Source organism: Arachis hypogaea, chromosome 2 (assembly GCF_003086295.3).
Source record: "Arachis hypogaea cultivar Tifrunner chromosome 2, arahy.Tifrunner.gnm2.J5K5, whole genome shotgun sequence".
Taxonomy (NCBI): Eukaryota; Viridiplantae; Streptophyta; class Magnoliopsida; order Fabales; family Fabaceae; genus Arachis; species Arachis hypogaea.
This window is the reverse complement of record NC_092037.1, coordinates 3,348,738-3,420,826: the sequence shown is the minus strand read 5'-3', so window position 1 is coordinate 3,420,826 and position 72,089 is coordinate 3,348,738. Positions and strand designations below refer to the sequence as shown.

At 31.4% G+C, this 72,089-nt stretch overlaps 6 protein-coding genes across 6 annotated transcripts; 4 read left to right on the top strand and 2 right to left on the bottom strand.

Annotated features, from left to right (window-relative positions):
• Positions 1 to 34,102: 34,102 nt before the first annotated feature.
• Positions 34,103 to 39,187, top strand: LOC112733358 (common plant regulatory factor 1). The gene is made up of 13 exons (XM_025782294.3): positions 34,103 to 34,487; positions 35,690 to 35,792; positions 35,880 to 35,942; positions 36,258 to 36,353; positions 36,454 to 36,534; positions 36,742 to 36,783; positions 36,879 to 37,039; positions 37,175 to 37,223; positions 37,329 to 37,374; positions 37,785 to 38,017; positions 38,147 to 38,224; positions 38,358 to 38,483; positions 38,568 to 39,187. Exons 2-13 carry the CDS (start codon positions 35,730 to 35,732, stop codon positions 38,805 to 38,807), a joined length of 1,278 nt encoding a protein of 425 aa, XP_025638079.1. The 5' UTR covers positions 34,103 to 34,487; positions 35,690 to 35,729; the 3' UTR covers positions 38,808 to 39,187.
• Positions 39,188 to 39,498: 311 nt separating this feature from the next.
• On the bottom strand, positions 39,499 to 43,008 carry LOC112733366 (4-hydroxy-tetrahydrodipicolinate reductase 2, chloroplastic). The gene is made up of 8 exons (XM_025782304.2): positions 42,661 to 43,008; positions 41,827 to 42,064; positions 41,270 to 41,403; positions 41,092 to 41,166; positions 40,710 to 40,811; positions 40,320 to 40,429; positions 40,136 to 40,223; positions 39,499 to 39,774 (listed from the first exon to the last, which is right to left on the bottom strand). The coding sequence occupies exons 1-8, from the start codon at positions 42,895 to 42,897 to the stop codon at positions 39,706 to 39,708; spliced, it is 1,053 nt and encodes a 350-aa protein (XP_025638089.1). The 5' UTR covers positions 42,898 to 43,008; the 3' UTR covers positions 39,499 to 39,705.
• Positions 43,009 to 44,203: 1,195 nt separating this feature from the next.
• Positions 44,204 to 46,905, top strand: LOC112733346 (F-box/LRR-repeat protein 12). Its single transcript, XM_025782277.2, has 2 exons — positions 44,204 to 44,477; positions 45,240 to 46,905. Exon 2 carries the CDS (start codon positions 45,593 to 45,595, stop codon positions 46,760 to 46,762), a length of 1,170 nt encoding a protein of 389 aa, XP_025638062.1. The 5' UTR covers positions 44,204 to 44,477; positions 45,240 to 45,592; the 3' UTR covers positions 46,763 to 46,905.
• On the top strand, positions 44,452 to 45,582 carry LOC112762505 (uncharacterized protein At4g08330, chloroplastic). Its single transcript, XM_072222608.1, has 2 exons — positions 44,452 to 44,477; positions 45,240 to 45,582. Exons 1-2 carry the CDS (start codon positions 44,452 to 44,454, stop codon positions 45,580 to 45,582), a joined length of 369 nt encoding a protein of 122 aa, XP_072078709.1.
• Positions 46,906 to 50,248: 3,343 nt separating the features above from the next.
• Positions 50,249 to 52,834, top strand: LOC112733339 (large ribosomal subunit protein uL18). The gene is made up of 8 exons (XM_025782267.2): positions 50,249 to 50,411; positions 50,952 to 51,021; positions 51,128 to 51,219; positions 51,445 to 51,571; positions 51,709 to 51,905; positions 51,987 to 52,121; positions 52,232 to 52,401; positions 52,503 to 52,834. Exons 1-8 carry the CDS (start codon positions 50,409 to 50,411, stop codon positions 52,615 to 52,617), a joined length of 909 nt encoding a protein of 302 aa, XP_025638052.1. The 5' UTR covers positions 50,249 to 50,408; the 3' UTR covers positions 52,618 to 52,834.
• Positions 52,835 to 53,384: 550 nt separating this feature from the next.
• LOC112733328 (glyoxylate/succinic semialdehyde reductase 1) lies at positions 53,385 to 56,353 on the bottom strand. The gene is made up of 8 exons (XM_025782258.3): positions 56,132 to 56,353; positions 55,355 to 55,465; positions 55,144 to 55,245; positions 54,874 to 54,975; positions 54,426 to 54,541; positions 54,194 to 54,272; positions 53,930 to 54,100; positions 53,385 to 53,660 (listed from the first exon to the last, which is right to left on the bottom strand). The coding sequence occupies exons 1-8, from the start codon at positions 56,234 to 56,236 to the stop codon at positions 53,571 to 53,573; spliced, it is 876 nt and encodes a 291-aa protein (XP_025638043.1). The 5' UTR covers positions 56,237 to 56,353; the 3' UTR covers positions 53,385 to 53,570.
• Positions 56,354 to 72,089: the final 15,736 nt, after the last annotated feature.

The window sequence follows — 72,089 nt, the reverse complement described above, 5'->3', positions numbered from 1 at the left end:
AAATAATTCAAGTACACAAAAACATTCACAAATGTGAACACGGAAGGGGTAGGATTAGGGTAGGGGCAATTTAGTCATTTAACAAGTAAAGGGTAAAATGGACCCACAAAATGTGTAGTGTAATAAAGAGCATGTGAATGGGGGGACACGTCATATTGTCGGCAAAGCATGGAAGAGAAAAATAATAATAAAAATTAAAAAAAAAAAAAAAAGAAAGGGAAATGGTAGCACGTCAGAGAGTCAAAGTCACGTGCCAGATGGAGCGTGAAAAACGCAGCGCCGTGGATATTGCCAGCTCATCGACGGCTACGATTTGTCCTCTGACGTGTTCCCCTATAAAAGCTGCCGTCACACCCCACTAGCCTCAGTCACGTGACACCTGCCTTTATTTTTATTTTTTATTTTAATAATATATTTTGATATTGGGTGTAATCCTTAAACGCTAATACACTATTTTAGTAATTCACAATTCAAGTATAAGGTTTACAATGTCAATTTTCCAAATTTAGACTTTAGAATTACACACATTTTTTTTTGAAGTGTTTTAATATTTCCTATGAATCTAACTCCATATAAATAAAATTTATTTTCCAATTTAATTAAAACAAAAAATATTATGTATAAATTAAAAATTAATTATTAAATAAATTATTACACACCACTAAAAAATTAATTATTACAGATAAATTTATAAATAAATTTAATTTTTATTATAGACGAATTTTTAGTTACTAACAGATTTTATATATTGGTAAAAATTTTGTCAAAATTTATTTATCGACAATTTCTTTCTAAAGAATTTTTAGTTTTTTTATTAACAAAAATTTGTTAGTATTTTTTATAGCAAAATTTTATCTTAAAAATTTGTTTATAATCTATTTTTTTAATAGTATATATATTTATATATAAATATATATTATTTAATTTATTTTTAATATATATTTTATATTTTAATATATATTTTATTTAAATGATTACTTTTTGTGTATACCTATAGTTGAATGTAAACCATAAGAATTTAAATTTGTAGAAAGAGCATTTTATATGTAAAAACACAGGAGATCTTTGTAACTTTACTTTATATATATTAGAGCATGCTAATGAGGTAATATAGGTAAGAAATAATTGAAATGTATTATAGAGAGATGTAGATTTTAGTTATTTTTTATCGTTATGGATTTTCGTTTATTAATAACAAACAATTTATATATATACTTAATTTAAAATATGTTTTAGTTTTAATAAGTTGGTTAGGATTAATAGTCACCAAAAAGTTGATTAGGATTAATAAATTCACCGTATCATAAATGAAATTTTCGCTCTTTAATATGTGCGTGGTAAAACTTGCCAAATTTTTCCTATAGTCTATGTACACTTGTACAGTGAATATGGCTAATTTAATTTAATTGACATTAAATATTTGAATTTTAAGACGCGATGAAGAATATTATTTAGTGGTTTATTAGTTTATACCTAAATGTACAAATTAATTTCATGCGTTTTCAATTCAGTTTATTTTAATATTAGTGAAATTAAAATGCCTTTAAACTAATTTATTAGCCGATCAACTCTCTATGAATGAAAATTTCCAATTGATTCCATGAATCCATTATTTTCATGGTGTACTTGAGTGGATCTCTCTTTGTTACACTAATAACTATCATTTTTTTTTAATTAAAAGTGGGATTCAAATCTAAAAATTTTAGATGAAAATGGAGAGATTATGTTATTTTATAAAATATTAAAATATCTATTTTATCATATAAAATTAAACATGTATCAAAGTCAAATTGATTATTTAATTTTTACTCTCTCTTACTTACATACTGAAAATATTTTAATTAATTCTCAAAAATTAATTGGTTCAATTTTATTCAATTTTACATTTAAAATTATTTTACTCTCACCCTCTAGTATTTAATTTACACTTAAATAGAGGCGACTAAAAATGAAATTGGTTCAATTTCTAAAACATTAGCTATAAAATTTAAATATGATTTAAATTTTGAATGTAAAATAATTTTTTGACAAATACATACATACATATATATATATATATATATATATATATAAAGTATATATATAAAAAGGATAACAATATGCACATAATAATCTAAGGAACAAGTTTGGATATTTATAAATAAAAACAAGCTTAGGATAAGCTATTTAACTCTGTATTTTAAATTTTTGGACACATAAAAAATAGTAGGTAGATGATGAAACAATGGAAGAAACAAATTAGAAGCTATTATGGTAGTAAACACACACACGTATATGTATCCTATATTATGATATTAATATTAAAATTAACTATTAAAATTAATTATCAGTATAAAATATATATTAAAATATAAATATATATTAAAAATAAATTAAATTATATATACTTATATTTAAATATATTAATAATTAATTTTAGTATATAAATATTATTTTTAATATGTATATTAGGAGTTTTGGATTTTGTACTTGGTTGAAGTGGGTCCCAGTGGCATGACCATGGGTATTGGGTTTGTGTCCCAACGTGGAACACGTCAGTCCCCAGCATGGACCACATTCACCGACAATCTGCCATGCATCATTTTTGGACCACCCTTCTTTCTTTCTTTCCCTCTCCAATATTCTTCTTCTTATTATTATTAGCTTCTTTCAAAGATAATAAGATTAATTAATTTCTTATTTTGATTGGGGATTAGTTAACTAGTCACTTCTTGTCATTCACTCATTGGCTAGTGATTCTTTTTTTATTCTTTTACTAACATTTATTAGTTAATATTATATTGGTGAAAACTCAGGTGAAGTCGACTTTAGGTGAAGTTGATATCTGAAAATTATTAGATAAAAATTTAGTCAAATTAGTTAAATTATTTAACGGCTCTCAAATATCAACTTTACGTGAAATCGACTGTACGTGAGTTTTCACCTATTATATTTAATAGTTAAAAACTAAAACTAAAATTTCAATCTTTTTAATATTTTTAAAAAGTAAAAGTACAAAAAAAGTTAAAAAATTTTAGAATTAAGACTGAAATTTGTTTTAATAACATTTTTTAAAAATGTTTTTATTTGATTTTTTAAATTTTAAAATTATTTTTTATTTTTATATTTATTTTAAATTAAATATAATATTAAAATATAACTCAATCAATATATTTATATTAATATAATATAAAAAATTAATTTAATTTTTGTCTCACACGGTCAATTTCTCAATCTCAATTTTCTTTTTAAATGCAACTTTAAAATGGTATTTTAGTTAAGAATTAAGAGGTTGTATTAGTTGTTATGAGTTTATTTTACTTATACAAATATATCCACACACATATTAGAACCAAAAATCACTACCAAAGTTCATCAATCAAGCAGCATGTTCTGCATAAACTCAATTATCAGATTTGATCCCATAATCAAATCAGTCAAGATATTAAGTATTGAATTAGTAATTTAATTGGTATATTATTAGTTAAATTGTTTAAAGTAAAGCTAAAAAATGTTAAGCAAACAAAATTATTTTTGTAATTAAGCTTTTTTCTTTTTTTTTACTAAAATATTTTGTTAATCACTTTTAAGTTATTAGGCTAATTTAATTAAATTTAATTATTAAAATAATTATTTGATTATGTAGTATCATTGGAAAACTTGATAACTATGATTACAAAAAAAAGTCTTAATTATTCTCACCATTATTCTTATGTCACTAAACAAATGGAATTAGGTTAGATTTAGCTTTGTGATTTATCATTTAATTCACTCAGAAACTCATTATCTCTTTTCATCACAGTCACAAGTACTTACTAACTTTAGAAATTACTAAAAATAGCAAAAGGATGATAGTGAATTAAATGAAGTATGTGTTAGACTTACTCTTCTTCTCTATCTCTCAATTAGTATTTTCTATATGTTTTATTTTAAAATTATATAATAAAAAATTATATTTAATATTGTCAGATAAAAAAAATTAATAGAATTTATTTTTAGTCTAAATTTTATTAAAGTTGATTTCTATTTTATCGCACTTATAATAAATAATTAATAATTGATTTTCATGCTTCAACTTAAGGGATGTTATCATCATTATTGTTCATGATGGGCTTTGGAGTAACACAATTAGGTTATGCCAAGTACTTACTAACTAAGAGGGTAGAGTTGTGAAAGTAGTTGAATTAGTTAGTTGGTTAGTTAGCTAACTCTAGTTAATTTAACCATAGTTAATTAAAATCAACCATAGCTTTATGTTCATCTTTTATTTCTCTCTGTTTTATATGGTTTAATTTTCTTGTGCTAACTCCAGGTAATTTAGAAATAGCTAGGAGGTATCCTTTTAATTTTATTTTATTTAATATTAAAAAAAAATGTTAGATCAAGATCACAAAATCCTGAAAATGGGGGGAAGTGAGGATAAAATTAATCAGTTTAAATTATTTAAGTAAAGATATGACTTAAGCTATACTGATTTTGCATGACCTACACCATGTTCTATATGACTTTAAAACACAAACACCATAAATATATTATTAGTCATTAAAATCCATTTGATATTACTATCAAAGTTCAACTTTTTTTTATTTAAGAAAAAGGAAAGAAATAGAGATAGGACTTCTGATGATATGGCTTGATTAGAAAAAGAAGAGAACCATCTTATCACCATTTTTTATTTTATTGTTTAATAGATTTCAATGCACCAAATAAAAGTATTTTAATTTTATTAGTTTATAAATTAAATAGCCAAATTTATCTGAAAAAAATTATTCGTTTTTTAAATTAGCCTTTCAAATTATTTTTTAATTATATATGTTTTTTAAAGATTTTTCGTTGATGATGACGTTAAATTTTGTTAATATGACACATTAAATGATACCATAACACATAACTGATAGTTTTAATTAGTTGCTAATATAATAAATTTATGAAATTAAATAAAATTAATTTTAAATTAAAAATTTTAATGTTTCAGATTTCATTAATTTGAGATTAATTTAATCTAATTTTATAAATTAATTCATCATATTAACAACTAATTAGGACGGTTAAATATGTGATGTAGTCAATATAATTTTTTTTAACGTGTCATATTAATAAATTTTGATATCGTAAATAATCAACAGAAGAAAAAATTAATATAATTAACTTTAAAAAAAATAATTAATTTTTTAAAAATTAATTAAAAAAATAAATTATCTTTCAAAGAAGGAATTTGATTATCTGTAGGGTGCTTGTGCTTGGTGCTACGCCATTCCACTTTTTAAGCCTCGCTGGCAGTGGCAGATATATACCAAACGAGTGGCGTGGCTTCTTATTTGATCATCAACATTTTAATATTTTAATATTTTTTCATAAGACGGGCCTTTAATAAATTAATAATTAATTTGATGCATATCCATGGACATGGTGATGTATCATAGTGGGTTCCACCACCTTCCCTTACGTATCAATTTGAAACGGATAGATTTTATAAATATTATTTTTAATTGCTATTGTTGGCTTGTTGCATAATATTTTCTTTTATCTTATTTATAGGATATATACTAAAAAATTATATTTAATAATATTAATTAAAAAGACTAAGATAATTTATTTTTTAAAACATATATTAAGATTACAATTAATAAAATCTTTAATTTTTTTAACTAAATATATAATAAATATATTGTAAACTTAAAATACAAGTTACAGAAACAAAAATTATTTTTAATACAAGTTGTAAAATTTTGTACAGTTAAATTAATTTTAATATTTAAAATTAATTTTAATAGACATAAATATAATAAAATAAAAATAAATTTAGATATTTATTAATACATAAAGTGATTTTTAAACTTTAAAAAATATATTTATATATTTTTAAATATGTAACTTTGAATTTAATATGCTTTGGTATTAGTAAATAAGATGATTATGATTATGATCAAAGTAAGAAGCTGCTATAAACTAACCTGATTATATACTTGTATAAAGGTAGTGGGGAGTTGTGGACACAAGTTCTCATTAGAAGGGTAACACTCAGTATGAATTTGAGAAGGGAAATAATTTGTGAACATGATAAAAAAAAAATTGATGTCCATACAAAAAATCAATCAACGAATTAATTATAATATATTTATCTATAAATATATATGTTATTTAATTTATTTTTAATATATATTTTATATTTTAATATATTTATATAATCAAATAAATAAATGATTTAACGATTGATTTTAGTGTTGATATAGAATAATTGATAAAAAAGTTTTAAAAGAAAATAAAAAGAGTAAAATGATTCTTAGAAAGGCTAAAAGGGATGGTGTGAGAATGTCTTTATCTTTACTTTTCTTATTTTTTTTTTTTTAAATTTACTAGCCAATTTATTTTTTTTCTATTTAATATTTAAACTTTCTTCTTAAAGTTCTAACTCACATATTTGTATATAATAAATAAATCTCTTAATAAAAATGTTTTTACATACATATAGTGAACCGTTTAACCTTGAAGCCAATTACCTTGGTGGAATGAATAATTAATCACCACATAAAATTGAAATTACAACTAATTGGGAAAAGGAAAGTTGAGTTAGGCCTTAGTAAAGTAGAGAGGAATGCATTTTGGTGAATAGATGAGGAAAGATGAGTCAGAAATGCATGGAGCCTTGTGTGTGTCTCAATCAAAAAACATGTATGAGGTGTCTGCCACAACACTTTATTTAATTTCCATGTCCGCATATAGATATAGGGCAAATGCTATAGTAAATGCAAATTTGGCCAACTATTCACCGTTGGGATGGTAAAATTTTTTAGAGGCGCAGTAATTTCTGTGAAAATTATCTGGAATGGAGATTTGATTGTGGAGAAATTTTTTTTATGGAGATGGGGACGGAAGACAATTTTTTCGAGGCAGATGTGGGAATTTAAGCGAAGATCTCTGTCTATTTCTATTAATTTCCGAAATTCATAAATTTATTTAATTGTCCTTAATAGTTGAATTATCATAATTCTCATTCGCATAACTCTTCTTCAATTCAAAGATTCCTAACACTGTCCATACTCCATCCAACCTCTCTGCAGCCACTCCCTCGGCACTCTCTCTTCTCGCCGCATTATCATACCTCACCATATCATCATTCTCACTGCGTCATACTCTCTATTTGCGATATTCTTTTTCGTAACTCTGTCGTCGTGTCCATTCTCCTTTCTATTCCCGCGTCTCCCACCTCGTCCATTGCTTTGTCCTCTAGCTCGCTGTTGCGTCCCCCCACTACGTCATTTCGAAAGAAGTCACCATCTTGTTGTTTAAATTTTTTGTATAAAATCTTGTTGTTTTGTATAGGATGAATACTTGCAACTCTATCCATATGAAAATTAATAGTTAGTTAGAACTATCAGATAGATGGAGAATGGAGTCCCTGTGAAGAATGAGACTCTGTGGACAATAGAAATGAGGAGCAATATTCTCCCACGACAAAGAACATGGCCACCCCCGTCCTGTCCGTTGACATCCTTAATTCACTGTATTAAAAATTAACTACTAAATCAATTATTTATATAAAATATATTAAAATATAAATATATATTACAAATATATAAAATAATATATATTTATATACATAATAATTAATGTATTTTTATAAGGGAAAGAAGTTAAGGATTTAAAAATATGAAAAAAATAAACACGGTTTTGATTTTTAGAATTTAGAGTTAAAATTAAAATCGTTTCTAATTTTATTTTTTATTTAAAATCATCTCCAACATTTTATTTGATAATAAAATTATCTTTTTAAATAAAATATTTTTTAAATGACAAAAATATTTTCAACTTTTTATTCTTTTTTTCTTTTTTTTCCATTAACAAAAATCAAAACTATTAACAAAATTTAGAACTAAGATTCTCTTATTCTTCTTTTAACAAAATTTAAAACTAATTAAAATTCTTCTTCTTTCATTAACAAAACTTAAATCTAATTACAAGAATCAGAAATATCCAAATTTATCTCTACTTACAAAAATAAAAAATTCATAAATCTAATTATTAAGAACAGTCAAATACAAATTAGTCATCTTCTTCTTATTCCATTAACAAAACTCAAAATTAAAAATATTCAAATACAATTAACAAAATTCATATCCAAAGGTTATGACCCTTTAATGGAGCTGAAAGTTCTAATCCTTCTAGAAACTCTTGTTGTAGATTTTGCATACGAATCTGTTCGTTGTCAATAAAATCTTTAGAGACAAAACAATCACCTTTGCATCTGAATCTGTAAAATGAACAGTTATACATATATTTTAAGAAAAAAAATTATAATAAAATAAGAAGAAGAAAAAAGACAATAATGAATTTTTTTTTAATTTTTGTTTGTACCTCATACTTCTAAAAGGTTACATTTTTTTCTGGTGGTTGATTTTAAAGGTATTGCCAGAAAAAGAGATACTAGCTTTTCTGAAGCTGTAAAACTTTGTCCAAATCAACCAATTATTGATCATCTTGTAAAAAGAAAACAAGCCTAGTTTAGAGTGAATAATAAGAACACCCAAGTAGTACGTTCCTAGGTTGTTAGTCCTAGAAAAGTTGAGCGCTTCACATATACCATTTTAAACATGATTACCCACATTATTAGCAAAAAGATACGAATTTTTTTTTACCAACTTTTTGACCTAAGCTTTCACATAAGGTATTGAGGCACTTGATAATAATCTTAGCTTGATTAAGTGTGGCTTTAGAGAAAAGGATAAGATCGTATCTAAGCATAAGTGAGATATATCAGAACCACCTCTATTAAGACGAATAAGCTTTCAAAATCCATGATCCACGGTCTATAAAATAAATTGTGAAAGTTGCTTAATGCACAGAACAAAAATATACGAAAATATATGGTCTCCTTGGCAAATCTCTCTAGAGGAAAATAATTCGTCAAATTTCTCTCTATTCCACAGAACTTTCATCTTAGTGGAGGAGATGCAAACATAGATGAGGTCTATGATATAGGATGGGAGACCAATGTCCGCAAGAGTGTCTTTCAAAAAGTTCCATTTAATTTTATCTATGCTTTTTCTAAGTCAATTTTAATTGTCATCCATTCTTTATTACCTTCGTCATTTATCATAAAGTGAATAACCTCTTATGTAATGATGATGTTATCCGAACTATGTCTTTTAAGAACAAAAATAAACTGAATAGGTCCTACTAGTTTATTTATCAACTTCTGCAAATGGCTAGCTAAAATTTTTATCACCACCTTATAGGAGTCATTGCATAAACTGACAGGTCTTAGTTGTTTGAGATTAGTAATGGTATCTACCTTAGATATTAACACAATGAAAGTTTCATTGATTTTTTCACTTTATTAGGATTCTAAAAGATTTGTGATACTAAGGACCATAGATTAGCTCCCATTTTATCTCATTGAGCTTGATAGAAAATAGCTTGCAACTCGAGCTTGATAGAAAATAGCTTGCAGCTCGTCTCTCTTAGGCGTTCTAAGGCCGCCAATGTTAAAAAGAGCTTCTTTTATTTCCAAGTGAGAGATCTATTAACTAACCAGATTGAAATTCTCATAGCAAAAAGCATGGAATGCATTTTTTAGAATAAAAGGAGAATTTGTATTGGTGTCATGATAAAATATCATAAAATGAAGATTGTCAATGGCCTAGAGAGAGGATTGAATCTAGGGTCACTTTTGAAGCTTATGAACTTAGACATCAAAGATAAAATGAATCCTAAATATTGAAGTGTCTGCTAAATCGATTATGCAGGAGACATTTTATTTTGTCTTATAAAACTGAATAAAAGACAGAGCAAAGAAGAATAGTTTATACCACCATATATCCTGGTTCAGCCACTCAGTACAATATGACTTATATCTAGTCTCCACCACAACAATAGTAGAGTTTTTACTATAACTTTTAGAAATTACATAGACCAATTTCTTAGGATTCTTCTTAATCCTATCAAAGAACACACAAGTTTTTAACCAAGCTTGTTACCTCTAAGTTACCTAGCTTAGATTTTAACACTAAGTGCTCACCTATCTTAGCAAGAGAAAATTCTCAAACTCATGACACAAAACAGAAATACATAAAAATGATTTGACATATTTATTCGTGTTTTTTTCAAGTAAATATCTTTTTGTATTTTCTCTCAATGACTTTTAGTAATGTCTCACATATTAGTCTTTTTTCATAAAACAAAGAAAGATAAACTAAAAGAGCAACATATTCAATGAACAAAATGAAAGAGATAATGAATGTAGTAAGAATGCTAGAGAAATTCAAATTTTGTGCTCTCATTCCTTGTCTTCAACTCTTAGCCGAATACCCCTTTTGTACAGATGCATTGCTTCCAAAACTTAAAATTGTCCTTGGTGATCATTTTTTAGCAAGAAAGACTGAAACATGGTTACATTCTCTTTTAGAAAATGAGTGCAACAACATGGGTAATGGAGGTGCAAAATGACAGAGAAACAAGGTGGCAGTAGAAGAGGATCATAGTTGTGTTGTCCTTGTTGTTCCCCCTTTTTTTTCTTCTTTTTGTTGGTAGCACCTTGTCATTGATTGTACTAACCAAATCAGTACCATTGATCTTTTCTTTGGCTCTAAGAATATGCTATTTTTCTTCCATCTTATTTGATGTTAATGATTTGGGGACAAGGATGAAACAAGCTCTCTTTTTCTTTTTGCTATGTGATATACCTGAATGTGAGATATTGGACTAAGATACAGAATACTTATTACTTTCTTAATCCAAACTGCAGCTGCAATGCTTATTAGTTTTTGTCCAAAGCTGATTAGCGTTTTTTCTTTATGAGTTGTGCAACTTTTGTTATATGAGCCTGCATAAATATCACTTGGGTTTTCAAACCCAATCACTTATTATTTGTCATCATCAAACTAATTATCATTGTTTCTCAAACTCAATATAAAATAATGAATGTGGTAAATTTTTTAGAGTAATTGCATCAAAGAAAGAGGTAATTTTATTCCTGCGTCTTCTAGCCATGGTAACCCGTAGAAATATTTTGTATTGTTATTTCCAAATTTAATCCATTTGCATATGAATTTTTGGTACCATAATACTTTTTTATTAGCCAACACCTCTTCGTACTCTTTTGAAAGTTGAGTTTGTAGATTTTTCAAAAAGGTGTTATTAGCATAGCTCAAATTATTAATAATACATTGAAGCCTTTTGAGAAGTCTTCTCTTCTTTCTGAAGATATTTCCAAAAAGAATTAGAGTTCCAGTCTTTTAAGGAATTTTTAAACCTGTTAGTACCTTCAGAAGAAGAAACTTGCATATTTCCAAGGAGCATTGACGGCATTATTAAAATTTTGTGAGAGAGCCAAGCTGTCAAGAAATGAAAGGCCTCCTTCTATTTTGCATCGCATTAGTAGCATGTCGGAGACAAATGGGAGAGTGATTGGATTTTAGCATAGGAAGATGATTAATTCGGACTTCTGAAAATTGAATTTGCCAATCAATGTTACTAAGACCGCGATCAAGTCTCTCAACTAAATTCCCTCGTTTCCATGTAAATGACCAACTCAAAAATCACAAATCGATAATCCCACAATCTGAGACACAAGCTTGCAATTTTTTATACACTCCTGACTGATATCTGGCAAAGCCACATCTTCCTTCATAGTTTTATAGAATAGCATTGAAGTCATTCATGACACACCACGGTTGATCCATGCTTTTTGCAACAGAACAAAGGCTATCCCAAAGTAGATGGTTAGCCACTTTTTGAGGACTATCATAAACTACTATTAAGTTCCATAAGACAAAATTTAGATCAGTAACATAGAGATGCACAAGTTATTTATTATGGATAATAACATCAATTTGCCAATGAGTTGAATTTCATAGACACCAAATTGTCCTAGAATGTCTGTTAGCTTCGACAATGAAGGATTTATCAAAACCAATATGTTTGCAAATATATTCACCTCGCTATCCACTCACATGCGTTTTCAGCAAGATGATAAAGTTAACATTATATGCTTTCTTCATATCTCTAATAAGAGAAGAAGAAAATTACCTGAATTTAAGTATCATAGATTCTTTAGAGATTTTTTAATTGCTCTAAAAAACTTAACCTACGTCTTTCTCCCCAAAATTAGAATTTGAAGTGTTGGTCTGAATCTGAAAATTGCATGAAATTGCATGCCCTTTACAATCATTACATCCTGTTTCTATTTTCACAGGCAACAAGAACAATTTCATTGGAAGGTTATTTCTGATTCTTTTGTTAGGAAGTAATATACTTGTCTTTGGGTTTATTATACTTCATAATCATCTTGAGGACTTTTCTTGTTTGTTAGGAATTGGTAGATTCTAGTTGACCCTTTCCACTTTTCGACCCAGCTTGCAAGGTGTTGTCAGTTTCGTGAGCTTCATGCACAACTTTTTCATTAATGATATGCATATCATCATCATTCAATACATTAAATCGAAAACCTTCATCCATATTGGGATCATTAGTTGACATACTATTATTTTGAAACATATTCGATTGAGATACGTATTTATTTTCTGTCTCACGAGAATTTTCTCCTTTCTTCCTTCTTTGGTATCTTTTCACCATAATCCATGACACAAAATCGGAGCGCGGGGGGGGGGGTGGGGAGCTTGATCATAGCAAGATTTTTTCGAATTTTTTATTTCAGAAAACGTTTTCGACTGGTTCTCATTGGTAGCAATTTCCTCATTAGTCTTTAGGTTGTTAGTTTGCCGTTCATGGCTTCTCTGTGGTTCATGGTGACATCTACCGTATCTCAAGGCAAGAATCCAATCTATATCCATACCACTTACAAGTAAAACAAGTTTGATGGATCCTTTCATACTCGATATTCAGCTCACAACTAAGAACTGAGATACGAGGAACAAGGTTTTTTGGCAAAAGATCAGTCTTGACACAGATGCAAGCAATTTTTTTCTAGAGTGGATAGAGGTGGTACGGTCAATTTTGAACATATAGACCAAGACAAATCTAACTCTTCATAGAAAATAAGAGAAGGGAATTATCTGGGGAGAAGCCCCATGGAAAGACCAGAAAGATTTCGAGAGAAATTACCTCCTTTATTAGCGGGATCCTCAGTATCAACTATTTGAGTATCAGAGGCTTTCTAGAGATTTTTTAATTACTCCCAAATGATTGACCTATGTCTTTCTCCCCAAAATTTAGAAGGTGAAGTGTTCATGCCTTTCAAGAAAGGCATTTTCTCTTTTTAAAACCTAATAAACTTCTCACTGCTCGCATGGAAGGTGACACATACCCTCCATAATCATCTTTCCTACATCCTCTCTATCTGAGTTTCTATTCTTAAGGGTAGCAAGAACAATTTTTTGGAGGATTATTTTTTATTCTTTTGTTAGGAAGCAATATGCTTGTCTTTGAGTTTGTTGTACTTCTTGTTTATGACTGACCCAATCTTAGAAGGTTGGCTTATTTTGCTGCTTTGTTAATTTTTGGCAGCTCTTTGCTTGAAGATTTTGTTTGTTTGTTGGGGATTGGTAGATTCTGGTTGGGCATTTTCATTCTTCAGCCCATCTTGCATAGTATTGTCAATTTTGAGCTGCACGCACAACTTTTTAATTAATGGTATGCATATCTTCATCATTCAATGCATTAAATCGAGAACCTTCATCCACATTGGGATCATTAGTTGACATACCATTATTTTAGAAAAGATTCGATTGAGATATACATTTATTTTCTGTCCCACGAGAATTTTCTCCTTTCTTCCTTCTTTGGTATCTTTTCACTATTATTCATAACACAAAATCAGAACGGGGAGCTTGATCATAGCGAGATTTTTTTAGATTTTTCGTTTCAGAAAATTTTTTTGACTTGTTCTCATTGGTAGCAGTTTTCTAATTAGTCTCCGAGTTTTTATCTTTGCCGTTCATGGCTTCTTCGTGGTTCATGGTGACATTCACCGTTCCTTAGGGCAAGAATCCAATCTATGCCCATATGGCCATACCTCATGCAAGTAAAACAAGTTTGATAGAGCCTTTCATACTCGATATCAGCTCATAACCAAGAAATAAGATACGAGAAACAAGTTTTTTTTTGCCAAGATCAATCTCAACCTAGATGCAAGTAAATTTTTCTCTAAGAGTAGATAGAGGTGGTACGCATTGTTGTCAAATTCGCAAGTTAACTCGTAAACTCATATAAGTTTACGTTTCTAGGTAGTGGAATTGAGTAGACTCGGTCTTAAACTTGTCTTTGAGTAAACTCGGGTAGATTCGGTTGGACTCAGTCAAACTTGCGAGTCTAGCTCCGAGTTAACTAGTTTGAACGTTGGCCCATTTTTAATAAAATCAGCATCGTTTGACAAAAAAAAACCTCAAAACACACCTTCTCTAGGGTTACGCTAAGCACTCAGCTGGCCTCACCCCTCACTCATTCCTCTTAGTCCTTCGTGTTGTTTCCAATCTCACCTCTACTCACTCTTCTTTGTGACGCCACTGTTACCACTATTCGTCGCGCCTCCTTCTTCTACTAGTGTTCAATGTCCTTCCTTGATCGAGATTCGGCGTTCTCCTTTAATCCACCTTCTCGTACCTCTATTCTATCCGTTTCCTTCGTTGTTCTCTGCCACCTACTACATCTTTTCCATTGTTGTTGCCTAGGAATCCTCGTTGTCACTGCTGCCCGTTACACCCTCGCTCTCGCTACTGCCTACTACACCTTACCATCGAGTATGCCTTTGCTTTGCCTACTTCACTACTCATCCTCTGTTTTACGTATATCTTTGACCTTTCTTTAATCCGCTTATTCTTAATATAGGTATTTTTTGTTTTTTAATTTTTGTTGCTTTAATTTTATCCTATTACTTGTAATTTATATTAGATGGTCATATGGTTCATCTGTTCATGACTGTTAGTAACTAATTAATTTGATTAGAATTAATTGTAAAATTGCAAACAGGTTGTTGAACTTGAATTGAGTGTTTAATTGCCAAATATTTATTATTTTGGTTGTTTAGAGTTTAAGATTTATAAAATTTATTGTTTTTAGTATTGCAAATTTTGTAAACTATAGTGTTAATATAATTTATAATTTATTTTTTTAGTATCTCTAATTTGATTGTTTGATATTGTTTAATTACCGGTTTAGTAAATTACAAATTTAGAACATTTAATTTTATGTGTTTTTATTGTACTAATTGCATAAGAATAATAGTGAAATATTTAAATGTATGTTTTAAATTATTTGTTATAATTTGTCCTACAAATTTAGTTTATTATAAGTTTTAAAGTTGATATTGTTAATTCTGATGGGCTACATTATATATATATTATAAAAAGACTCATGAGAGATAAATTTGTATGTCTACGAGTCAACTTGCAAGTCAAGTATATGTCAACTCCACGAGTTTACTTAAACTCGTGAGTTTGACGACCTTAATAGTATGTTCAATTTTGAGTATATAAACTAAGACAGATCTACTCTCTATAGAAAATGTTAGTTGTAGAGCTCAATGAGAAAGTTCGAAATACAAATCCATGCCACAATCTTTTTGAGCTCATTAACAGAAGAGAGGAAAAAAGATTTCTAACATTGAATTATAACATGGTGTTTAACAATCAATCATCTACAATCCTTCCATAATAACATAGAAGAAATCTTTTTTTATTATTTATAAAGTGAACCAGAAAATAGTTATTATTTATACTGTGACCTAAAACATAAAAGTTAGGCTCAATAAGGATGAAAGGCCCACCTAAGAGAGTGGTCTATACCGCATATCCGACCGATTACGACCTTTTTAAAGAGGTCGGACACTATGAAAGGGGCCAGCTTATATTTATCCAGATAAGTAACTGCTTTCCCAAATCTCTCCATATCTCTATATTTTCTAAAAGATAGACTCCGACAAACTCCCAAGATTAAGGGAACAGTTACCCATCAATAAAGGTGAAACTAAAGCAACTCTACTATAAATATATTGACACCCCTCAAGTATATGGTATATACACGTTCTAATCTATGAATAATATTATTGATATACACTGGTTCATAAAAATCTGGACCTCATGTTCAAACCTAAATCAACGTTTCAAGTAACTCTCAAAGTAATTATTATTCATATCAATAATATTATTGATACTTTTCTAGATTCAATTTCTATTAAAATGTTGTTCTATAAATACTATTTGATGGGTTTGTCTAAGACTTTGATCATGTGAGTAGATTGCCATGGTACACCACTCTTCAATTTTTTTTTAAAAGAAAACCTTTTAACTGTGTTAAAAAAATGTGTAGATGATTTTATTCTCAGTTAAGGCAAATATTCTCTTCCATTAAAGATAATATATTATACTCTCTCATATATATCTATTAAAATATTAACTGAGGGGTCTTTTTTCTTAATGAGTAGCAAAATGTTTTATTCTAATCAGATAAATTTAATAAAAAAAGTACTTTGTTGCTAATATCTATGAATACATACTAACATACACCACAAAGAAAAGAGAAAATGAACCCTAATTTTTATATCCTTCAAAGTTATAGGTCTCAAAAAAACGTTTAAAAAAATGAAATAAAACTAAATAATCAATGACATACTAATACTCAAACATATATATATTAAGATCTGCTTACGAATTCAAGAGACATAAAAGTTGTCGGCCAAATTTTTTTATTATTTAATTAAAAGCAAAGGAAAAAGCTAAAAAAGTAAAAATTATGGTCTCTTATTTGTTATTAATGATGTTGATGGTTTGATGAATCAGAAAAAATTAAGAAAGAAAAAATAAGTTTTTTTTATTATCGAAGAGAATGAAAAATTTTTTAAAAAATATTTATTAAATTATTACATTTTATATACTATGTATTCTTTATGTACTCTTACTAAAAAAATTATAATAATAAATTTATTATTAATAAAAAAATAATCTAAATAATAATTAGAATTAATATATATATATATATATGTATGTATTTATGTATGTATGATGACTTATGACTAGAACATATCCAACAATAGTAATAATGTTTGTTATGTATTGGCATGCGATATGCTTTGATATTTGTATAATAAATAAGAGATGAATATAAAAAAATAAACAAAGATCAGACTTCAATTCATCATCCTGATTTTATTAATTAAAAATAAAACACCTTAGTGTAGAACAATCCCAACACTTTCTAATAAGTTTTCTAGCCCTGAAGAAAGGGCAAGATAGTAGCCAGTAGGAAACAAATAAATAAAACATGATTAAATCTATAAACAGATAACCACCTAATTATAGTTATTTCTTTGAATTGAATTTAAAAATGTGTTGTGTTCCATAATATTTTACTAAGTTTTAGATATAGATAATTAATTTATCAATTTATAACATCTACTTAAATATCAATTAACCTTCACTGTATTTATATAAATAAATAACTATTTAAAAAAAAAATCAAATGACACGAGAAAAAAAATCCAAAAAAATAATCAGGTACTCTTTAACACTTAGTTAGGACATTTATACTATTAAAATTTATAACTATCCTATGAGATATTTATTTATTCATATATTTAATAAGAGAAGGAAATTATCTAAATAAAAATCTCATGAAAGATTTAAAAAGATTTTTAAAAAAATTATCTCTTCTATTGGTAGATCCTCAACATCAATAATTTAAATATTAGAAATTTTTTAAAAAATTTTAAATTGTTCTCAATAAATTAACTTATGTCTTTTTTTTCCTTTAAATTAAAAGGCGAAATGTTAATCTAAATCTAAAAATTGCATAGAACCGCGTGTCTTTTAAAAAAAGACATTTGCTTATTTCGAAACCTCATAAATTTTTTACTGCTCTTATCGAAAATGATGCATACCCTCTACAATAATTTTTTCCATCTCCTTTCTATCTGAGTTTCTATTCTTAAGGACAGCAAGAACAATTTTTTTAAAAGATTATTTTTTACTCTTTTGTTGAGAAGTAATATGCCAGCCTTTGAATTTGTTATACTTCTAATTTTTTATTAACCCAATTTTTGCTTGTGTTTAGATTATAGTTTACAAATGAGAATTTGTATAAAAGTAATTTTATAAACTTAATTTTGATGAAAAGTAAGCTTTTATTAAAGTGATTTATGTTTGGCAATCTTTATATCAAAATGGATTATAGTAAAATAAATGTTGTTTGGATTAAAAATTGCTAAAAGAGATATCAATTTAAATAATTTTTTATATTACCCTATTATTTTACTTTAGATATTTGATAAATCTATTAATTTATTTTATAATAAAATTAATACTTACTTACTAAATTAAAGTAATATAAAAATTGATAAAAATATATTTTAATACATAAAAATACGAAAAGGAGTACTATACATTTTATAATGTCAAACAAAAAGAAAATATTTTATATTATTTTAGTACGGTTAGTCCGTTACTATTCTTTAATTTAATTAGTATCATTTTGGATTATAAATTTTTATAATTAGTATATAATAAGAATGAAAATAAAGTACAATAAGAAGTACAATAAAAAAATTCTGAATAAATATAGAATATAATAATTACAACTAATAATATATATCATATGAACAAAAAAAGTACAATAAGAAGTAAATAAAATTCATATGAATAAAACTAAATAAAAAATAAAAAATTTTATACACAACATAAATATAGTACAATAAAGGATAGAAAAAAAATTTATATAAACAAAAAATAATAAAAATATCATAAAAATTAATAAAAATAAATTTTTTTATCAACAATAGTTGTCATATAAATAAAAAATACAATAAAAATATGACATCAGAATACTAAAAAATTAATATCAAAATACAAAAAATAGTATAAAAAATATTTATATATAAATAAAAAATACAATAAAAAACATAGAAATCAAAATATGAAAGATAGTACTAGAAGTAATAAAAAAATTAAAATATTTATCTTGACAGTGATGATTCTGATGAAAAAAAATTGAAACCAAGAACATACATAAATAACAATTGTGAAAATTATATGGTTACTTCCATTATTTTTATAGAAAAAAATGAAGGATAGAATTGGTAGAAAATGAATAATTTTCTTACTTAATTTCTCAATTGTAATTAGCCTTCTCTAACGTGAACGCAGAAGCTAAAATTTTTAGCTTCCTGTAAACGTACGTTTAGAGACAAAATCACTTCTGAGTTCAAAGTTTTAAAGAGTTAACAAACATAAACATGGTACGTGCACTCAAAGAGCTTCTCTTTTTTCCAATATCAACTCCAAACACACCCTTAGAGGTTAATTTTTTTTGCTGCTTTGTTGATTTTTGGTAACTCTTTGCTTGAGAGCTTTTTTTCTTGTTGTCAATTTTGTGACACAAAATCTAGGGAGGGGGAAGGGGTGTAACAATACAAATCACCCACTAGCACGATATTATCCGCTTTAACATACAAGGTCTCACGATTTTACTTTTGACGATAAGAATGATATCAATTTAAATATCAACTAGCCTTCACTGTATTTATATAAATAAATAACTATTAAAAAAAGGCAAATGACACGAGAAAAAAGCCAAAAAAAACAATCAGGTACTGTTAACACTTAGTTAGGACGTTCATACTATTAAAATTTAGAACTATCCTATGAGATATTTATTTATTTATATATTTAATAAGAGAAGGAAATTATATAAATAAAAGTCTCATGAAAGATTTAACAAGATTTTGAAAAAAATTATTTCCTCTGTTGGTAGATCTCAACATCAACAATTTAAATATTAGAAATTTTTTAAAAAATTTTGAATTGTTCTCGTAAAATTTGACTTATGTCTTTTTTTCTTTAAATTAGAAGGCTAAATGTTAATCTAAATTTAAAAATTACATAGAATCGCGTGTTTTTAAAAAAAGACATTTGCTCATTTCAAAACCTCATAAATTTTTCACTGCTCTTGTCGAAAGTGATGCATATCCTCTACAATAATTTTTTTCCATCTCCTTTCCATGAGTTTCTATTCTTAAGGGCAGTAAGAACAATTTTTTTTAAAAGATTATTTTTTACTCTTTTGTTGGGAAGTAATATGCCAGCCTTTGGATTTGTTATACTTTTAATTTTTGACTAACCCAATTTTTGCTTGTGTTTGGATTATAGTTTGTAAATGAGAATTTGTATAAAAGTAATTTTGCAAACTTAATTTTGATGAAAAATAAGTTTGTATAAAGTGATTTATGTTTGGCAATCTTTATATCAAAATGGATTATAGTAAAATAAATATTGCTTGGATTAAAAATTACTAAAAGAGATATCAATTTAAATAATTTTTTATATTATCCTATCATTTTACTTTAGATATTTGAATAAATTTATTAATTTATTTTATAATAAAATTAATACTTACTTACTAAATTAAAGTAACATATAAAAATTGATAAAAATATATTTTAATACATAAAAATACGAAAAGGAGTACTATACATTTTATAATGTCAAACAAAAAGAAAATATTCTATATTATTTTAGTACCGTTACTTATGATGCACCGACACTGACACGGATACGGGACACGACACGACACGGGACACGCTGACACGCAAATTTTAAAATCTTATCTGACACGGGACACGTATACATATAAAATATAAAATATTTTTTAGATAAATCATAATGATATTTTAAAATTTTAATGATTTTAAAATATAAATTAAAATTTTTAATTATTTTTAATGTCTTATTTTAATTATATCAAATATTTAAAATATTTTTTTGTTTTAATAAATAATAATATATACTATATCTAAATTTATTTTAAGAATATATATCAAAAATAAGACTGGACACGCGGACACTTGATGAAATTTAGGCATGTCTAAGTGTGTCCGGAGAAATTTTTTTTATTTTTTATTAAGATACGGTTGGACACAGCAGACACGCGTGCAACACGCGTGTCTGTGAGTGTCGTAAGTAGACACAGCAATTCAACGAAGTGTCCGTGCTTCATAGACCGTTATTATTCTTTAATTTAATTAGTATCATTTTGGATTATAAATTTTTATAATTAGTATATAATAAAAACAAAAATAAAGTACAATAAGAAGTACAATAAAAACAAAAAAAATTCTATATAAATATAGAATATAATAATTATAACTAATAACATATATCATATGAACAAAAAAATTATAATAATAAGTAAACAAAATTCATATGAATAAAACTAAATAAAAAATAAAAAATTTTATACACAACAAAAATATAGTACAATAAAGGATAGAAAAAAAGAATTTATATAAACAAAAAATAATAAAAATATCATAAAAATTAATAAAAATAAATTTTTTTATCAAGAGTAGTTGTCATATAAATAAAAAATACAATAAAAATATGACATCAGAATACTAAAAAGTTAATATCAGGATACAAAAAATAATATAAAAAATATTTATATATAAATAAAAAAATATAATAAAAAACATAAAAATTAAAATATGAAAGATAGTACTAGAAGTAATAAAAAAAATTAAAATATTTATCTTGGTAGAAGATGAATAATTTTCTTAAACGAGAATTTTCTTGTTCCAAGAGAATTTTCTTTCACCATCATCCATGACACAAAATTCAGGGAGGGGGAAGGGGTGTAACAGCACAAACCACCCATTAGCATGATATTATCCGCTTTGACACACAAGGCTTTACAGTTTTATCTTTGATGATAGGGATGATAGCCAAAGTCCCCCACACTCACTCGTCAAAACACGTCATACTAGGAAAAGGTATCCACACCCTTATAAGGCATGCTTCGTTGCCCTCTCCAACCGATGTGGGACCTTACAAGGGGAGCTTGAAGATTGCGAAATTTTTTCAAATTTTCTGTTTTAAGAAACTTTTTTAATTGGTTCTTATTGGTAGTAGTTTTTCGATTAGTCTCCAGGTTGTTAGCTATGTCATTCATAACTTCTCCATGGTTCATGGCGACATCTATCGCACCCTCAAGGCAAGAATCCAATCTATTCAATACCTTCTACAAGTAAAACAAGTTTAATGGAGCCTTTATACTCGATATTCAGCTCACAACCAAGAACTGAGATACGAGAAAAAATTTTTTATCGAGATCAATCTCGACATAGATGCATAAATTTTTTCTCAAAAGTAGATAGAGGTGGTACGATCAATTTTAAGCATATAAACTAAGGTAGATCTAACTCTCCATAAAAAAAACTTTAGTTGTAAAGCTCAATGAAGAAGTTCGAGATACGAATCCATGTCGCAATCTTCTTGACCTCATTAGCAGAATAGAGGAAGAAAGGTCTTTAACGTTGAACTATAAGATAGTGTTCAACAATCATAAAAAAATTTATTGTTGCTCGCTATAAGCATATGAACAAATTACCTATCATCTCCTAGGACGTCAACCTTTCAAATTCCAAAATCCCATAAGACCCTGATACCATCAAAATGACCAACAACGTCTTCCATAAAATTGTCATTCATATCCAATTTATCTTTGACTTCTTTTTTCCTAGCACCGCTAATATAGGTTTCAACAAGAAGGATAAAATTGTTATCAAACTCTCGCCTCAAATCTTTAATAATAGAAAAAAATTTTACTACTAATTTCTCAACAATTCTAACTAACAATATTCATGAGTAAACTAAAAAGAGAGGTTAAGTTATGAAAAAATTTGAGATTCAAAAAGGTTAGGTTATGAGTAAACTACTAGTTCCTCACATTATATACTTTCTACATATATCTAATAAGAGAAGGAAATTATCTGGGTAGAAGCCCCATGGAAAGAATAACAAAAGTTTTGAGATGAATTATCTCCTTTTATTAACGGAATCCTCAGCATCAACCATTTGAATATTAGAGATTTTCTAGATATTTTTAAATTGCTATTAAAAGCTTGACTTACATCTTTCTCCCCAAAATTAGAAGGTAAAGTGTTAGTCAGAATCTGAAAATTGTATAAAACCGCATGCCTTTCAAGAAAGACGTTTTCTCTTTTTGAAACCTCATAAGCTTTCCACTGCTCGTGTCGAAATTGACGCATATCCTCCATAATCATCTTTTTCACAATTTCTTTATCTGAGTTTCTATTCTTGGGGGCAGCAAGAACAATTTCTTTAAAAGATTCTTTCATATTCTTTTGTTGGAAAGCAACATACTTGACTTTGGGTTCATTATACTTCTTGTTTTGGTTGATCCAATCTTGCAGGGTTGGTTTTTTTTGCTACTTTATTGATTTTTGGCAGCTTATTGTTTGATAATTTTTTCTGGTTTGTTGGGAATTGATAGATTCTGGTTGGGCCTTTCCGTCTTTGGCCCAACTTGCATGGTGTTATCAATTTCGTAAGCTTCATGCACAACTTTTTCATTAATGGTATGTATATCTTCATCATTCAATACATTAAATCGAGAATATCCATCCATATTGAAATTATTAGTTGATATACCATTATTTTGAGAAAGATTTGATTGAGATATGTATTTATTTTCTATTTCATGAGAATTTTCTCCTTTTTTTCTACTATGGTATTTTTTCACCATCATCCATGACACAAAATTAGGGGAGACCATGATCATAGCGAGATTTTTCAGATTTTTCATTTCAAAAAACTTTTTCGATTGGTTCTCATTGGTAGCGATTTCTTGATTAGTCTCCAGGTTGTTAGCTTTATCGTTCATGACTTCTCCATGGTTCATAGCGACATCTACCTCACCCTCGAGACAAAAATTCAATCTATTCTCATACCTCTCGCAAGTAAAACAAGTTTGATGGAGTCTTTCATACTCGATATTCAACTCATAACCAAGAACTGAGATATGAGAAACAAATTTTTTTGGCAAGATCAATCTCGACACAAATTCTAAAAATTTTTTCTCTAGAGTAGATAGCGGTGATACGGTTAATTTTGAGCATATAGACTTAGACAAGTCTAACTCTTCATAAAAAGACGTTGGTTATAGAGCTTAATGTGAAGGTTTGGGATACAAATTCATACCGTAATCTTTTTTAACTTATTGCAGAATAAAGAAAGAAAAGTCTCTAACGTTGAATTATAAGATAGTATTTAACAATTATCTAAGAAAAGTTATTGTTGCTCAACACAAGCATATGATCAAATTACCTATCATCTCTTAGAACGTCAACCTTTCAAATTCCGAAATCTCATAAGACCCTGATACTACCAGAATGACCAATACCTTCTTCTACAAAACTGCCATCTATCCCTAATTTATTTCAGACTTCTTTTTTTCTAGCACTGCTAATATGAATTTCTATAAGAAGGATAAAATTGTTACCAAACTCTTGCCTCAAATCTTTAATAATAGAGAGAAAAAAATTTACTACAAGTTCTTCTACAATTCTAACTAACAATATTTATGAGTAAACTAAAAGGAAAGGTTAAGTTATGAAAAATCTGAGATTCAGAATTGGGCATTCGCTCTCTATTTCGGACCTAACTGGTCACTAGACGGAAACCTGCTATCACTTTCATAAGCTATCGCATTGGTCATAATCATATCTGGGGGCCTCTCCAAATTTGTATTCGACACTGACTTCCTCCCTGTTCTACCATGCGAGTTCGACGATGTGAAAGTTGGATTGAAAAAACTATTTCTTACTATATGATTTTTCAAGAACCAACTTGAGTCTTTTTTTTTTTTTTACGAAGAATGCATCTCCTTGTTTCTTCTATAATTTTCTCATGTTGTTGAGCATAACTATCTCCATGGCTTCACCTCAAGATTTTTACATTTTGCTTTTAAGGGAATAGAGAGGGTACGAGAGTCATAGTAGAATTTGCCACTTGTTTTTCATTACTCTTTACCTTAAGTAAAACAGGTTTCTAAATTTTTGTTGATCCACCTTTGACATTTCAGCTTTTTTAGAAATATGATTATTTTGGAGGCTCTGGACTTCATGATCTTTTTTTGATTGATTGTAATTTTTTTAGATCCAATTTGGACTGAAACTATTATAATCCCATCTTCTTTAGGCCAATTCTTAGCCAACTAATCCCGAATCTTCTCCATGTACATAACTTTTGTATCTTATGAATCTTTTTCACACAAAATATTGTAACGTGAACCTCATCCACATATTGATCACCAAGATTTTTTTCTTTTTTCTTATTTGAAATTAGATCCTTGCCTTAATATGAATTTTTTTTAATAAATAAGTAAATATATTTCATTCTTCTAATAAGTTTTTTAACCAAAATTCAAGGTCCGAAATTTGGTAGAGCATTACCATTGTGCGTATCCATGATAAATTTTTTGTTAATCCACCTTTAGTATTTGAACCTTTCTTAGGAGCCTGGTTATTTTTGGGGCTCTTGACTTCATAATTTTTTTTATTAATTGCAATTTTTTAGTTTCGGTTTGGGTGAGATTATTGTAAGCCTATCTCTTTTAGGCCTATTCCTCACTAACTAATTCAGAATCTCCTCCATGCACATAAATTTTGTATTTTACAAATCTTCTTTATGTAAAATATTGTAACGTGAATTCATCTATATATTGATTACTAAGATTTTTCTCTCTTTCCATTTTTGTATCAGATTCTTGGCTTCGTTAGAGTTCTTTTTAATAAGTAGGTGAATATCTTTCTTTTTTCTAATAGATTTTTTAATCAAAATTTAAGGCTAAAAATTTGGAGGAGCATTATCGTTACGTGTATTCGTGATAGATTTTTTGTTGATATTGTTTTGGCCTTTAGACTTTTCTTACAAATTTGATTATTTTTAGGGCTCTAGGCTTCATGATCTTTTTTTGATTGGTTGCGACTTCTTCCTACTCGGATTGAGTTGGGACTATTATACGTCTATCTTTTTTAGGCATATTCTTTGCCAATTGATATCGAATCTCCTCCATGCATATAACTTCCGTATCTTATGAATCTTTGTTATGTAAACATTGTAACGTGAACTCCATCCACATATTGATCACCAAGATTTCTCTCTCTTTTTTTATTTGTAATCGAATCATTGTCTTAATTGGAGTTCTTTTTAAAATTAAAGGTAGGTGAATATCTTTTTTTCTTCTAATAGGTTTTTTAACCAAAATTCAAAATTCAAAATTTAGAAGAGCATTATTATTGCGCATATCTGTGATAGATTTTTTGTTGATACCCATTTAGCATTTGGAACTTTCTTAGGAGCTTGATTATTTTTGGAACTCTAGACTTCATGATCTTTTTTTGATTGGTTGCAACTTTTTCAGACTCGGTTTGGGTTAGGATTATTGTAAGCCCATCTCCTTCAGACCTATTTTTCGCCAACTGATTCTGAATCTCCTCCATGCATATAATTTTTATATCTTACGAATCTTCCTCTTGCAAAATATTGTAACGTGAACTCCATTCACATATTGATCACTAAGATTTCTCTCCCTTTTTTTAATTTTTAATCGGATCCTTGCCTTAATTGAAGTTCTTTTTAATAGGAAGGTGAATATATTTCTTTCTTCTAATAGGTTTTTTAACCGAAATCCAAGACTCAAAATTTGGAGGAGCATTATCATTGCATGTATCTATGATAGATTTTTTGTTGATACTATTTTTTTGTTTGGACTTTTCTTAGGAGCTTGATTATATTTGGGGCTCTGGACTTCATGATTTTTTTTATTTATTGCAACTTTTTCAGACTTGGTTTGAATTAGGACTACTGTAAGCCCATCTCCTTTAGGCTTACTCTTCGCCAACTAATATTGAATTCCCTCCATGCACGTAACTTCCGTATCTTACGAATCTTCATATGCAAAACATTGTAACATGAACTCCATCCACATATTGATATTCAAAATTCTCTCCCTTTTCTTATTTGTAATTAGATCCTTGCCTTAATTAGAGTTCTTTATCCTTGCCTTAATTAGAGTTCTTTTTGATAGATACGTGAATATCTTTCTTTTTTCTAATAGATTTTAAGGCCCAAAATTTGGAGGAGCATTATTATTGTGCGTATCCATCATAAATTTTTTGTTGATACTCCTTTTGTATTTGAGCCTTTCTTAGGAGTCCGATTATTTTGGGACTCTGGGGTTCATAATCTTTTTTTATTGTTGCAACTTTTTCAGACTCGATTTAGGCTGGGACTATTGTAAGTCCATCTCCTTTAGACCTATTTTTCGCCAACTGATCCCGAATCTCCTCCATGTGTGTAATTTCTGTATCTTACAAATCTTCTTCTTGCAAAATATTGTAATGTAAACTCCATTCACATATTGATCACCAAGACTCCCTTTTCTTATTTGTAGTCAAATTCTTGCCTTAATTTGAGTTCTTTTTAATTGGTAGGTGAATATTTTTTTTTCTAATAGATTTTCTAACTGAAGTCCAAGACCCAAAATTTGGAGGAGCATTATCAGTGCGTGTATCCATAATAGATTTTTTGTTGATACTCCTTTGTCATTTGGCCCTTTTTTAAGAGCCTGATTATTTTTGGGATTCTGGACTTCATAATCTTTTTTTGATTGGTTGCAACTTTTTTAGACTTAATTTGGATTAAGACTATTGTAAACCCATCTCCTTTAGACTTATTTTTCGCCAACTGATCCTAGATCTCCTCCATGCATGTAACTTTTATATCTTACAAATCTTTTTTTTTTTTTGCAAAATATTGTAACGTGAACCCCATCCATATATTGATCACCAAAATTTTTCTCCTTTTTCTTATTTAGAGTCAGATTCTTTCCTTAATTGGATTTATTTTTTATAGGTAGGTTAATATATTTCTTTCTTCTAATAGAGTTTTTAACCAAAATCCGAGGCCTGAAATTTGGAGGAGCATTATCATTGCGGGTATTCGTGATAGATTTGATTCATTATTCTTTCTATTCTGGTCACCTTCCTTCATCGTCCATTGGCCTTCCTGAAATTGCTATCTTTGCCGGCACTCGGACTCTGCGTTCTTTAGGATTAATCCTCTTTATTCTCATAACAAGATTCTGCATTGTGTCCGTATTTTTCACACAAGAAACAGATCTAATTGAGACCCTATACACAATGTTCTACTCACTCCCCATAATCGAGATATGTGGCTCCAGGTTCGTTGCGAAATTGATCTCCACACAAATTCGTGTAAATCTTCCTCTTGAATGAATGGAAATAGTGCAATAAAACTTAAGCATATGGCCAATAGCTGACCCAATCCTTCACAAAAAGCGTTGATGGTATAATTTGATAGAAAGATTAGGTATGTGCACCCATATTGCAATTTTACGCCCCATATTCTTGAAGGTAAGGAAGAACAACCTCCACCTTTGGATGATGATATGATGCACATACACCATCTAAGACCCTTCTATGAGTGCTTATGAGTAATCTTTCATATATGTATAGTGAACAAAAAAATAATCACAATCCATGTCAAAAACATTTATCGACTTTTTTCTTACCCAATTTTTTTAAGACATTGTTTCATATAGGCTAAACTAACACCTTTTCCTAGTAGATTCACAATAAGGATATTTTCTCCTTGGCTTGCACTAATTCTCAAACTCCTCTTTTGAGACTAAAATCACGGGACAGGAGTTGAACTATTTATTGTCAACCTTCTCGACGTCATTTTCCTTGTACCAACGATCCTTTGGATATGAGGTATCTTTCGCCATATCATAATCAACATTTCGCTCACCGTTAAGTTTTGGGCTAGTGATAGTTAAAAGAGAGTCCTTATAGAATAACTTGGTAGCCGTAGTGTGGGAGACATCACCCTGATCTGTGGTGTCCATAACTTGGATAGGTTGATTTAGATCAACCTCGTCACATGTTTTGACTTTCTTGGTACTGCGTTCAATCAAATTTTTTTTCTCGCTTGAAACCCTAGTAGAACTCATGTTTTTTAATTATCAAATGACTTACTAATAAATAACTATTTATTGGTTGTACGTAATTCACCATCAACATTTTTAAACATTTAATCCACCAGGATTTGAGTAAAAAAAAAACTTTTTACATACTAAAAATTAGCTATCAAATATGTCATTATATATTTGAGTATAAATATATGTATAATTTAACTCATTTTTAATGTATATTTTATATTTCATTCTGTACTCTATATTAGTGACTAATTTTAATGTACACCTAACATAATTAAAAAAATAAACACTCATGCAACTTGAAAAATATAATTAAATTGACAAATTCAATATTCACATACTTTAGTTGTATATTTTATATTTATGATTGACTAATTTTTTGTATGCCATAGTATTTTTATTCAATTAAATAAGTAACTAGCTAAATATGCTTTCAACAAATTACAAATAGAATATTTTGGTCTTTAATATTTTTTATTACTTTAAATGACTTGAGAGATCTATTCAGATGAATTGATCCCTCGACTACTTTCAATAAAATTTATAATATGTGTTGGAAAAATAAATTTTTAACAAATTTTATTATATAATGATCATTATATTTTGAAAAGTCACTATAAAACAAATTAGCTCTCTTTGTGAAAGAAATAATTCGTCTAAAAAATATGTAAAATAATAAAAATTTATTGAAAATTAAAGTATTTGGAAGCATGAATGTTAGCTTGAGTTAAGGCAAATGTTGGTAAGAATCTAATGCTTCGAAAAGTTAAGTGTTCATCCAGAAGGTTCGTCCATGAAAGATGAGTTAGGACCAAGATCATGTCGAAAGGTATAGTTAATATATAATATGTAGATTGTGCTATCTGTTATTTGTTGGCCTCAAGGGATGAAGGAGGTTAGGGTAGCTTAAAGATGGTTATCAATTCAAGGATGCAAAATGTCGTATTTTTTTTAAATAAGAAGAGAAAAAGAAAATGCTTTAAGCCAATATTCAAATACTAAGTTTCACAGCGATGAAGTAACCCATAACATACTTTTAGGAGAAGCTCGACGTATGACCCTAAAAAAATACATGTACCTAAAATCGATAATAATGGAGTGATTGATATATGTATAGAAGAAAATGCTTAGGAGTGCAATACAGTTCTTCTTATGAAAGTGATTAAAATAATTATGTTATTTCAAGAGAAAAAATGTTTATTATAAAGGGATAGTAGTGACCAAATTTGAACATCTGTTTATTAAAAATACAGGTCTCTCAAAATTGTAAGACTATGTGTAAGAGCTAATGATTGTTCAACATAAAAGAATTGAAGAAAATTAGTAACTTGAAAATAAGTGACTATTAATACTTCCAAAAAATAGTCCTAAGAGTAATTCTAATGGGATATTTTCTGAGTATTAGTTTTGACTTTTACAATAACTAAATTTTTATAGTATTTATTTACTAATTTAAAATTAAATTTTGTATCGGATACAATCTTTAAAATGATACTAATATTAGTAAGGAGATACTGTATCATTTTAAAAAAAATAGTAAAATGCTGCTATTTATATATTCATTAAATGAACATTAAAACTTTGTTATGTGACCTTATTAAATTAAAATGATACCAAGCATTAGAGTAATGAATTTCATATTAAGTTTCAAATCAATTTTTATGATATATATATATATATATATATATATATATATATATATATATATATATATATATATATATATATATATATATATATATATATATATATATATATATATATATATATATATATATGGTCCTACAAATGTTTATGTGATATTGTATGAGATCCAAAATAAAATGAAATTAAAACTAAGTATTGGAGATGCTCTAAAATAGCAAAATTTCTTGTTGATAAATTTTGACTTGATCGAACAATCTGATCTAAAATTTATCCTATGCATCATTGAAAGAAAAATTCTTCAATCTATTTCATTTAAATATGTTGCATTCTTTATCTTTGGTAGTAACATAATAACAACAACAATAAAGTCTTGTCCCATTAGATGGGATCAGCTACATGGATCAAGCAATGTCATTGAATTCTATCATGTAACATGTTTACAGAGAGATCATTTACAAGCAAATCTCATTTGACCACCTCATAAATGCTCTTCCTAGGTCTTCCTCTATCTTTCACCCCCTGTCCCTCTTCCATCTCATCTACACTCTTGACTGGGTGCTTTGTCGATCTTCTTATCACATGTCTAAATCACATAAGACGCGATTCTACCATCTTTTTCACAATAGGTGCTACTCCAACTCTCTCTTATATCTTCGTTCCTTATTCTATTCAATCGCATATGACCACTCATCCATCTCAACATCTTCATCTCTGCCACACTTAACTTATATTCGTGCTCCCATTTGGCCGCCCAACACTCTGTACCATAAAGCATAGCCGATTTGATAGCAGTGCGATAGAATTTATCTTTAAGTTTTAAAGGCACTTTTTTTGTCACATATAAAATCAGACACACTCCGCCATTTTGACTAACCTGCATGGATCCTATGATTTACATAATGTTCAATCTCACTATTATCCTATATGATACACCCAAGATACTTAAAGTTTTTAATTTTTTGTAGGATATTTTCTCCAATATTCACCTTTGTATTAGGGTTTTTTCTTTGGTGGCTGAACTTATTACTACGACTTATGCGCAGACTATACACTTCTAGAGCTTCTCTCCATAAATCTAACTTCTTATTTAGGTCTTCGCTTGACTCTCTCATAAGGACGATATCATTGACAAAAAGCATGTACCATGACACAAGCTCTTGGATATACTCTGTGAGTACTTTCAACACTAATGTGAAAAAGTATGGATTCAAGGATGATCATTGATATAATCCTATACCAATAGAAAATTTCTCTGTCACACCACCTTAAGTTTTCACACTAGTTGTAGCACTATCATATATGTCTTTAATTGCATGAATATATCCGATTCTTACTCTCTTCCTTTCCAAAACCTTCCATAAGTCCTCTCTTGGCACCCAATCGTACGCTTTTTCCAAATCAATAAACACCATATGTAGATCCCTTTTATTACTATGATGCCTCTCCATCATCCTTCTTGATAGGTATGTAGCTTCAGTGGTATCCGTCTGACATAAAACCAAATTGCTTTTTTGTTACTTGTGTCTCTTGTCGCAATCTCCATTCTATCACCCTTTCCCATAATTTCATGGTATGGCTCATGAGCTTGATCCTTCTATAATTTTCGCAACTCTGTATATCCTCCTTATTCTTGTAGATAGGTACTAAGGTAATCTTTCTCCATTTATCTAACATCTTCTTTGATATTAAAATCTCATTAAAAAGTTTAGTTAACCAACTGATACCTTTCTCTTTAAGGCCCTTCCAAACTTCAATTGGAATATTATTGGGTTCTACTTCCCTGTCATTTTTTATCCGCTTTAGAGCCTCTTTTACCTCGAAGTTTCAAATCCTTCGATAGTAGTTGAAGTTTTGATCTTCCTCCCGCGTGCAGAACCGACCAAGACTCGGAAGAGTCTTCTGTCATTCATTAAATAACTCGTAGAAGTAGCTCTTTCACCTTTCATTGATCTTCTCATCTTGAGCCAAAACCTCTCCATCTTTATCCTTTATGCACTTAACCTGATCCAAGTTTCTTGTTCTTCTTTCACGTCTCTTTGCGATTCTATATACCTTTTTCTCATTCCTTCGTGCCTAAAGACTGGTAGAGACCCTCATACTCTCATATACTCTTATTCTTACTTCACTTACAGCCACTTTATCTTTTTCTTAGCCGCCTTATATTTTTCATAATTATCTGCATTGTAGCACAAAAATCACTCTTTACAGCACTCTCTTTTTTCTTTATATTTTCTTGTACACTCGTATTCTTCCACCAGGACTCCTTGTCTCTTGATCATATTCTTTTAAATTCACCAAAACTTTCTTTTGTTGTTCTTCTAATAACTTCTACCATCTCCCTACACTTCTACTCGTCTTAAGAAACTTCCTTATTCCTCACATTTCATCCGCCACCACCTCGTCTTTGATTTTTCGTATGATGTATTTTCCTCAACTTTTGCTCAATGCGAAAATCTATGACGAACATCTTATGTTGTGTTGTTAAATTATCTCCTAGAATAATTTTACAATTAATGCAAAATTTTTTGTGGACTCTCCTTAACAAGAAGAAGTCAATTTGAGAGCTTATCATGCCACTCCTATAGGTTATAAGATGTTCATATCTCTTTTTAAAATATGTATTTTCGAGGAGAAGGTCAAAAGTTGATGAAAAATTCAAAATAGTTTTACCATCGGTATTGACCACCCCGAAACCATGGCCTCCGTGTATACTTCCATACCCAATCACTTTTCTTCCAACATGGCCATTTAAATCTCCTCATAAGAAAATTTTATCTCCGGAATGTATGTCTTGGACCAAACTCTCTAGATCCTTCCAAAATCTTATTTTGTATTACTCGTCCAAACCCACTTGTGGTGCATAGGTGCTAATCACAAGAAAAGCACTTCCTTCCACCACAAGTTTGATAGAGATGTTCCAATTACCCACCCTCTTGGCATCCACTATGTCCTTCTTCCACTACTTATCCACGATAATACCTACTCTATTCCTATTCTTCACCTTTTTTGTATACAAAAATTTGAACCCGAAGGTATCCAACTTCCTAACTTTCGCGCCGATCCATTTTGTTTCATGTATGCACATGATGTTAATCTTTCTCCTTATCATGGTATCCACCACCTCCATGGATTTTCTTATTAGAGTGCCTATGTTCTATGTCTCAAATCTCAACATTCTGTCACTTCGACCTTTACCTTTTTTTTTGTAAACTAGTTTATTTACCCTTGTCCGTTCATGAAAATGTGAAAATCCTTGTCCATTTAACACTATACCCGGCACCGATGTAGCGACTTTTACTCATTTAACACTGGGCGCAAGTCATACAACGCGTTGCTTCTAGGCAACGACCTAACTTCAACACAATAACGTATTTAATACATGTCATGAAGATTCGACTAAATTTTTAATTGGCTGACGAAGGCCTAACATAACCCTTTTTTTTCTCTAGATTTATAATTTGATTATGTACCGATATAGGCAGAATTCTTTCGTAATAACATAATTAAAAAAAAATCTACCGATTTAAAAATTTCTAGCTTATCAAAAAGAAATTTAAATTTCCTTTTTTAGTTGATTTTTGAAATTCAACGGCCACGTAAGCCCACATGAATGGCAGGCTAGGATGGACCCTGCCACCTTAAGCAATCACCACGTGTACGGCCACGATTAGCTGAGAATAAATAAATGGCCAGCGCTATTTGCGATAAGCCAGCTCAACAACCACCACACTCCCTCCCTCACCACCGTATACGGATTTTCCCACAGTATTTATACATCGTATACATACGGAATACCCTACATACGACACGTGTATAGTGACGTGGAGTTTCTTTCTCTCATTCTCCTTCTCCTTCTCTTTCTCCTCCTTCTTCACCACCCCCACCTTTCTCTCTCTTCAAACCTTTCTTTCCCTCGTTTTTTTATAGAGAGAGAAAGTAGAGAGACACAAAATGCGTGATTTCTCATTTCAAACCTTCATTTGAGCTACGCGGATTGCTTCTTCATTTTTTTTTCTCTTTTGTTTTGTTTGGTTTTAGCTGAGATTTTTTTTTATTTTAATTTTCGGTGACGAGAAGAATTGCGCGTTTTTTTTCAGGTACGTGGAATTTCCAGCACTCTTTTTTTTTGGGTTCTAATTTTGAGTTAAACTGGGAAATTTTACTCCTTTAATTTTCATTCATGGATTTTAGAAGAGAAACTTGAATTCATGAAACTTGAAATTTTTATGATTAAGTGAAAATTTTTGAGAAATCTATGAAGAGGATTAGGAGAGAGAGAGAGATTGAGAGAGATGCAAAAGAGATTATGTGGTTCATTTTGAAACTTTTGTTTTGTTTTGTGGAAATTGAAGTCTAACATCTATAAAAAAAAGTTTCACTGTTTTGTAGTTCTATACTTTTAGCTAATTAAACAAGGCTAGATTTGGGATTTGCATGGATCTCTTATTGTAGGAACTAAAATATATAAATTTCTGTGCTGTCTGTGTTTTGATTCATTCAATTTTTTGTTTTTTGTATGTTTGTTTGGTAACTTTTTTTTGTGAATTTAATTTTCCTTATATAAAATAGGTGAATAGGAGTAAGGGTAGAGAATAGAGAAGGTTGGGGGTTATTGAATCAGGAAAGAACCTATAAATTATAATCTACTAACTAGGTATAAAGAAGCAAATTCAGAAGATTCAATAGTCCCTGTTACCATATTGAAGTGATAGAAAGGTTTGGTTTTGGAGGGACCTTTTGGTCATTAACTTCCTGGATTTGTCCTTTTGGGTTTGATTGTGTCCATGTTATGCCGTGTTAGTTTGAGTTCATCACTCTCTCTCTCTGCCCTTTTGGGGTAGTAAAATGACATAATTGACCCCTTTACTTTCCATCATTTACCAGCTAGTCATGTCTTTGATTTCATTGTTTCTTGTTGTCCTTATCAAGAAAAAAATATGAATCTTTGTTGGTGCCATGTGGTTTGTAGTTAAGAATTTCTTAACAGAACTAAATTTCTCACTGCCTTTACCCCTTTGATTTAAGTGATTGATGTTTTATTTATTGAGCTATGATTTGAATGTTGGAATTGCTCTTCCTTTCTGCAGAATTTGTTAATTTTTTGTTTTTGCCATTATAACCTATTAAATATTTGTTTTTAGATTAGAGATTATGTTTAGCTTCTATCTAGGAGACTAGGATCAAGTGTTGGTTACTTGGTTTTGAAGTGCATAAATCTTGGCTTACGCTTTTAGCTTTTCTTCATTGCAACATTTTTTCTCTTGCTGATAGTTGCTGACATGGTTTCCTGTTAATGCAGCCGAATCACTGTTGTTGGGTTTTCTTTTGGTGCTTACCTAATGGGAAACAGTGAGGAAGGAAAATCCACCAAGATTGAAAAGTCATCTTCACCGGTAGCAACGGTAAGCTAAGAACAGTTTCTTTGTGTGTCTGGAAACAATGAAGGAGAAGGTTGTGGCTAACCACTATCGCTCCAAATTTACTTACAGGATCAGACCAATCAGACCAACCAGCAAAATATTCATGTTTATCCTGATTGGAGTGCCATGCAGGTTACCTAAGTTTTCCTTCACTTCACTTCCACTAAATAAAATTTTAGCTACCTCTTGTTTAAAAGACATGTCCGCATTTTCGCTATGAAGTATTTGAAAACTGTTGTCTGCATATTTCCATTCTTAGTTATTTGAATCAATGAAAGATGTCTATTTGGTAGGAAACGTTTGGATTATCAATCATTGTTGCAGGATAGGATCATGGTGCACTATAATTATGCGTTCTCCAATCATTATTCAATTAATTTTGGCCTTTTGGGTTGCTTTATCTTTTGAAATAACTACCGTGACTTTAAAGTATCTATATATTCTCAGGCATATTATGGACCAAGAGTCAACATGCCCCCATACTATAACTCGGCTGTGGCTAATGGTCATGCTCCTCATCCATACATGTGGGGACCACCACAGGTATTATTGTATTGTACTTATCACCATTCTTTGTTTTTGAGTAGATGTTGTGATACGTCCTGGTGGAGCTGAATAATTTACCAACTTATGTTTCTTCCAGCCTATGATGCCACCTTATGGGCCGCCTTATGCAGCAATCTATTCGCATGGAGGGGTTTATGCTCACCCTGCAGTTGCTATTGTAAGTTTGAATTCTTGGAACTGTTTATACGTGGATTTATTTCAGCTGTCATTAACAACATCATTCTTTGATATTCTTGTAATGAACCTTGGGCGATTGATTTATGAACACTGAAGTGGTCAATGCAAAAGTTTTCCATTCTTTATATATGCCCTGTTGGTACAAGTTTTTCCTATTAGCTCATGAGTCTCATTTGATAAAATATAGGGGCCTCATGCACATGGTCAGGGACTTCCGACTTCACCTGCTGTAAGTTTTGGATTTCTCTGAAATCATTTCCTACTCTTTTGATTTCCTGAACATTGTTAAAAAAAAAATTGAGTCTTGATAATGAAATAATGCAGGCTGGTACTCCTTCAAGTGTAGAAACACCAACCAAATTATCTGGAAATACTGATCAGGGTCTAATGAAAAAATTGAAAGGATTTGATGGGCTGGCAATGTCAATAGGCAATGGCAACACTGGAAGTGCGGAACGTGGAGCGGAAAACAGGCTATCACAGAGGTATGCCACTTTTCCTTCTGTATTATATAATTGAAATGAATATTCTTCCTCTCCTTTAGTATATAAGATTGAACCATGAGCGTGCTATTCTATTGGGATCATATATGTAACTGAATAAATTTATGATGTCAACAGTGTGGACACTGAAGGTTCCAGTGATGGAAGTGATGGCAACACTGCAGGGGTAAGAATCTACTAATATTTTGATAGCCAGACCCACTTAGTGGGATAAGGCTTTGTTGTTATTGTAACTTAAAATACTTATGATATTTGCCAATGCTATGCCCAGACTAATCAGACAAGGAAAAGAAGACGTGATGGAACACCAACCACTGGTATGACTTGTTCTTTGCTAAATGTGACCTCTTGAATGAATTTAATATTTGTCCTGGATCATAATCATGCTTCTCTAGTCATTACTTTATGTATGAGGTCAATCGGTTCATCATATATGTTTCTGATTAGTCGTTTCTCCTGTTGTTTGTGTACAATATGGTGAAATTATGCAAACTTTTATATTCCTTTCGGTGTGACTAATGTTAAGATGAAATTACCTGGTTTTCAGACTTTAGATGGTCAAGTTATTACTTGTATCCTATTCATGCAGTTACCGGTGATCAATATCTGTTACTTAACATCCTGAATACAATACTTATATATGAGCACATGGAAATATTCATTCTAGAGTATTGTTGTCAAAATAATTCTTTGTATTGGTACTTATAAATACCTACTGCACAAGCAGACGGGGAAGGGAAAACTGAGATACAAGACAGTCCGGCCCCTAAAGAGAATGCAGCCAATAAGACGATTGCAACTGCCCCAATCAGTATTACAGGAACATTAGCTGCACCTGTTGTTTCTTCAGGTATGACCACAGCACTGGAGTTGATGAACCCTGCATCTCTACATCCTAGGACAAATTCCCCAAATGGGCCACAACCTTGTGCAGTTATGCCTTCAGAAGCTTGGATACAGGTATGACCAGATTATGAATGATCACTTCCCAGTGGTTACTATTCAGTATTCACATATGGTTTCATTTGAAGTGCTTATGAAATGCATGCTAATAGTAATGATGAATCTTCATCCTGTTTGAATTCTTAGAACGAGCGTGAGCTGAAACGTGAGAGGAGGAAACAGTCAAACCGTGAATCTGCCAGAAGGTCCAGGCTAAGGAAGCAGGTATATATATTTACATATTGCAGTTTTGTTTCATTGACTTATTTTCTTTATGCAATGCTTGTCTATCATGAAGTACTAAAAGACAATCAAAAGTTGAAACCTTGTCAGTAACGTTCATATTTTGTCTGATCAGGCTGAGGCTGAAGAATTGGCACGAAAAGTCGAAAACTTGACTGCTGAGAATGTGTCGTTGAAATCAGAGATAAATCAATTGAGTGAAAGTTCTGAGAAACTGAGGGTGGAGAATACTACATTAAGGGTATTTTTCTATAATATCCTTTCTTGTATCTTTGTGCTTCATAGATATATTTTCCCAGACTAATATTTAATTAATTGAATTCAGGAAAAACTGAAAAATGCTCAACTGGGACCAGCAGATGAGATAGTTTTGAACAACACTGACAGCAACAGGGCTACCCCTGTGAGTACAGAAAACTTACTATCAAGAGTTAACAATAATTCTAGTTCTGATGATAGAACTGCTGAGGAAACTGATTTTTGTGAGAACAAATCAAACTCTGGGGCAAAGCTGCATCAACTAATGGATACAAATCCTAGAGCTGATGCTGTCGCAGCTGGTTGAGACCAATGATTGTTCTGGCTTTAGTTTTGGCATATTACAAGCCCAAAATTACTGCTGAGTGCTAACAGTTTTCAGAAGGGGATGGATCAGCTGAATTTTAGGATATGAAAATCCATCAAGAATTTGCTTTTCAGTTTTTTTTTTTTTAGGACAAAAAACTGTATTCTATTAGATGTGACAGAAGTAGATTATGACAACTTAAAATGTTTGTAAATTGAAGGGAACTAGAGATTTAGTTTAGACTTTTAGAAATGGTTGTTGAACCATTGCATAATTGGTTGTGGTGTTGATTGGTATGGACCTCCTTGGTTTAAGGTATTCCTACTCTATGAACAATCCTATATTTCTAATATTTATCAAGTTTGATTGACATCTCTTAAGTTTGGTGAAGGTATTCCTACTATTTAATCTGCATTCAATTCCCACTTTTGGGAACAAATTATTTTTGGAATTATGTTTTAAAATTTTCAGTATTTCTTTCCGCAAGAGCATTTGGTTATAAGTAATTTTGAACTTGAATTATTTTTTCTAAACAAAATTGTTGAGTCCATATTACTCTCTAGATTGACATTTAAGCTATTCCTGTATATATGTATCTCTTTATTTGAAATATTGGTGATAGGAATTACATGTTCATTTTATATTTAATGATACTAGAAAATTAGAAGAGAGAGAAAAAGTGATTGCAAGATTTTAGAAACCGAAGTTAAATTGTTGTTCCCGATAATACTACTATCCTCAACATAAGAACAATAAAATAGAAGCTACATTATTCTCATTCAAAAACAAAAGGAAAAATAAATAGAAGCTAAATTACTGATTGGTTTTCAAAAACCATAGGGATATATCAAATCTCTTCTTAGCAACTTGTACAAACCGAGATCCGAACCACAGCTTCTCATCTCATGTTGCCTTCTCTAAGAACATCAATCATGTTGTATAATCTTTTATTATCCTTCTCTTCAATCTGCACTCATCATATAAAATCAACAATCAAAGATTGCAAATAGTGCACATGACAACAGAATATTAATAAATGTTAATATAAATATTAATATGAAAATACATTGCCAACATAGACATTGAATCATATATTATAATTTGACTTGTCATTAGAAGCAATATAAAATGGGTCTGTGTACAAATCGACCTTATCCAATAATGCATTACTTGATGAATCTATTTTGACACCAAAAGCTAAACAAGACATGATTTTGGGTGGTTTTTGGACAATCAATCTAGTAGTAAATGCATCTTTGAAGAAATGAATACTACTTTAATCACATATAGGTGTAAAATGCAATTTACATTGAGGCAAGTTTGAGCACCTTTTTAGCAAGAAATAGTACAGCATCAACGGTACCCTCAGCATATATTGATCTACCACAAACGTTATGTTGGAACTCGAATGTAACTCTGCAGCAAGCGATAAGTGTATTAGCCGGTAAAAAGAAGATGGTCAAAACATGTGAAAGAGAATGAGGAGAATGGTGTGTGACGTTTGTTTCTTACGTGTCGTCTGGTGATGTCAAATGATACATATGAAAAGCATGACCTGACAAGTGTTCCTCTGGGACACCAACCATTTCAAGTTGTTCCTTTGGATCCCTGATCAATTGTATCTGACAAATTCATCCGGAAAAGGGGAAAGGGTGAAATGTTGTTATTTATTCTACTTTGAAAATCAACTATATTTTGCAACCAATAACTCAATCTAAGCAAAATTAGTTTGTCAGTGAATATGTGATCCAAAACATGAAAATCCTTGACATGCCATTGATATGAGAACTTAATAAGCTAGATTCATAATATGCACACAGAAGGTTCAGTTAGCAAGTAGTTTGGCAATGCTCAAGAGAATACTGTTCTATAAAATGAACTGTGAAATGTGAACTAACGCACCTCATCCATATCAAAATCCACGCCTAATTTGTTGAAGCAGGAAATTACAGCCTTCGCAGTTCCAGATGCATCAACTTTGCTTGCTTGATGAGACTCCATTACCTAATATCTTGGAAGAATGCATCAGATTTTAATGTTACATCAATAGAAGCTTAACTTTTCTAAAGAAAAAACAGAACTAAAAAGTTGATGAAACCTAGTATTATTGCTCAGTATAACTAAAATAAGTATGATAGTAGTTTCAACATAACTGCAACTTATCCTCTATTATCATTAAAGTAATAAGAAATTTAATTAACTAATTCAGTTCTGGGTCTATATACTCAATTTAGTTTCAATTAGAGCCGAACCCCAGCCCTCAAAATGTGGCAAAAAGAGCTACCTGTAAGTTATACCCAGAGAATGCACCAGGAAATTGCTCTGCCATAATTTCCATAGCCGCAAGAAAAGCAACTACCTAATAATATAATACAAGAACAGCATAAGGATTTCAGAATACAGGAGTATAAGAGACGTGAAAAATACTGAAAATTGAAAAAGGTTATCTGGAATCATAGTACCTGCTTCCCCATTTGTGGCGATATCACAGCATAAAGCCCCGAGTCTTGAACAGTCTTAAGCAAGAGGTCCCTATCTCCTCCAGTGGTACCCATCACAAAGGGAACCCCAACCTTACAGTACAACTCTGCATTGGCTGCATGACAATAAATGAGGAAAAATGTAAATAACTAAGCGAAATTTCAGAAGTAGAGGCAATACTATTAAGAGTCTTCATAAAATACTTCGACTCATATATCATAAATTCAGAAATACAATTATGTTATCATCACCGCAAAACATGATATGCGTCGTTAATTTCATTTAAAATGTACACCGATCAACAAGAGGGCCAAGTACAGTCCAGAGATTCTTTGCTACTGAATTCCATAATATCAATTCCTATACTCAAAAATCTAAAGAGATGCCTAAGAGAAATGTAATGCATTTCATTTCAAGATCAAATTGTGAGAAATACACTGTATATACAACTTTATAACATGTTTCATTTGTTAACAGCAAGATTTCATACTGTGCATTATATCATAGAACATAAACATGTATGCTTCAACATACATACCATTAACTGCACTTGGCACTGTGTAGTCCACAACAATCAAATTCGGATACTTATCATGGATAGATGCAAGCACAGTTTCTCTATCAGAAGGACCTTGCACAAGGAACTCCTTTTCACCAATCTGAAATGTCTGTCCAGCCTCCTCTTCACACCCAAAAGACACAGGAACAACATAGACTCCAGCAGCTTCGGCTGCATTGATCACAGCTTTTCCCATTTTCCCAGTACATGCATTAACCTGAAAATTTTGAACATAACATAAATAAGTAATCTCCTTTTTTCAGAGTTTAGCTTTACAAAATGCAATTTTTCTTTCTTCTTCACTACCAGTATTCAGACTTTTTTTGGTTTCCAGCAGTATCCCCTATCCTGGCAAGCTAAGGACTAATCTTTCAAGGACTGAGTCTCCATTTAAGGTCTGCTGAGTTACTGAGTTACTGAGTTACTATCTACACAAGGCGGGATTTGAACCTGACACTTGCTTGAGCGGACAACTAGTGAGCGGATCGCTCGACCAATTCAAGTTGGTTATTACTCAGATTTTATAAATAGGAATTCTACTAATTTGGTTTGATGAAAGGAACAAACTATTCAATCACTCAACCAATACAGAGTTGGTTATAAAAATGTCATTCATGAAAGCTGCTCTAAATTAGCAAATTCCGATGGTCAACAATAAAGAGATACAAAAGAAGCTTCTTCCTTCAAAAAGCAATCGGAGTTCAAAAACAACTATATTTAACCCAAAAACAAAAAGAACAAAACTTGAGCATTGAAACATACACCCAATAGCTAGAAAAACGAAAATTTTTCATTTTCCATCAGTCTATTCACCATTATTGGGATTCCAAGGTTCTGCTGCGAAGGTGGAGACTTTTCAAGGAAAGTCTGAACAGGAGTGGTTGAAGAAGCAGCCATTGACACTACGGAGAACAAACGCGAGCTTCTTCTCTTGTGTGAAACTGGAACAACGATGCTACTCCTTGTGCTGATTCTGCTACTGGCATTGGAAGAGAGCGCGAGCTGATTGTGGAGCAATTTGGTTGGGGATTTCAGCATGGAGGTTGCCATTGATGAGGTAAGAGAGTGTGAATGAGCTCCAAGTACAGGGGCTCAAGACTTTTAAGGTTTCGGAATTTAGATTTGATAGGGTTTGCGAAACGTTTCGATATTTTTAGGGTTTTAGGAAAATGTAATGTATCTACTAAACTGTAATTTGTATTTTTTTTTTGGCGACTTACAATATCATTTTTAAAATCTTAAACATATTTAAAAATATAATTTATATGTTGTTATGTTATGTATCTACAATCATATTCTTGTTTCTTTTGTTATGTATTTTATTCTACAAAAACATTTTTTATTAATTAATTTACACATACTTTTAAAATTATTAACAATAATATTAAAACAAAACTTAAGCAATAATTATAAAAATTAGAAAATTGATTATAGCCTTTTCCATTTCTCACTCATTGTGTCTAGTACTTTACATTTTTTTAACAACTTGGAAACTTGTAATAAACATTTTTTTTAGATTCATTTTAAAGTAAATATTATATAATTGTGACTTAGACCTTTTTATGTGTAATCTTATGTAAATAGTTATATTTTATATATTACGAATAAATTGTAATTGTGATTGATATATTTTCTACAATTTGTTTTAAAAAGGTAAATATAAGTTAAACTAGGAATAAATGATCATTTGTATCTATAAAAGATAAAAATACTGACATATATACTCGTACTAGACTAGATGGAAACTAAATTTGTATGTGGCACTCCAACCCTCTAAAAACAGGAAACTTTTGTCACACTAAAAATATTTTACATAGTACAAATTTTTTATCTTTTATGGATACAAATAGTTATTTATTCATTATTTTTTTTTATTCAAACACTTCCAAACTATCCTATAATATTATGTTATCAATAGACAAAGAGATAATTGATTAATTCCAACTTAACTTAGTCTTTTAAGTTTTAAAATTTATGGTTTATAGATTATAATGTCAAGTAGATAAACTTAAAAGTGCTATTTAAGTATTCTTTTTATTGTCGAAATCACATACATTTTTAATTAATAAATATTTTATTTGAATATCAAATAACTAATATAGATTTTAAGAGTATAACTAATTTTATTTGAATATTCCTTTTAGTTAAAGATTATTATTATTTTATCATATTATGATCTTAACTTTAAAATCACATAAAATAAAGAATAAAGAGATTATTATTATTATTATTATTATTATTATTATTATTATTATTATTATTATTAATGGTAGTATTCAAATTTAAAGTCAAATCCATTAAAAAAACACCGACATTTTTATTTATTTAACTTATTTTATTCATGAGTATATTTTTTATATAAACCAAGTAACCAACCACATTTAATTTAATTTATTGACCTTGTTCTTTTATGGAGTATTTTTGTTAAGTCTTAAAGTGTGTTGGAAACGTGCCTTGTAAACGTAAAACACTGCACTTCTGAGAATAATCCAAACATTGAAGCTTCTCTAAATCTCATTTATTCATTTTTTTTTTTAAATCTCTGAGACAATGGACGAGGATGAGTTCTGCTTATGATCGTACAATTCGGAGAAAACTAAAAGGATGTCCCAAGCTGACGTCTCTTACAGGTATCTCTCTGTTCCTTTTTTATTTTTTTTTTCTCTAATTCCGAGTCTTTTCTCAGATTTTAATTCTTTTATTCATATGCTATTTGGTAATTATGGGTTTAAAAAATTGTAATTTTTATTCTGTTCTCTGTTTTGATTGATGCTGGCTATATTGTTTGCGATACCCTTTGGGTAGATTTTGTATTTGATGTCATCTTTTTATGATTTTTGTGATGTGAGGTGTTTAGAATTTAGATGTTGCCGGCACCCAATTCTTAAAGGTGTCAGCTTGTTGAGAAGCCATGTGCTGGAACATGAATCATGTGACTTGGAAAATAGAAATATAATCACTAATTGCAGATTTTGATATTCCCTTTAGTGCATGTAAATATAATTCTTTATTCCTTTTTGGATGTTGAGTTTATCTTTTTCTCCCAATTATTCCCTCAAAGAGACGGCTTTTACTATGAAAGCATTTAGCATGTTTGGTGTTTTGGATTTGAATTTAATCAGTGAGTGTATATCTTAAATCTTAATGATGCCTTGATTTGATTGTTGATGAAAGTGGTTGTTGGGAATGTTCATGTTGTTAGCATGCATCTAATCTTGTGTTTTGTATTTGGATTTGATGCTTTTTCTATTAGTGTGTGAGTTGGTTGGTGCTTTATATTGTGTTCTTATCTTTCTTGTTTTTGATGAATGGTCTTGTTTTTATTTTTATCCTTTTTGTTTTCTTTTGCAATTTGTATGATATGCATTTTGAAATTCTGGTGTTCATTGCAGTTGTGGCTCTTGTGGATACCCTTTGAACTTGTCGTCATCGAATCGAATCACATCTAACATTGCATCTCAGTATCAAAAGTCTGTTAAGAAAGGATCAATCTCTTTTTCTTCAGTTGATCTTAGCCGATTTACGCAGGTTGATGAAATAAATTGTTTTCCTGTCCCTTGGTTTGGTCATCGTTCGAAGACTAAATTGCTCTGTCGCAAGTGTGGGGTTCATATTGGTTATGGTTATGATAGAGAAACACCTGTTCTTTGTGGATTTGAATCTCCTATTTCATCTAGCTCTAGAAAATTTGCCATAAAGATTCGTTCGTTACAACCTTCTTCAGAAGAATCTTGAACAGGTCAACATGGGAGATCTTTCTAGAAATAATGCAACCTCAATCATGCACCTTCCGGATGATTGCCTCACTGTTATCTTCCATGGTTTAGATAGTCCCACGGATCGCGAATCATTTGGCTTGACTTGTCGTCGATGGCTAGGCATTCATGATTCCAGTCGTCGGTCATTGCAATTTTCGTGTTCATTCACTTTGTTAACTCCTTCCTCTTTGTCCAAAAAGGTTCTTGACATTCACACACTCCATCTTCATAAGTTGCTAAGGCGCTTTCAACATTTAGAATCTTTATGCTTATCTGGTTGCAGAGAGCTAAATGATGCAGGATTGACTCGTTTGCTCAACTACGGCTCGGATTTGCAGAAACTTAATTTAGATTTTTGCTTGAAAGTCACTGACTATGGACTTTCCTTGGTTGCTTCTGGTTGTCCCCTATTAACATCGATTAGTCTTTATCGATGCCCGGGTATTACCGACTTGGGATTGGAGACTTTAGCCAATGCTTGCTTCCTTATGGAATATGCAAACCTCTCCTACTGCATACAAATATCTGACAATGGTTTAAAGGCTCTTACGCAGGCTTGTCGCCGACTTAAAGGGGTTAACATATCACATTGTGAGGGCATAACTGGTGTTGGCTTTAAGGGATGTTCAAACACACTTGCATACATAGAGGCTGAATCTTGTATGCTTAAGCCGGATGGGGTAACCGGAATTGTTAGTGGTGGCGGATTAGAGTATCTCAATGTTTCTTGTTTGAGTTGGTCTCCACTTGGAGATCCCTTGGCCGGAATAGGATCTTCCTCCAGCATTAAAATCCTAAACTTTCGAATGTGCAGGACTGTTTCCGATGCCTCAATCGCAGCGATTGCCAAGGGATGTCCATTTCTTGAAGAATGGAACTTAGCCTTGTGCCATGAGGTTAGCATATCTGGATGGCAAGCAGCGGGGTTATACTGTAAGAACTTGAAGACATTACATGTTAACCGCTGTCGCAATCTTTGCAACGGTAGCCTAGAGGCGTTGCGAGACGGTTGTAAGAGTCTGTCCACTCTATACTTGAGCGGTTGTATTCGCCTTTCGCCTGTGGCAGTAGAGTTGTTTAAGTCTCAGAGAGCTGAGGTTTGTGTGAAGGAGGAAGAGGTTTTGTCTTTAAACCCACCTTTCTTGGAATTCAGATGATACTTGTTGATAGATTTATTTGTGTTTAGAAGAGAACTATCTTTCTCTACAACTGAGCTTTATAAATCAGTTGTTTGGAAATTTGGATATTTAAAAACTTGTGGTTGTTTTATGTGAAATGCATTATTTGGATATTATTGATATATATTCATCATAGATTTTATTTTTTTGTTGCTTTAAATATGATCATCATCTATGAATCATTTATATTTCATTGAATTGTTGTGTGTGCCTGTTAGACACATATCAGATATGTCACTCATCTTATAATTATTTGATGTACTTATCTTTTGTATTTAGCTGTTTTAATAAAAAATAAAAATATTTATCCGAACATGTTTAGATATACTTAAATATAATTACATATTTAAGAATAATATGTATTATTAATTATTAATATAAAAAATTATTTAAAATGATATATAATAAAAAATTAATTTGTACATTAATATTAATATAATATTTTTATATTTTATATATATGGTTCAGTGTCCTTAACAAAATTTTAGAATTGGTGTTTAATACATGCAAATGAAAAAACGGGTAGGGTTATGCTTTTTGGTTTTGTTGAGTTAAAAAAATAATTAATTTAATAATTATGACAAATATTGATTTAATGGATTAAACATCCAATTAGGTTTTTTTTTTTCTTTTTTTTTGGTCTTGAACATCCAATTAGGTTTAATAGTCTTATTTAGTGATGCAGATCTAAAGAAATTATTGTTGCAACCCAAATCTGTTTTGGTTGAAGCCCGAAACGTGGAATCCCATGGGTGCTGAATGTGAATTGATCCAAACCAAGCCTAAGTCCATCCAACCATGGTGAATCAAATCTAAGTTAAAGTTCATAAGTACTATTACCAAAAAAAAAAAAAAAAAAACTCACAAGTACACTTCGGTTAAACACACAAGAGAGAACCGACCAAAAAAAAAAACACACACACAAGAGAGAGAGCGAGTTTTAGTTAGAGTTCATACACGAGACAAGAAAAAAAAAGAGAAAGATTTATCAAAAAAGCAATGTCCAATCACACTAATCAAATTACAGTAATCAAAGCATGTTAAGCTAAGGCAGAAGTTAAAGGTAAACAATTTTTATTTGCATACAAGTTAATTTTTTCACTTCTTCTTTACTCTTTGCAATGCCATTTCTGAAAAAATGAAGAAATTGGTGGTTATTATCTCTGCGATAAAATCAAAGGCTTAAATTGTTACTTGAAGTCAAAGCACATTTTCAAGGGTTTAGATTTGAGATTATTACCGAAAAAGATTATTTCTGCTGCTCTATCGTCCTCGGACAAGCAAATGAATCATATTTGAAAGCCCTAATTTAGGAGTTGATTGAAGAAAAAGAAAGGATGTCTTATGAAAGCTCAAGATCTAAGGAGTTGACTTGAGATAAACTCTAACCGTGGCTCTAACTAAGGTACAAAAAGAAAAATTGAACACCATCAGAAGCAAGGAGAGAGAACCAAAATATGAGTTTGTTTGTGAACTTCCCAGAAAAGAGCTCTTAATGTGTTGGACAATGTTTCTACTTCAAAGAAATATTCTACCTAGATGAAGAGTTTCATCTAAGAAAGTTTAATCCGGTTTAACTTTTAGCACAAAGGTTGTGAATCATTATCTCTTTCATTGTTTTTGTTTGGTATTTCAATTTAAATGTGTATCTTTTCTAATTTTATTTGAGAGGTAAAAGACAATGAAAGAGAGGCATTGTTTAAAAGTGCAAGAGAAAATAGTCAGTGATACACTTGAGAGAAAAGTCACGAGTAATTTTAGAATTCTTTTTGTTGTATTTCCTGTCTTGTATCTTGTACCTGAGAGGTATTCCTTGCTAAGTTGGATAAGTACTTAGTGTGGTAAGTCTAGGTATTAGCATAGACAAGTCAAGTTAAAGCTTGTGTGCCCAGATAGGACTACGTTGAGTCTTAGAGAATAATTGGTGTATGTAATATTTGGATTGATAGTTAAAATTCGACCAACATTGTGGTGGAAACTGGATGTAGGTTGGATTGCATATGGCAACTAAATCAGGATATATGCTGGTGTTATTTTTTTTCTCTCTTATCTAGTTCTGTTTTCTAGTTTTTATGAGACACAATAAAATTATCTCATGAATAATTTGCCATGCTGACTTAACTGAAGCCAGAGTTGATTATTTGTTTTAAGGCCCAATTAATTAAAATTAAAGAATGTCATATATTCAACCCCTTTCTCTAAGTCTTTTAGAACCTTCAGGTTTGCTTCTTTTTCATTTTTAATTAGATATAAGAATCCCTCTCATGTAGTTTATATAAGATGGTTTATAATTTAATTTTGGAATTACACATTATTAAGTATGGATACGAAGGAGATGCAAATATATCATGTTTAGAGTTTAGAGTTTAGACATTACACCTATGAAGTACGGGCACATTTTAGATACGATATTCATAGATACTCATCCGATGTCTGCTATATTTAATTATGTCTTAATAAAAAATAAAAAAATTTCTTCAAATACACTTGAACACCTAAATATCATCATGTGTCAGTGTCCAGTCTTATTCTTAATATATATTCTTGAAATGAGTTAGAAATAATATATATTATTATGTATTAAAATAAAAAAATTTAAATACTTTTAATAATTAAAAAAGATATTAAAAATAATTTAAAAATATTTATATTTTAATATCAATAAAATATTAAAATATTATTATAATATATCTAAAAGGTTTTATATTTTATATATATGTTGTGTTTTTGTGTCTTATAAAATTTTTAAATTTGTGTATCTGTGCATCATAGCATTACACAATATGCATTAATATTAGTATTAGTATAAAGAATAACATGAAAATACTAAAACAAACAAAAGATATAAGTAAAACTTAAAGGGAAATGTGAGCAAAGGATAACAATATCATGGTAAAGTCCAATTATTTGTACTAGTGTACCAAATGTGTGTAAAAAAATGAAAAAAAATAGTTGAGATGAAAAATTACTTATAATAACTTAACTAAAAAGTAAAAACTAAAAGTCCAAGTTGAGGTTTTGAAAACAAAAACCCAACATTTTTATTAGACTCTTTAAGCTTTTACAAGTACTTTGTTGTGGTTAGGGCTGGAAGTAAGTTAAGGCAGCTCATGAGCCAATTCGAGCTCAACTTATTAATAGTTCGATAAGCTAAACTCGTGAGTTGGTAAGTCAAGTTTGAGCTTAAAATTGTGCTCATAAATTAAATGAGCCGAATTTGAGTTTGGATAAGTTCAACCAATTAATTTAGTATTGTCTTTTTTTTTTCTTTCTCTTCTGTTCAGTAAAAAAAAAAAAAAAAAACTATACTAGCAGGCATGATTTGAGTATTTGACTGAAGTGGTGCAATTATTATTATTATTATTTTAATAAGTATATGTTTTTGTTTCTCTTTTTAAATTTCGCCTGAGGCATAAATAGTAAGAGGAGCAGAAAACCTGGCCCAAAATAGCTAGGGCCCATTTGTTACCCTAAGGAAGAACCCGAACTTAATTATGATCCGACCCACAGAGAAGCAAATGCCCATAAAAGCCTAAAACCTTGGCTAACCCTAGTTTTCATCCCTTCACTCTTTTCCATTACACTTCGTGGGAAGAGATCGAGCTACAAGCGCAGCTCAACAACAATGGTGCGTAAATATTCAACCTTTTACCTCTCGTCTATTCTATTCCTTATATGCTGTACGATTTGCGTCTCATTATGCCGTTTTCTGATCTGAACTTTAATCTGCATGGTTTGTTTAGCAAATGATTTCGATTCCTCTGTTTCCCGAGAATTTGAGCTGTTTCTGTGTGTTTTATGGCGTTGAAAATCATGATTTATTGATCTGTACTTGATGAGAAATTTCTGGAGTTTTGAGGTTGAGTTTGCCCAAAAAAGATTTTAGGGTTTATGCTTTGGATGTGCTTATCACTACTAAAGGAATTCACACTATCATGATATAAAAGTTGAATCTGTTGAAGTCTCACAAAGTAGCTTTTTTTAGTCATTTCTAATGTGCATATAGGATTTGCTCTCTCTGTATTTTAATAGAACAGAAAATACAAGTCTTCTGTTTAATTTTTATTTGTTATGTGTGTTGTAATGGGTGAGTTGTGGAGTAAGCAAACCCTATGATTTTATTTTATGACAATCTCTGTAACTATTATTTTTTTATTGCATAATGTAGGTATATGTTAAGGCCCAGAAATCTAAGGCCTACTTCAAGAGGTATCAAGTAAAGTTTAAGAGAAGAAGAGGTATGGTGCTTTTATTTTAATCTTTTTTTCTTTTTTTTTGTGTTTGTTATTGTTCCTACATGGCTTCAAAATTGTTGGTGACATTATTAAACTGAAAAATGTGCAGAGGGAAAGACCGATTACAGAGCCAGGATTCGGTTGATTAACCAGGATAAGAACAAATACAACACTCCAAAGTATCGCTTTGTTGTGCGATTCGTATCCTAATGATGTGTGGAGATTTACATTTCAATTGCTTGCAACTATGAGAAAAGCATTTAGATTTTGCACTGATTCTCCCTGTTTGCTTGTTTCTTGCTTTTATTGTCTTAAAATTGACTTTAGTTTTAGTTATTACAAGTCGCTATTTTGATCAAATCATTTATCTGTTTTGAAGTCAGTTTAGCTGTTATTTCCTTGGGTAGTCCTTAACCTCATTATTAGACAAACAAGGATATTGTTGCACAAATAACATCCGCTAGTATTGCTGGTGATATTGTTCTTGCAGCAGCTTATTCTCATGAATTGCCCCGCTATGGTCTTGAAGTAGGCCTTACTAACTATGCTGCAGGTACTTCTATTGAATACTTTCTCCGCTCCTTCCTCAATGATCATTTGTGTGTGAATTTTCATAGTCGATTGTGTTGTCTGCATTTCTCTCGATACAGTTTTTTATCCTTGTGACTGAATCTCTTAAGATGTGGCCAGCTTATTGCACTGGACTTCTCCTTGCTCGCCGAGTCCTTAAGATGCTTGAAATGGACGAGGAGTATCAAGGAAATGTCGAGGCTACTGGTGAGGATTTCTCTGTTGAGCCTGCTGATACCAGGAGGCCATTCCGTGCTCTTCTTGATGTTGGTCTTATCAGGACCACAACTGGAAACCGTGTGTTTGGTGCCCTTAAGGTATGCGCTATTATATTGCAATGGTAGCTTTTGTAATCTATTTTTTGCTGTGTTTGATTGACTAATTGAGATGGTTTACAGGGAGCTTTGGATGGGGGTTTGGATATCCCTCACAGTGAAAAGAGGTTTGCCGGTTTTGACAAAGAGAAGAAGGAGCTTGATCCCGAAGTTCACCGCAAGTATATCTTTGGTGGACATGTTGCTTCTTACATGAGGGTATGGAAAAAAAATCTTACTTGGGCGCTACTGATTGTAAAATTCTAGACAATATTTTTGTTTTTTCATAAATTTGGACGACAATTTAACTTGTTCCATATATTATGCAGACTTTGCAGGAAGATGAACCTGAGAAATACCAGTCACATTTCAGTGAATATATCAAGCGAGGAATAGAGGCTGATGGAATTGAGTCTCTGTACAAAAAGGTTCATGCTGCCATTCGTGCTGATCCTACCATCAAGAAGTCGGGGAAACCTGCTCCTAAGGAGCACAAGAGGTATACATCTGATTTATATTCATGAATTCAACTACATTTCACAACTATAATGTAACACATTTCCTGAGGTATTCTTTTTCTTTTTCCTCTTTTACTTTCAGGTACAACCTCAAGAAGCTTACCTATGAGGAGAGGAAGAATAAGTTGATTGCACGCTTGCAGGCTCTCAACAATGCTGCAGGTGGGGATGAAGATGATGATGAGGATGACGATTGAAAGCTTTTCAAGGATGCATCACGAGTGCTACTTGTTTAGAACTTCTCAGAACTCATTTAGATCATTACTTTCTTTAAAATTTTTTATGCTTGTACTTTCGACATTTTAGCCACCAATTTTGGATACTTTTTGGAGACTTGGTCAAATTTTGTGTTAGCCTGGATTAATGTGTTTTACTTGTTGGTATTGTTCGAAAGATAAGTCTTTTACCATAAAATTGCACTTCTATATTATCCTAACTTTCTACAACGCGTCTATTATGAGTTTTCTTTTCATGGAGATAACTGGAAAATTGGAAATAAAACAATACTGTCGGCATTTTATATTGTTTCTTTGGTCATTGGTCCAAGTTTTATTTTCTCCGTTAAAATAGATATCTAAGATTATACAATGCTTTGCGGCATGGTACTTTGTTGAGTTGTTGCATGTCATGAAATTTATGTCCACCAGTATTTTAATAAAAAAGAAAATGTTTCTCCATATGAAACAGTATATATTAGTTGTTAAAATATTTTATGCCTTTTATATAATTGAAAAAAATGTTAATATAAAAAAAATCAATTTATATTTAATATATATGTTTGTCTCTCAAAAAATTGGAATTATTGTCTGCGTCCTAGCATGTACATCATAGATATAATCTCCAATGTACAAATATATTAGCTAATGTTTATTAGCGTGAGAGTTTATGCTTATATATAATTTAAAACTAAAACTTAGTACTTAATTACTTATAAGACAAATAAAACCATTTGCAACTTGGTTCATAGCATCCAAAACAATGATATCCAGTGTCCACTATGGATGTAAACGTCATAATTTCACGTGTCCGACGTAGGAAAAAGTTTACAATTCATCCAAATATATTATAATTGTAACCTATGCTCAAACAGAAGATTGAAACACTTATTGGCCATATCAATGGCTCAATCAATTTGCAGAGTTAATGTCTCTCAAGATGAATGATCAGGTTTTTTCAAAGTCTCATGGACTGCTGAAAAGTCAAGGTCTCCCAATCCCATGCTCCTGGCTTTCTTGAAAGCCTACAAGACAAATAGGAAGATATCCAATTTAAGAAACAAAAAGAGAAGAAACAGGAAGAATCCTTTTCTGTTGTAGTTTGATAATCATCAATGTATATCAGTCACATGCACATAAAAGAGCTTAAGATCAGAAACAATAGTAGTCATTTGATCCTTAAACTACACATCAAGTTTGTTCTTCCTTAAACTTATACAACCTTTCTTGACGAATCTTGTATTAGCAATTCATCCTGAGATTTTCATGCAAACAAAAAAGGAATTAGTATTACCTCATTTGCTGCAGCTGCTATAGGCATCGGTACAGCATTTTCGTCTCCGAGGGCGAGGGCTAATCTCATGTCCTTCTGCTGATGTTTTAGTGGAAAAGCTGGGGAGTAATTGTTTTTTAGCATTGAGGGTCCTTTCATTTTAAACATGGGGTTAGCAATGGCACCTAGATCCTGATAGCATCAAAAAGCACAAAAATTATGCTTTCAACGACGATAAAAGAGAACAACAAAATAGTGTCCCATTCATTGGTCACAAGAAAATACCAGCACGTCAAGAAGAGTCGAAGGGTTCAATCCACTTCTTCCGGCTAGTGTGAGTCCCTCGGAGAAAGCATTCATCATACTGTAACATGCATAACATAAAGAACAAGTATAATAATGCAATTTCGACTTTTGTTTGTCTTCCGCTTCCAAAAAAATGTTCTAAGCCGTCTTGGTCGACCCCCTTTCCCCATCTAAATAAGAAAGCATAGAATTTGACAAACAAAAAGATTACCTTCCCATTATCATGTTAACAACAAGTTTCATTTTTGCGCCGTTTCCGACCTCACCAAGATGGAAAGATTTCTTTCCTAATACATCAAATGCTGGCACTACTTCATCGTACAATGCCTACGTATCAAAATAGTCAATTTCTAAAGATTAATATACATGAGGTTCCATTGGATAGTCAATAGTTTTTCAATTTCCTGAAAAGTTAGTCCGCAGCAATAAATACACATAAGACTACTTGATTGAGCACATGGATATACCAAAGAATTCCAGTCTCTTAAGTATACATCTGATTCCAATGGACAGCAGAAGACCATGATAGCAAAGATAAAATCAGAAATTATGTCTGAATAATTCAATTCCTTCAAGCAGTTAGAAGTTTAGCAGCAAAACATGCAGTGATGCAAGCATGGTGATTGAATATCTATTCGCAATTTCAGAGTTAAGCATACCTTGTCCCCCGCAGCAAGTATTACTAGTTGGCCATCTTCGGCAGGCTTCTTGCTACCTGAAACAGGAGCTTCAAGGAAGGAACCACCTTTCGATTTGATTGCCTGCAGAAATCAAATTTGTGTGTACTCAAATTAGATGATATCAGAAAGAATACACAACATGTTTATCAAAAAATTATACTGAAACAAAATGAAGAAAATTTATGAACTTGGAATGAAGGGAAATAGACTTTTGCATCAGCAGCATAAACATCAAAAGGCTATGCTAACCTCAGATATCTTCGAAGATGTATCTGCATCAACTGTTGACATGTCAACATAACCTTTTCCATTACCAATTTGCTCAAGAACACCATCTTTATCAAATACAACCTAGAATATTACCACGGAATGCAAGTTAAGTAAGTAAAAGCAAAATAAGTTGCATGGAAAATTTTAAAATATATAATATAATATAAAGAAACTATATATAAATGCGCACCGATAGAGCAGCCGAAGGATCAGACAACATTGCAATTGTATACTTGCATTTCTTGATCACAGCTGCAGGGGTTTCTCCAATTGAAGCACCATGTTCCACAAGTTCATCACACTACAAATTAGATTATTAGAGGTTGCAAAAGCATGGAAAACTTTAGGCCACTAGCAGAATATTCAAAATCAAAGTTCATAGTACTTTTATGGTGAGAACTTAATGCTTAATAATATACAAAGAATAGGACATATAAACACCCATACTACAAATTACATAAACTTTCTCTAATTGTTCCACTTTTCTTCCCCCCACCCCCAAACACAATTTTGTTTATCTTCACTAATTTGATATCATGTAAACAACGTGTGAAAAATTCAGACTGGTTGCTAAACTGCTCTCCAAAATTCTTGGAATTATGCATCAGCAAATATAACTTTCTGCATAATTTCTTCCTTTTAAGTATGATTATTGCACATGAAATGAAACTATAAATTAAAAAGGAAAAAAAAAAAAAAGAAAACTGAAAAACCAATAGCGAATGCAAAATAAATAAATAAAAATCCAGAACCATTAATAACCAATATTATGTAGGAAGAAATTATAATAAAAAAATCATTTTTTTTTTCAAAGTGCAAGCCAATTGAGATTTGGAGCTGGAAAAATAAAATTTTGGTAACACCCCATATGATGAATCAGATTGAAAATGGAAGGTTCGAGGGTGAAGTTGCAGGAACAGTAGGAATTGCATTGAATATGAGAAGGGAAGTTAGAGAAAGTTAAGACCTTTGAGAGAGTCCTGTTCCAAACAGTGACCTTGAAGCCATGGCGTAGAAGGTTCATGGACATGGCCTTGCCCATTATCCCTAGACCCAAGAACCCTACCTCCATTTCTGATTTCTCTCTCTCGTTTCAAATCAGCTATTGAAGGTTGATCTCTGAGTCTCAGTAGTACACTCTTGTACTCTGAAGAAGGAAAGGCCCTTCCTTTATAATAAGCTATTTACTATTTAAAATTGTTTATTTTAATACTTTAATTGGTTAAAAAAAGAGGAATTAATTATTGAAAATTTTATTTTTTATACTAAAATGATTAAAAAATTATAATTTAATTAATATTTAAAAAAGAGGACCTAATTATTTTTATATATAAAGTTAATAATATCCTTAATTCATTAATTCTCTACTCATATTTTACAAAATAATAGCAATAAGAATTTGAGCTTCATAGTCAATTTGAACAAATAAAAAGTAAAATGACCTAACTCACCTAAGAATATAATTATCAATTTATAGAAACTTTTGGTCTTTTTCATTAAATATTAACTAATTTAATCATTTTTTAGTAATTTTAGTATAAAAACTCTTTTACCAAGTAATTTGTATGTCTAAGTGACTATACTTTCTTAGAAACAAACAATCTTTTTTTTTTAAATAAAATATAAGACAACAAAATGAAACTTAACAAGTTTATGTTATTTCTACTTATACATGTACAACTAACATTAGCAATCCTAATCCTAATAACATATATTTAAGATAAGAATTGTGTTTAGTGGTATATAATTGAACATTAAAGACAAAATTTTAGAAGAACCGGTTGTTAAAAGAACCTAAGAACAACATTAAGAATATAATATAATAGATTTTGTTAAGAATTTATGTCCCTAAAAAGCTAGGACTTGGAAGTGAACATTTTGTTAAAGTCTTTTATACTAAATTAGTAAAAACATAAACAAAATTGCTATCTGAATAACAATACATTTTAAATAGAGAAAAAAAAAGGAGCTTATTTTTCCTTGAACTTGGCAAAAATTATTAATATATCACCGTCCTAAACCCATCATTCTGAATTACTCAAAGGCGATGATAACAATATGGGAAGTAAAATTATTACAAAATCTCCTCTCAATAATAATTTTGAGAAGGAATACACAGAGATAGTGGCACCATTATTTGTTATTTTATTCATACTAAAAAGTTTAACACTAATATATATTTTTTGTTTTGTTAATTAAAAAATAATACAAATACATAATTTTTTAATAATAATTGTATTTTTTACAAATATAAAAAAAAGATCTTTGATGTATGAATAATATTATTGAAAATTGATGTGTTAGTATTATCATATGTTTGGCCAATTGTTACGGAAATTGTGATTGGTGGGAGTGTATAAGTAAAGTCCAAGGATGAGTGATGGGTGGATGTATTCCATTCCTGTGTTTTCTACTTTTCTCTCATTCGGTGAAATCAGATTCCAACATACTTTCACTCTGCAAACTCTGTTTCATGTGGATTCTGGTGGACTCAAATTATTTCGCTTAGTAACCAAGTTGGGTTGGTCTAGTGGTTAGCTCACTAGTCCGCTTAAGCAAGTGTCGGGGGTTCGAATCCCGCCTTGTGCATGCAGCAACCCATTGACCAGCGGCAAACCCTTAAATGGAGCTCAGTACCGCGGCGGATTAGTCCTTGGCCTGCCGGGCTGGGGATACCGTGGGAAACCAAAAAAAAAAAAAAATTATTTCGCTTAGTTACACTGCTGTCCAAAATGCTGGGAGGTCTTATTCCCTATGATTTTAGACAATAAAAAAAAGAAAAAAAAGCATGGTATATTAATATTGCGGAGTCTTTTTCTTATTATTTTGGTAAAAAAATTTTCTTTCTTCTTTTCTATTATGGTAATAATTTCTCTCTTTTAATGTAGGATTCCGTGTTGAGTTTTTTTAAGAGTAAACACTTCTTTTAATTTTAAAAAATTTTATATCGCATACTTTAATTTTTTTTTTTTAGAAGATAGACGAATTGATTGTTGATGTGTTGGAAGAAATTAATTTATTTTATAATAATATTTTAAAATTTAATTGTCTCATAATAAATTTATTAAAAATTTATTTATCTAGTATACTTTTAAAAGCAATAGAAAAATCAATTTATATGACAAAAATAAATATTGAATATTTTAAAATAATAAAAATTTATTAAATACTAAAGTGTTTCATCTTAAATTCGTTGATTACTAATTTGACTTTTATTCTTTTTATTTTTTCATAAGTACTAAAAGTTATGAGAAATACTTTACATGTGTTACGGTGGGTAACCGGAGATTAATAGAACGGATGGCGTTAGTTGGCCCAAACGTGTGAAGGAGGAGGTCCGAGTGGATCCGTAACTTCGGGAGGCTCTGTCCGACTTGTTTGTGCGAGGAGAGGGGGGTGGTACCTGCAAAGACACTTTGATACCTAAGTTAGCAAGAGTGTGAACAGGTCTAGAGAGTATTGGGCTTAGAGATACCTAAGGGGTGTCAGTGTATTTATAGTGGTGAGCCAATAACCACCGTTGGAGTAGTGCCATATTTTTAGGGTGTTAACCGTCTCATTATCTTAGGGAGGTTAAGATATGGCTCGATGAAGTGGTTAGAGAGATTTTAGGGGCAGTTACTCATTTGAATGAGTGTTTATCTACCAGCTAATCTCGTGCCCGACTTCTTTAGGACAAATCGTAGTCAACACCGACTTCTTGGTACGAAGGTCGGTGCTCAGCAAGGCTCAATCCTCTGGACTAGGCCTTTCTTTTGGACCTGTGCCTTTATTATTGAGCCAGGGTATGAACAGTGCCCCTACTTGAGCCCAAGATCTCTTTAAGACTTGGGTTCGAGTATTTAACTCGGGTTCGTAGCCGACTTTCTTGGAGGAGACGCGGGTTTTTAAACCGACGAAATTTTCACGACCTTTTGTTTCTGACAGTTACGTCTATTCAAGCGTCGTGTCCGTTAGGGATGCACTTAGGGATTGATGGCTTTGGTAACGGTGCACTCTCATTAATGACTGCTCCGTTTTTACTATTATGCCCCTAGAGTATTTATAAATACTTTCCCTCTCTTTCATTCTTTCGTTTCTGCAATTTTTCAAATTTCTTCTTTCTTCGTTCGTGCTGTGTTCTTGCGTTTGGAGACTTCTGCTTCTTCCAACATTCCCTTTTGGATAAAGGTTAGCTTTTCTTCTTTCATGACATGCTTTGTGTTTGCATGCTTTTATTTTCTTTGGAGAGGGAGAAGTGACGTTGTAGGCTTCTGTTAAGTTTCGTAACCCCTTAGGGACTCTCATTTTTTATTCTTTTTCTTTTTCTTTTGTAGGTTTTCATCGTATTTTTAGAAAAAATGTCTTCTGTAGAAGCTCTTTCTCAATGGGTTGATGTCACGGTCCTAGGGGAGGAACCCTTGGTCGATGCTGAGTTTATTACTCATCTTCGTACTCACCACAGGATTTGTACTTCTGAGGAGGACGAGCCAAAGTATGAGTTGGTAGTCCCGGGTCCAGAAGACCGGGTTTGTTTTGGGAGGGCCAATGAGGCGGCCCCTCATTTTTTCTTTATGTATGAATGTATGATCACCCGTTTGGGTGTTTTTCTTCCTTTTTTGGATTTTGAGATGTCTGTTTTGCACTACTGTCGAGTTGTCCCTACCCAACTTCACCCCAATTCTTGGGGTTTTCTGAAAATTTATCAATTTATTAGTCACGCTTTGGACTTTCCGACCTCTTTGAGAATTTTTTTTCTTTCTTTTTCACATGACTAAGCCCTTTAGTGGGCTAAATAACAAGCAGCAATGGGTTTCTTTCCGAGCCATACAAGGTCGGAGAATTTTCACCCTTTTTGATGAATCTTTCCACGACTTCAAAAATTATTTTTTCAAAATGCAAGCCGTAGAGGGTCACCACCCCTTTTTCCTGGATGAGAATTCTTCCCCTCGCTTTCCCCTCTATTGGTTGGAGGCCTCCCTTTGTGAGAAGTACGGTCTGGACGACCTGGACGAGGTGGAGGCGGCCATTGTGGGGTTTTTCCGAGAAGTGTGGGGGAGGGCCCCATACTTGGACACTAGGAAATTCCTCCAGGGATCGCCGACCTTTGTTCGGTTGCAACTAGGTAGTATATGCATTTCTTATTTTCAACTTGTATCTACCGACTTGGATTTTGCCGACTTGTAATTTTTGCTAATTGTTTCTTTTGCAGACATGGCAAGGAAGAATGCTCAGGAATCTTACCAGAGAGTTCAGGAGGCTAAAGCAAAGTCGCGGGCCAGGGCTGGTGGTGCCAGGGCAATCATCTCTCCTCCTCCTCCTCCTCCTCCTCCTCAGAACGTGGGGACTCCCCTTCAGCCCATTGTGATTTCTTCTTCTGCCTTATCTCGGCCGCTCCCCTCCGCCCGACTTCTTTCTGAGCCAGAGAAGAAGAAGCGCAAGACTTTAGAGTCTGGCTCTTCTTTTGATGGTGGGGTTAAGGCGGATGCTCTTGCATTCGTCCGAAAGAACATCTATCCTCATATAAGTATGGATGATGTTTCTGTTCGAAACCACCTCACCACTCTGGCTGAGGAGAGTTTTAGGGCGGCGGGTGTTTGTGGCAAGCTTTTGGATATTTTTTAGAAGACTCCTCTCAGCTCTTTGGGGTTAACCTCGAAGGTTGAGGAGTTGGAGGGGAGGCTTCTTTCTTATCAGGAGCATGAGAGGGAGTTGAAGGAGGAGGTCGCCAAGCTGAGGGCGGAGAGAGATAGCCTTCGGGAAAAGGAGAGTAAGCTGCGGGCCCAATGCAACATGGAGGCGAGTTTGAGAAAAACAGCACAGGAGAGTTATCAAAGTTTATTTCAAGATCTTGTGTCTGTGAAGAAGGATTTGCTGAACTCTCGAAATGCGTATGCCGAGTTGGAGGACTCTATCGCTGATGGTGCCGAGGAGTCTTGGAGGATCTTCCTGGAGCAAGTCAGAGTTATTGCTCCCGACTTGGATCTTTCTCCTTTACATCCTGACAAAGTTGTTATTGATGGTGCTATTGTGGATCCTCCTGCCCCCGTAATCGTTTTCGAGTCACAATTGAAGACTCGGGGGCAGAGGATTATTGAGTCTCCTCCTCGTTCTAAAGACGCTCCGAGTTCTTCTGTTGTTCCTCTGGCTTCCTCTTCATCTCCCGTGGTTGCCTCTTTTCCTGGTCCTGATGGCGCTCTTCCTGACTCTGGTGGTGGTGATCCGTCTACTCCTTTGCAAAAATAACTTTTTTATGGCTATATGGGGGCTCGGCCTGTGAGTCCCCCCTTTTTTAAACTCTTTATATGTCGTTTGTCGGTTGAACAATTTCTTTTGGCCTTTTAAGGCCGTAAACAAAATATTTTATAAGTACCTTTTTTTAATAAGGGTTAACTTAGCAAAATAAATGCCCTTTTTTGGATAAGGGTTTAAGTTACCTTATGCGTGTATGCTTTTCTGATTTTGATTTTTTCGAAGTCCCCTTGATCTTTTCTGAAAACCTTTCCCTTTGGCTTGTCTGTTTTTCTGAGCCTTTTGTTTAAGGACTTTAGGACAGCCTTTAAACTTTTTCCTAGGTTTTTTGATCTCTTTTTTATTATTCCTTATACTCAACTTTGCTTTAGTGAGTTCTTATGACTTAGGTTATTTTTGCGATGCGTTTTTCTTCTACTCGGTTCTTCACTCCGACTCACAGGTCGAAGTATTTCCGAGCTTTTCCACTCGGATTTTCATTTCGACTTATGAGTCGGGTTGTTCCCGAGTTTTTTACGATCAACTCATATAACCTCTTTACACCGACTTGTACCTCGTTGTTTTATCCTGACGACCATCTAGATCGGTTCATGGGATTTTCACGTTTTGTCGAGCTTAAGTCGGCGCGTTTCGTGGAAAGACTTAGAAAATAGAAAGGAGCTTATAAGAGATATTGTAGATGAAAAAGATCTTTATTAATTGGGGAGGTATCTTCTTGCTACTAAGGGTTTTAATAGCCTATTTTCCCTTAACCTCTACTATGATGCCTCGTTAAAAACCCTTCTCCAGAAAAAACCCTTTAATTTTGGGAAAAAATCATGAAGTTGGGAAAAGAGTACATCAGGGAGTAGAGTTCGCTTTTAACTGTAGTACCTTTTCATATTACAAGCATGCCACGACCTTGGGAACTCAGTGCCGTTTAGGTCGGTTACTTTATAATAACCTTTTCCTAAAACTTCGTTGACTTTGTATGGTCCCTTCCAATTTGCGGCGAGCTTTCCTTCTCTTGATTTGTTGACTCCAATGTCATTTCTGATTAAGACCAAGTCATCCGGGGCAAATGTTCTTCGAATGACTTTTTTGTTGTACCTTATAGTCATCCTTTGCTTCAATGCTGCTTCTCTTATCTGGGCATCTTCTCGGACTTCGGGGAGCAAGTCGAGCTCCTCTTTGTGCCCCCGTATGTTTCCGATCTCGTCATGGAGAATTACCCTTGGGCTTTGCTCATTGATTTCTATTGGTATCATTGCTTCCACGCCATAGACTAGTCGGAAGGGCGTTTCTCCAGTGGCGGATTGGGGCGTTGTCCTGTAAGCCCATAGTACTTGAGGGAGCTCTTCAGCCCAAGCTCCTTTTGTTTCTTGCAATCTCTTTTTTAGCCCTGCCAGTATGACTTTGTTGGCTGCCTCGGCTTGCCCATTGGCTTGTGGGTGCTCCACCGAGGTGAACTGATGTTTGATTTTCACACTGGCTACTAAGCTTCTGAAGGTAGCATCGGTGAATTGGGTTCCATTATCTGTAGTAATGGAATAAGGTATCCCATATCTTGTGATGATATTTTTGTAGAGGAACCTCCGACTTCTTTGAGCGGTGATGGTGGCCAATGGTTCTGCTTCTATCCACTTTATGAAGTAATCTATTCCCACGATCAGGTATTTGACTTGTCCTGGCGCTTGGGGAAAAGGACCTAACAAATCCATTCCCCATTTTGCAAAAGGCCATGGAGAAGTGATACTGATGAGCTCTTCTGGTGGAGCCACGTGGAAATTTGCATGCATCTGACATGGTTGACACTTTTTCACAAATTCTGTGGCATCTTTCTGCAAGGTCGGCCAGTAGAATCTAGCTCGGATTACTTTCCTGGCTAGTGACCTTGCTCCGAGATGGTTTCCGCAGATCCCACTATGTACTTCCTCCAATACCTCGGCGGTTCTTGAGGTCGGTACACACTTTAACAATGACGAGGACGAACAGAAAAATCCTACCGATAATGACGACCATACTGCAGAAACCAAAGCCGTGGTGCCCCAAAGCCATCAGTAAAAAGATCCAATCCCTTCTCAAAGGAAATTATGAACTTTCAAATGCCCAAAAATTTTACTCTACCGACGTCACTGAAACCTTATGAGGGAATCGGTGATCCCAACATCCACGTCACTAAATTCAACTCAATAATGTTCATGAACGATGCATCTGACCCAATACTTTGTCATACATTTCTGACTTTCTTAGATGGTGCTGCCTTGATTTGGTTTTCTAGTTTACCTGCAGGTTCTATATCAAGCTTTATTGAGCTGGCCAACCTCTTTGTCAACAACTTCGCAGCTTCAAAGATCTGTGCATAACTCGGACTATCTTAGTACCATACAACAAGGACAACATGAGAGTTTTAAGGATTATATGACGAGATTTGCCAAAGTGGCCATAGAGATCCCATACCTCAACTTAGATGTCCACCTACATGTGCTAAAGAGTAGACTTTGTCCTGGAAAATTTCAAGAGATAATAACAGTGACAAAATCAAATACACTAGTCAAGTTCTGAGAGAAGGCAACATGCCAAATAGAGATAGAAGAGATCCGACAAGTTTAAAGAGCAGAAAAACCAACTTTTAGCCAAGAAGTTGACAAACAAAACAAACATCATAACAACAGAGAAGACCATTCAAAATAGCTAAGGTCATTACACGAGGCACACCCCTGCACCTTCAACTATGGAGGTTTCACATTCATATAGCACATCATTTTTTTCATCTCTTTATTATTTTTATCATTATTATTTTGTTCTCCTTCACAACAAATCAAAACTCATACCGACTTATAAGTTGGTTTATCTACTATCACATATCAAACAATGCACCAAACCGAATGCCTATTTAACCAATCTATACCTCTAATATAAAAAATTGTATTCTGAGATATCTTCAACATACCTATTTTATTCTAATGTATATCCAAAGTTGAAATTTCAAATTTTTTTCGCAATTTATTTCAGAAGGAATTAACCGATTATTCAATATGAAAAGAACACTCAAACATACCAATCTAAAAAAGTTGACACCTATAAGTCAAAATCATTTCAAACAAACCGACAACTATAAGTCGGAGTCATTTCAAACAAACAGGCAACTATAAGTCGAAGTTAATCCAAATAAGCTGACACCTATAGGTTGGAATCACTCCAAACAAATCGGCGACTATAAGTCGGAGTCAATCCAAACAAACCGACATCTATAAGTTGGAATCACTTCAAACAAACCGATAATTATAAGTCAAAATCAGTCAAAGCATACCGACACCTATAAGTCGGTGTCAGTCCAACAATCAACTATAAGTTCATTAAAAAATATACTAATATAAGCAACACATTTCTCAATGACAAGCTTGTCCAATTTTATTTTTAAGATTATCAAGTTGATATTGGGGGGCTAATCCTCATGTCTCTAAATTATAACACAACTGCATCTCTTCTATATCCTGTCGAGTTAGAACTCGATTTTTATAAAGGCTCAACCCGTTTCTCTTAAAAATAAACAGGTAAAGCTTGGGGGTTATAATCTGGTCACTATAACTCGCCAACTATAAGCTATAATTTGAAGATTAGGTCAAAAGAACGTTAGGATTTTCATAACTCATAAATTACCAACACATAACTCGATCGTTACATCTATAACTCGGCCGTTATAATTTGGTCCATTCCATATTACTCGATAATTGTTACCTATTACTTGGAAAACAAGTGTTGATCCATTACCTATATCTCGGCCAATGAAACGTATAGTTCGGCCTAAATTTTTCTGTTAATCCATTAGCTATAACTTGGCCTAAAATTTACCTATAAATTGGAATTTGAATAAAATAAATCAAACATGCCTATTTCAGTTAGAGAGAATCTTGACTCTAACGTAACCATCTGAACACGTGCAGAAGTGGTTACCAAAATAGTAGGACTACGGGATAACCACCTATAACATAACAACACTATAAAGTATAAATACAAAACTTTAAGCACGTAAAAGGTACGCTATTCACTTTGAATAACGTATACCTTATCTTATACGGTTTTTTACTTGAGCGTTGGAGTCTCTTTGCAGGTTTCAACTTCTTTCGATATTTCTTGACGATTGAAGTATAGTTCGGTGTCTGTGTTATTATGACAGAAAATTCTATATAAACGAAAGAAGGAGTTATATATCGACACTAAAAAAAATTATACTTCGACTCAGATTACTATGCAAGAACAGAAACAAAGTCTTATTTCTACACATAGAAAAAAAAAACAAAAACGAAATAAACATAAACTAAAGCATTCTAGAATAATTATTTCTAATAAAAGCTAACAATGCATGCAGTGAAATTAATTTGTAGTGAAGGTATTTAGATTAAAATTTCACATAAAAAATTGAAGGAAAAAAAAGTTGAAACATGTAAATTATAAGACCATAACTTATTTAGATCCTAAAATTATTTGATCTAATAGAAATTTTCAAATTTTATTGGCTTATAGCAAAATTATAACATCGAAAGATTTAAAGAGTTTTCGATCAAAATTTTGTGATAATTAGAATAAGGCTTGCGTTATGTGCAGAGTTAAATTAATTATATTATATAGTATAGATTTAAAATGCTATATTGTTTAAGAATACATTAGATAATACGAAGTTAAATGTTAAACTTAAAAGCTAATTCATACAAAATAATATACAATGCATTCATTTGATCATTTATATATGATTCAATATTATTATTCAATAAAAAATATAAAAAATATATATAATTTTAATATAGATAATAATTGTATTTAATCATTATTTTGTAATTTAATTGAATAATAATATGTATTATATTTTACAAATTAAAAAGTTTAAAATTTTGTTTAATGGTATATCAAATTGTTTAAATTTTATAACGGTTGATGATAAATGAAAATTTAAAACAATAAAAATTAATTCAAAATTTAATAATTATAAAATTAATAAAATTATATATAAATTTGATTATAAGTAATAAAAATATTTGATTAAAGTTTATTCACTTGACTTTGTATAATTATTTTTATTTTCTAAATAGTTGCTTTTGTTTATTATTTTTTTTATTTTTTTTAGGTTGTCTTTAAATACTATAGTATAATGATAAAATTATTAGATGAAATACAAGTATGTATATTATTAATGTTTTGATAATTAAAAATAATATTTAATTTTTTTAATTTATTTTTATGAATCATGACAATATGTATTTTTAATAATATATTATAACTAAATAATATTAAAAGAAAAAGAAAATGATATATAAACGACAAAGAAATTATATAAGTAAAAAAAAGTTTTTTTTAAAAAAACAAAAGAGAAAGAAAGAAAAGAAGGAAAATATATTATTCAGCATTCTTTTTAGTTCAATAAATCATCAACTCTTATCACAATTTCATATAGCATTACTAAACATTGTTTTTCAGTGGCAGAATATTACAACAGATTCAAATTTTAAAACAGAACAACATAACACCATAAAAAGTACACTACTTATGAATAAGAACTCAGTGATGTACTGATGTCCTTGTTGTACATCCCTATCCTTCATTTTGGCTTTCTACACTCGGTCTTTTCGGCGCAATGTCATATTGTTTGCTCAAACCAAGTTCCGCCATAAGAAGACAAACATGAGTCAGAAATTCTCCTCCTCTTCGGAGTCGCTGAGCATGTGCCTCCCATTCACACTGACTTGCAGCATAAGTAAGCATCTCTATCCACACATTACATATCACTTCCCATGAAAAACTCTGATCTTCAATCTGTAAAGCAAGGCGGCACCCTTGATGGAGCAAAGACTTGCTAGCCTTTTCCCTTCGAAGTTGTTGGAGTGGCTGGTGACACTGCCTATGCATTTGAATAAGCGATTGAAGCGCTTGCAGCATCTTTCACTGGCTGCTGGTTGCGATGCAATATACTTGTGGCTTCCCTGAAAGTGTTCCGAAGGTGAGTAATCCTGTTGATCCATTTAGGCAGCATGAGTGGACGCATGAGTAAAACATACAACATATAATCGGATATTCTTTTGCTCGCTTCCCTGTAGTCCTTTTCGGATTCTTCTGTTCTAGAATAATAGCATATATCGGTTGCAATATGCCAAATGAGTAAGCTATGACCAAATTCAACGTCAACGCTCCAGCCAATATTTTGGAAGTCAATCAAAGCATTGTCACCTTTATAAGAAAGCAATTTCTTGAGAAAATTATAATCAAATCCTTGTCTGCTGTACGGCTCTCGTTTTTGTGTGAGATGCGGGGCCAGGATACGGAAACATGGACAACGCTTGTTTAAAAAGTGTTTTGAAAGCAGAGACATGGGCAGTGGATATATTGTCTCCGAGACAGCTTTTTATACTTTTGTGTCCACTATTTCCCGAAGGACAATGATGGATGCGGAATTTGGAAGAGTGGACATGGACAATTTTATAAATTTTGTTTTCTTTTTTTTTTTTCACTATTACCCCTTTTTATTTTTCATATTGCGTTGTTGAGAGATACTTTTTTCTTCCTGTCCTCTATCTCTTTCTTTTCCAGGTACTCTCTCCTTCTTGTAGAATTTTTTATTGGGGGTAGATAATTCTTTTCTTTTTATCGTTTTACTTTAATACCATTTTAACCTTATATTATATTATTTGATTTGTAATAAAAATAATAACAAAAATAATTAATCTTACAATTTTTGAAAGATAAATATTAGCAAAAGTAAAATTAATCTTTTAAAATGCTAAAAAATAATTTATAAATTATAATTGATTTTATATAATTTAAAGAAAAATCAGTTTTTAGATAAAAAAAATAGTTTTTTTAAATAAAAATAGATTTTTATATGCAAAAACTAATTGTTTTTCATGTAAAAATGGATTTTTTTAAATTAATTTTTTATTTAAAATTAATTCGGCTTATTAACTTAAACAAAATTTTTTATTAATCAAACTCAAATTTATTTTTTTTGTTAATCTTAACCATATGTATTCCTACATATTAATAATAAATTTTAAAATAAAATAATTATATTTATAAATTTTATTTTAATATAAATACTAATATATTTTTTTATTAACCCTCTTCAAATATTTTTTTCAAGTTCCGTCTGTACTCCTACGTACTCTCATTTTTTATTAAATTAATTTGTATTGAGGTAGAAAATTTGGAATCACAGGGCTATTTTAATCATTTCATATAATATTTTAGTCTTGTCCATGTGTATCCAAACATAATACTAAACATTACGTTAGTGTCTTGTCCATCGTATCCAAATACAATACACAAAACATAATTTTTAGTGTTTCCGTCCTATTGTCTCCGTTTCAGTGTCATGTTCTGTCCTGTCTCTAAAAACAAACGCGGCCTTTGAGATCAGTATCTGCATCTTCCCATGTCCTTTGCCAGTATAATTCTATCATGAAAAGAAAATTGTTTCCAATGCATCTTGTTACCCTCTTCTTCATGCAAAAATTCAACAAGTTGTGTTGAGCTAACCCCATGACCACCTTTTCTGACAAGACAAAACCCAGCATATGAAATTCTGCAGTGAACTATGCTTGTTGACTAGCCAATTCAAAGTCCAAACCGAGAAAACAAGGGACACAAATGCATAAAGCTCGAGTAAAATAGCCCCAGTAAGTAAACAATATGTTATATAAATGTCAACCCTTGAGTACTCATGCACATGAACATTATGGAAGACAACACATGTAGCTAGAGCAGACACTATGCATAAAACACTAATGAAGCGGAAAATGAGACCTCGTAGACAGTAAATTGTAGCTGATTTTGCGTAAAGCAAGTCATACAAAAAACCCAACTGGACCTCAACCCAGTTTAAAAGCATAATTACTCTTGTTCTGTCCGTTGGCTATAATTCGGCTCAGGTAAAACTATAAATCGGAATATAATTAAAACTAAATAAACACGTGATATTTCAGGAGTACGTGGAGAGTACGTACTTTAATCTCCTAACAGACTTATCCTATTAAATCAAACAACTGCGTGCCAACCCAAATGGGCACAGGAATCTCTCCGCAAATCTCTCTAAAGAAGAGCACTAAAGAGCAGTTATCACCCACTCAATAACAGCTCCACAGTATCACAATATCAGACTCCCTAAGTAACTCTATAAATATATCCACTCCTGACATGAAGGAGGTACGTTATTCACTCTGAATATATCTCTATTACTCACACTCTTACTAACTTGAGCGTTGGAGTGCCTTTGCAGGTACCCACCGCCGTCATTCTTGGAGGAAGCCGACGCATAATCCACTTGGTATGAGGAGAGGCGAGCTTGAACTTGCAACTCAACTAGCTCTACCTCGGAATCGGCTATCCACACAGGAACATTTGGCGCCCACCGTGGGGCCGAAATTAAATAATCCCACGACAACCTTTTATTGTTATTTTTGCAGGTCCATGGCTGATGATGTTGTTCTCCCACCTACTCATGATGAACTCGTGGCAATGAACATCAATCTTCTTACTGATAGGACCAACGGGAGCAAAAACGAGAAAAACAAAAAAGGGCCGAATAAACTAATTTCTGCTCCACCGAAGTTTACAAAGTTGGAATTATATTCGAGTTTTTAACCAAATTTAACAATATTTTTTAATAAATTTTTACAAACTTATCATTTATTCTATCCTTTCCGTGATAGTAAATTCTTTTATATTCATTTTAAATTCACGTATTACTCGTGAATGAATATTCGCTTTATTCCTTATTTTACATTGCTTTGCTTTAATCATAATATTTATTATTATGCCGAATTCCTTTTTTTTTCCTTCTTATGTTGCTGACTATAAAAATTTTAAGCAACTTACCATAGTAAAGACACTTTCTTATTGATTTTTAGCAAAATCAGCATAATACATAACTACTTATTTCTACTGACTTATTCCTACTGACACATTAACAAGCTACATTTGTTCTTATCCTTTCTCAATTGTTTTCATGTATTATTGAAAGGGACCTACTACACATACAAGTCTTTTTAGCATACAAGTTTATACAAGTTAATCCTAACCCAATAAAATCCACTTTTATAATGCAAGAAAGAAGAAGAAGAGTTTTAAAGTATGCAGAATTTATCAATACACATACACCAAAATTTTTTAAACAATATAATATAAATAACTTGTATAGACTTGTATGTATAAATGACTTGTATGTGAAGAATAATTCTTATTGAAAACTTCTCTATTTGTTGCTTATATTATTATTATTAGCAATTACTGCTTCAACTAATTACTCAATGTTCATGCTGTCTTATTCATATTTTTTTTTCCAATTATTCGGAATGATGGAGTTTAATTTTAACTTTAGCCAATAATTCCAAAATATGTATTTAACAAAATTTCTTCTTAATGTATTGGCAATTGAAACATGACATGTTTAATGTGTCTTCAATTTTTTACCTTCAATTTATGAGAATGGACCTCGATTATACGTGACCAAATTTCGCCTCCTCCTCCTCCACCAACTCAGAGCGAGATATAACTTATGAACCTAGTCGCGGTTGACAATTCTACTTCGGTAAAATCATGTATATGCATGATCTAATTTGCTCTACTACTTTATATATTCGAATTGCTTCGCATTATGTATGTATTTTATCATTTCATTTATCAAAATCAATCAATCCAAAAATAAAATTGGCTATTAATCAATCCGAAAAATCTTTATTATTCACTCAATATTCAATAATTAATTGCTTTGGGCAAGAAATTCGTCAATAAATTATTGTGGGTCGGAAAAATTCTCAAAGACAATTGATCATTACATTCTCGAATCATGCAATCGATTTGATCAACGAATACAAACTTTTTAGTTCGCGTCAATCAAATACTATATGCCATCCATGAAAAATTGTTCTCCAACAGAAAAGTATCCCCACATAATTATATTGATAGAACAACTCTTACCATTCAATTGTTTTTGAATAAATATCAACTAACTGGCTAAGTTTGGACGCTACCACTCATTGAATAGCCGAAACTATCTCACTTTCTAATCTTTTTTATTCATCTTTGTTTACTTGTTTATCTATTTCATATGTTACTACCATTTGTTTTTCTTTCTTTTTTTCTCTCTTTTCAATCTAACAAGTTGAGCTTGGGGGCTGCCATAATCACAATTCCGATTCCGATTTATAGTTCGGAAGCTCAACCTGTTTAATTGAAAATTTTTACAGGTCAAGCTTGGGGGCTATGTTCCGTCCATTGGCTATAATTCGGCTCAGGTAAAACTATAAATCGGAATATAATTAAAACTAAATAAACACCTGATATTTCAGGAGTACGTGGAGAGTACGTACTTTGATCTCCTAACAGACTTATCCTATTAAATCAAACAACTGCGTGCCAACCCAAATGGGCACAGAATAGATATATTAAATTGTATTTTGAATGTGTATTTAATTTTAAAAAGACAGTAAATTTATTCATAATTTTTAATTGTGTTTATTTTAATTTTTTTTAATTATTGTAATAAAAGGCTGAATGTTGTACTATTTTTAAAGAATACCTAATTGAACCGATTAAATTATTATTAATGACTATTTGATAACTACAAATATCAAAAATTACTGTCTCTAACACTCCTCATATGGTGATTCAGAACTCTCTCCAGTAATAATTGAGATTTATTTGAGTGTCCTCACTATAGTTATTGG

Excerpts from the sequence above, each read along its gene's own strand:
- LOC112733346 (XM_025782277.2), top strand. The coding sequence starts at position 45,593 with ATGGGAGATCTTTCTAGAAATAATGCAACCTCAATCATGCACCTTCCG.
- LOC112733328 (XM_025782258.3), bottom strand. The coding sequence starts at position 56,236 with ATGGAGGTAGGGTTCTTGGGTCTAGGGATAATGGGCAAGGCCATGTCC. Across the intron at positions 55,246-55,354 it reads ATCCTTCGGCTGCTCTATCG|GTTGTATTTGATAAAGATGG; the intron begins GTGCGCATTTAT and ends GTAATATTCTAG. Across the intron at positions 54,273-54,425 it reads GTTAACATGATAATGGGAAG|TATGATGAATGCTTTCTCCG; the intron begins GTAATCTTTTTG and ends TGCATGTTACAG.
- LOC112733339 (XM_025782267.2), top strand. Across the intron at positions 51,220-51,444 it reads ATCGCTTTGTTGTGCGATTC|ACAAACAAGGATATTGTTGC; the intron begins GTATCCTAATGA and ends CCTCATTATTAG. Across the intron at positions 51,906-51,986 it reads GTGTGTTTGGTGCCCTTAAG|GGAGCTTTGGATGGGGGTTT; the intron begins GTATGCGCTATT and ends GATGGTTTACAG.
- LOC112762505 (XM_072222608.1), top strand. The coding sequence starts at position 44,452 with ATGTCCCAAGCTGACGTCTCTTACAG. Across the intron at positions 44,478-45,239 it reads CAAGCTGACGTCTCTTACAG|TTGTGGCTCTTGTGGATACC; the intron begins GTATCTCTCTGT and ends TGTTCATTGCAG.
- LOC112733358 (XM_025782294.3), top strand. The coding sequence starts at position 35,730 with ATGGGAAACAGTGAGGAAGGAAAATCCACCAAGATTGAAAAGTCATCT. Across the intron at positions 36,784-36,878 it reads GACTTCCGACTTCACCTGCT|GCTGGTACTCCTTCAAGTGT; the intron begins GTAAGTTTTGGA and ends GAAATAATGCAG. Across the intron at positions 37,375-37,784 it reads TGATGGAACACCAACCACTG|ACGGGGAAGGGAAAACTGAG; the intron begins GTATGACTTGTT and ends CTGCACAAGCAG.
- LOC112733366 (XM_025782304.2), bottom strand. The coding sequence starts at position 42,897 with ATGGCAACCTCCATGCTGAAATCCCCAACCAAATTGCTCCACAATCAG. Across the intron at positions 41,167-41,269 it reads CGCCACAAATGGGGAAGCAG|GTAGTTGCTTTTCTTGCGGC; the intron begins GTACTATGATTC and ends TTATATTATTAG. Across the intron at positions 40,224-40,319 it reads TTGACATCACCAGACGACAC|AGTTACATTCGAGTTCCAAC; the intron begins GTAAGAAACAAA and ends CGCTTGCTGCAG.